General features: G+C 32.1%; 3 protein-coding genes across 7 annotated transcripts; 2 read left to right on the forward strand and 1 right to left on the reverse strand.

Moving 5' to 3' along the window:
* Positions 1-130: 130 nt before the first annotated feature.
* Positions 131-44,933, reverse strand: LOC132721028 (nephrocystin-1-like; the record flags this gene model as incomplete). Of its 4 annotated transcripts, none has more annotated exon segments than XM_060705277.1 (26): positions 131-175; positions 901-974; positions 1,426-1,538; positions 2,078-2,177; positions 6,001-6,077; positions 6,687-6,772; positions 7,178-7,215; positions 7,765-7,837; positions 11,660-11,734; positions 12,401-12,453; positions 13,025-13,100; positions 13,470-13,564; positions 13,821-13,905; positions 18,759-18,801; positions 21,541-21,628; positions 22,850-22,889; positions 23,347-23,416; positions 25,162-25,256; positions 26,384-26,540; positions 27,332-27,494; positions 29,129-29,304; positions 30,338-30,399; positions 31,373-31,447; positions 32,180-32,240; positions 32,648-32,736; positions 44,778-44,933. In XM_060705277.1, coding segments are annotated over 26 exon segments (2,172 nt in total), but the record flags the coding sequence as incomplete, so codon positions are not given.
* A 1,618-nt stretch (positions 44,934-46,551) lies between these two features.
* On the forward strand, positions 46,552-48,641 carry LOC132721027 (uncharacterized). Of its 2 annotated transcripts, XM_060705275.1 has the most exons (5): positions 46,552-46,709; positions 46,937-47,006; positions 47,210-47,343; positions 47,579-47,790; positions 48,055-48,641. In XM_060705275.1, the coding sequence occupies exons 1-4, from the start codon at positions 46,677-46,679 to the stop codon at positions 47,777-47,779; spliced, it is 438 nt and encodes a 145-aa protein (XP_060561258.1). In that variant the 5' UTR covers positions 46,552-46,676; the 3' UTR covers positions 47,780-47,790; positions 48,055-48,641. The 2 variants fall into 2 exon arrangements, with proteins under 2 accessions (XP_060561258.1, XP_060561257.1); XM_060705274.1 differs by lacking the exon at positions 46,552-46,709 and having other exon boundaries at positions 46,838-47,006.
* Positions 48,642-54,324: 5,683 nt separating this feature from the next.
* LOC132721029 (DNA-directed RNA polymerases I and III subunit RPAC1-like) lies at positions 54,325-57,666 on the forward strand. Its single transcript, XM_060705280.1, has 4 exons — positions 54,325-55,295; positions 56,182-56,301; positions 56,838-56,954; positions 57,410-57,666. The coding sequence occupies exons 1-4, from the start codon at positions 55,220-55,222 to the stop codon at positions 57,664-57,666; spliced, it is 570 nt and encodes a 189-aa protein (XP_060561263.1). The 5' UTR covers positions 54,325-55,219.
* Positions 57,667-72,089: the final 14,423 nt, after the last annotated feature.

The following is a 72,089-nucleotide window of genomic DNA, read 5'->3' on the forward strand; positions in this document are numbered from 1 at the left end:
TAGGAAATATTTAACTTTAGCTCAGACCATTATTATAGTTATGAAGTTTTAAAACAAGCACTAGTTTTATCTATTAAACCAAGCAACATCAATAAAGTTTTCTAAAGTTTAAAGTAATCATGTTACATACCATATCAGCTCTACGTATCCCCTTCAACTTTTCTATCCAAGAGTCCTGTAATTAAATATAGAAACATTACGAAATACCAGAATTACACCACTCATGGCTAGAGTGGCTAACACGTCAGACTAGTAATCTAATGATCGCCAGCCGCATGGGTTCAAACCCCATCAGAGGCAAGTTGTTGTTTCCTTGAGCAAGAAACTTTACACCCACTGCTAAGTACTGGTTGGTTGCAGGAACCGATCTAAATGTGTGTCTATAAGCTTATGTCTTCCAACACAATCAAACTAGTAAAATAAATTCTGTATATACCATTTATGCCACTTGTGAGAATACTGTTTTTGAACCTCATGCAATGAAATAAAATTTCATCTCACAAATTTCCTCTATCCATTATAATACATGTATTATCAAAATCAGGTGAAAAGCACAGTCAGTTTTATTGTACACAATTCAAATCAAGTTAATATTTTATATACTGAGGCCTTAACTCCATGGACACTAGCAGAGATAGTAGCTTTTAATTTGCCTTAACCAGCGCTTGTTCAACCTTAAAATTATTCTTCTAACGGCACTCTACACAGTATAGGTCATATGAGTAGAACCATCAGCATTCCGTAAGCTAGCCGGTTGGCTTCCTCCCATGGAAGAATCCAAAGTCCTTGTCAGGTTTTGAATCCACAGTGGTGAGGGGCAAGTGCTTTGAAGTCAATACCTTCAACCTCTTGGCCACTGAAGCCCCCCATAAAAACATTTAATAAAAGAAGAATACAAACCCTGAGTAATTTCATCATATCATGCTGATCAGCTATTATTGGAAAGGTTGCCAACCATGGACTGTGTATAATCTCTGTAAAATATAATAGTTAAATGTAACTTAATGAAACTAAAGGACATATTGTAACTGTGCATTTATCACAAAGTCTCAACAAATGTTCCTTACGAAAGAAAATTGGATATTTTTAAACATCAAAGGAAAATTAATGTATCTGTAAAATTTCTTCAACATAGAACACTTGGACCATTAAAAAATATAATCTTAAAACTAGCACTTTGAAAATGCTTAGACCAAGTTAGGGGTAACGAATCATGGCCACCTTCGGATATTTCAAGAAACGAAATAATCTCGGCTATCGCCTCAGTCAATATTAATTTTTTAGTACATATCACATCATATTCACCAGCTAAAAAGTTCATATTTGTATAATATACATACTGTATATATAAATATATACTGTATATAACCATATATTGTATATACATTTGTATATACATATATCTTATATAAATATATATCGTACCTGCTGATTCCAGATCAAGCCTATCTCTCAGTAAAGTGTCTGCCAATATTTGTCTATAATAACTGTACATCTGTAGCAATGATAAGTTTCCAATCAATGTATCCGGCAATGTACTGTAAATAATAGAATTAAAATCTAAAATGTGGTTAGGGAATAATCATTGTGTAATTCAAATGGTAGAATGTATATATAGCATCTAGGTATTAAAGAGCCTTTTTGTGCCTTTTTTAATTCTTTAATCTATTGGCTAAAGTTGTAGGAAGGTGTTCATGTAAGTAAGCATGACAAAGTTTTGATTAGCTGCATAGTCTTTACAGTAAATGTTGATAAATATATGTATTGTCACCTTAGTGCAGTAACCGGTTAATTCCAGTTATATTTAATAGGAGTTAGCCCGTTACTGCACTAAGGTGACCATACATATATATACATATATATTTTGTGGGGTCAGAAAAAGGGGTAGGATTGGTTTTGCGCCAAAGAGACAATGCTAAGGTCATATTTACATTTCTCATATTGAACTTTCTTATTTCATCCTGATAGATCCCATAAGCTAACTTGATAGCTTCCCCACATGTGAAGATTTATATTTAGGTAAAAAAAAATATTGTTTAAATATTTAAGATAATATTTGTACATGTATATGACTTACTCAATCAAATCCTTTTGCTCTTTTTTAGGAACAGAGAGTTTGACAGTAACTCTTGGCTGTTTGTTTCCAGAGATAAATGACATCAAAGCATTAGTGCTTGCTGAAATACAAAGCATATGAAAATACATAATAAAAAAAATTATACTCTCACACTTTTTTTTACCACTTTCCTTTAGATTAACATGTTTATGTACATTTCTATGGCTAGGCTGTAGGATTGTAGGAATCACACTGTTACCCCTAGTGAGCCACAAAATAAGGCCAAATATGTTTGTATGCACTCTGATTGGTTATTGCATGGTCTATTTCAGCTGTTTTCACTTTTGTGTACAAATTACACTTTGGGTTACACTAGACTGACCAATAACTGTATATCTGCATTAACCAGGACATAAGAGAGAGCTAAGACTGATGGACTAACAAACTTTCTGATAAACAATAAGGAAATAAAGCTATCAGATATAATTTAATCAGCTGAAGCAAATTATTCTTATAAACAACATGATTTCAACATGGAACTAAGCCAATAAAGGTAAAGGTGTTAGGTATAAGATGGTTTCATTTCACTTTTGTATTTATCTGAACTGAACAGGAACAAAATCTGTTAACTAAATACATCCTTGACCTCCATCCCACATTGTTATACAACAAACACATGGAAAACCATACATGTACAAAGACAGTCAACAAACAAGAATGAAAAAGAAGAGAACAAGAATAACAATAAGGTAATGAATGATACATAGTATTAATATCAGATTAAATTCAAACTAATGATTGCTTTCAATCACTTTTTTCAAGTTATGAACACAAATAACAGAAGAGTATAATATAATCAAATATACATTAACATATCAGTTAAACTGTTAAAAAGTTTGACATTTATAAAGGAAATAACTCAAGACTATCTGGAGCAATGCATAAGACACATGATTACAATATGCTATGAAAATTATCATATTCCTTGAGGATGCAATCAAGAGAATTGCCAGGGTGATTATTGCTACAGGTAGAAAAGCATAATCACACAAATGTATATACGTGTATACAGTAACACACAGAAAATACAACACACTTGAGTGAGTTGAAAACAAACAAAGAGAGCAAAATGGAAATTTCAACAAAGATTTAAATTTACACCACTATTTTAGTGCCATAACAAAACCTCTGCATGGACCAGGCAATGTGGTAAATTTCCCCAACCACTGTTATGGGTGGGAAAGAGAAACCAGGGATGGTGCTTGATAATATTCAAGATGGTTGTTTGTGTAGTATTTTTAACCAGACTTAGAGAGAGAAAAAAAAACATTGAAAAAAGACAGAATATCATCACACAAGTGTACATAGTACAAAACACAAATAAACACAGTGAATATAATTATATGTATATTTGTATTACAGGTAAGTATTCTCCTGCATATAAGTTAGAGCTTTTCCAAACAAATCTAATGATTTAAAACCAATTGTGAAATTGTCACAATAGATAAACGAGTCTGAGATAGTTTACTCTTTATCATATGTAAAGTAATTAAATCATAATGCATAACTGGTTTTAATTTTACAAGTGGAAATATTTGCAATTTTTTTGGAGTAAAAATTATTGGCACATATTTGAGCATGCCAAAGTTTTCATTTCAGGACAAATATGGTGTCATAATGTACCATTACACCAGAACCCACCAGTGACCCTATGTAATCTATATCCTGTTAAAGGGCCGTTATAAAATATCTTCTTAATTAGACATTATTTAACAATGCGCTGCTCAGTTAATCCACTATACATGTATATTTTAAGTTGATTAATGTGTAATTCAGTAAATTCACAAATTATTTTCTTTTTACCAACCGTAGTTAACATATCAACTGGCTTTCCAACACCATTGCAATCTCGTGTAAGATCTACTTGAATGTAATATTTATAACACAATATACAGACATTGTTAAGATTGTATAGGCTAAGCTTATATACCACTGACATACTCACCAGTACCTAGGTAAAACCAAAATATAAAACATTCTACATTAAATTGTGACAAATTCATGTCAAAATAAACTACATACAGTAAACAACTCAATATAATATCGCTTATACTGATAAACCGCTTATAACAATGTTGTTGTGGCGTTCTGAACTTGTGTTTTCAAATCAGTTGCCTCTTGGATATAACGACATCCAAATATAATGATATAAATGCAGCAGTCCCCTGAATATGGTTATAAGCAGAGACCCCGGTATCTAAAACTACATCCATATTTTTGTCTAACAAATTAAGCTGCACATTTTAAATTCACTAACTGATAACCAGACTTAATTTTATTTTGGTGAATATCTCATTCACCTCCTTGTTTAGGCAAATATGAAGAGTCCACACACAAAAAAAGATGAAAATCAGAGCAAGAAAAGCTACCAAATATAGATTAAAAAAAATTAAGTGTAAAAATGTACCGTATAAGTACTTTTTTCTGCGGGAACTTTATTTCTGCTATTTCTGCGGTTCATTACGACACCGCAGATTTAAAAACCGCAGAAAATTAAGCCTTTCGTTTTGTATATGTCGAAATATTTCAACAACCGGGATAGTATCAATACAATACAATGTGTAGTTATCCGCTTTTGTAGATGGCATGAACAAACTATTAGAAAAAATCTTACTTTGCTTGTTCTTTTTGTTGAAATAAATAATTATCATGTTTGTATGAATTTCACTCACCCCAAGATTAATGGGCTTTTTGTAAATAGTTTAAAAAACAGCTATAATTATAATTTGACAGGTGATGCAAAAATGACCCTTGTTTGTTATTTGTCATTAAAACCTGCTTTTTATGTATCTCTACAATATATTAAGACGACGTGCGATTTTGCCATTGTTTATTTTCACACTTCGTATTTATACAATTACAGTATTAACGTTTGTCATTGCATGTTATTTTCTAGTTTGTTTTTAACGTGCATATACATATACCGATACATATTGATTATGACGAAACACATTATCAGTCGTGGAAGTAATGTAACATCATCAAATCTTGAAATGCTGTCTTTTTTATCGGTTAATTTTATACAAATATCTTAGTTAAAACGCAGAAATAAAACTTATCACTTCGAAAATGATGACACCGCAGAAATAAAATACGCAGAAATTTAAAACCCCTTATTTTAACAAAAATCGCAGAATATTAAGCCCGCAGAAATAAGTACTTATACAGTAGATTCTGTCTTATAAGTAATCTGTCTTATAGCTGAGTTGCTATATACATTTATGGCCATTATCTGATCAACACTTTATCCAAGTGACTTTTAAAGTCTAATATACAATTTTAGTCACAACTATAGGAGCTCTAACTTCTAGCAGATAAAATGATTTTCCAAGACATGAAACAAGTGTTGTTCATTATGCCTGTTTGTTGTTTAATTATGAAAAGCAGTTAACCAATGAAAACATAAAAGTTACAAATATACCCATTACTTTTGTAACTGTAAAAATGATTTAAGTCTATACTCAGAAGCTCCTATCAAACTCATTTTGCTAGAACATATACTAACTGTATTAACTCTGACAGGTTTACTTGAAAAATATTTTATGCTTTATGACTTAGGTATATTTATGTTTAATGTTTACTACATTGAGGCAAACATTGAGGCAAACCATCTTGTTTCAGAATAAAGTAGCATATGCAGGCATAATATCAATGTGTATTACATAAAAATGTCATCTTTTTTATAATGTGTTTATTTACTACACAGCAAAACAGAGAATACAATAAACATTTTCAAGGTTAGTTTTTAAAGAGACTAAAGGTTATAAAAGAAAATTATTCCATGATACTTTTTCAAGGTCGGTTTTTAAAGGGGTCAAAGGTTATAAAAGACGATTATGCCATGATCAAGGACATGATAATAGAAACATGATATTCTGACTTACTTCTGCGACTGATACTGGGATCGACCTCAATGCCCTTCTCATATGGTGTACCTCCATTCATATACAGATCATACGTCCTGCAATATTAAAATATATATATAAAATATATATAAGTTAAAAAACAAGAACAATGACGCCCAAAATGTTTCAACCTAATGTTTCTGTTATCATATTCTAACAGCATGCCAAGTTTGAAGGAAATCTATCGAACTTAATTCTGCCTATATGTCTACAAGAAAACTCCCTCAAAATTTCTTTAAATGGCTTTATAACACTCCTGCACCATGGTTTATGTGATAAGTTGTTAGTCATTAGTGATGCATGCATTTTAAACATTTCAATCTAGTTGTTACAAAACAAAGATTGCCTAATGCAGCAATTGAATAAAGGTACACAACAGCTTTGCACTCAAATCTTACAACTATAAGAATTTCAATGACAATTCAAGACAATCACCCCCCCCCCCCCCCCCAAAAAAAAAATCTTCAAATTGTTACACAGGATATATTGAGCTTGACCGGCTGTATCACAATAATGTGTGATAAATGTTATCAAATACTTTCTAGATAAACAAAAACAATAGCAAAATTACTTAATAAATAAAAGTTTCAAGACATGCTTTCTAGTAAATCTTTTGAAAGTTTTGAACAAAAATCATAATAAACTAGAATAAAGATTAAACCTACTTATTTTGAACTGGTTGCCCTGTGGTGGGGTCCTCTAATGGCAGATGTGTCCAACCACAGCTAAACTCTCCTTTTTCTTTTGTACTCTGAAATTTTGAAAAAAAATCATCTTATTTGCTCAGACTGCATCATTCTCTTAAAGCAGCATACTTCTAAATCAAGCTAATTTTCATGTAAAATTTTGAAAATCTTTTTAAAAGAAAAATATTGTGAAGTGAACAAAGAAAGTATTTAGCACATTGCAATACTTACAATCCGGGTCAATAGCCCTTACAGTGTAAGTCACACAGTAACTGTATTAGTCACACAGTAGAAACATGGTGATTAATAATGCAAAATCAGTTGCACCTAAGATGTAAATGTTTACTTGAATCTTGAATCTTTTTATTGCCTCTAAGCCAAAGAATTAACTCCCCTGAAGAAGCTGACAGAGGTAGGCAGGCAACAACTTACATTGAAAATGAAAATAAAGTTAAGACTTTAATACTTACTGTTCTAACATATGAGGCACACATTTCAAACAGTATACCTAAAGGGAAAAAGAAAGAAAATATTTTAGTAAAATTATACACTTTTTATTTTCTAACATTTAAATTAATAACTCTTAAGACATCTAATCTTTCATGAGGTGAACAAACTTAATTTGCTTAATGAATACTAAGCAAGTTCAAAAGATTTCATAGAACCAAATACACATAATTTCAATTGCATGTAGAGTGACCATCTTTGGAATTAAGAATATATTGGGTTATCCAAGCTTGGTGGTTAAAACTTTTATAGCTACAACTTCGAAAATAAGCACAACAAGTTGACTAATCTATAGCAAACAGAAGTACACCATGAAGCTGTACTGGTTTGTTTTTCTGTTGGATTAGCTTAGAAACACCAATGCATGCTGAGTTCCGAATAACAACTTTTGTTGTCTCAATTTTCTCTCTTAACAACATAACAACTGTTACATACTTGGAGAAGAAACTCATATATATAAGTACTTATATCTACAATCTAAAATCAGAACCAAAGGGTTCCAATATTCTATAATCATATTAGATACTGAAATAAAGGAAACATATCATACCTATATTAGGAACAATGTTACTGGTTCTAATGAAAACTTCACCATGCTGGTAGGTGTCCATCATGTCATTTACCTGGAGAAAATACAAACATTTTAGTACATTAATTGCCAATATCACTATTGTATATAAATGAATACATAAAGACTGAGGATTGAGTGTCATTACTTTATTAGTTCTAGATGAAAAAGTTTGACAATGACTTGACACAATATACACCACAACATAATATTTTGATAATGGCAACAACTAAAGCTAACAGAATTGCAAAATTTAATATCATGACAAAGCCATAGGCATGAAAAATGCTATTCTTAAATTAGATAAATGTTCATAAATTATCATACATTATTATTTATCATAAATTATCATAAATCATACATTATTATATATCATACATTATCATACATTATTATATATCATACATTATTATATATCATAAATTATCATATATCATACATTATTATATATTATAAATTATAATATATCATACATTATTATAAAACATAAATTATTATATATCATACATTAAAATTTACTGAGCAGAAATTTTCATTTTCTAATACCATCTGCTCATATGAAAGGATGCGTAACTTATCTCAAATAAATATAAATATGAAACCAAAATAAAACCTGTATACGCTCATACATGAAATTCTTTTTAACAATACTAATGATTCAGTAACAAATTGTTTATTGCCAAATTAACAGCACCAAATAATCACAGTTTCAAAAGATACCTAAATTTATAAAAAAGCATCATGTGACTTTTTTTCAAAGCTTCTAGAATTAGTTAAATAATTGATTGTTATTATCTAGTTGCTACAGTTACACACAGTTTATCATGTCTACAAACTAATACAAGTATCAAAGGATTATTCTTCTTAGAACTCTACACAACAGATTCTCCTAATGTTCATTATGGTAAAATGTGCTCCAGTATTTAAAAATTAATGTTTTGCTCTATGTAAATGATGATTATTAAATTTTATATAAAATATTGATGTATTTATCATGAGAATTGCAAACAATAAAAAGCATTTGTGCACACAAAACAGTTTAATATTGAAGTATTTCAATCTTAACCCCTACTCCCCAGGAACAGAAAGTGATTGCCCTCTTCCACCAGTCTAGATCCAGGCCAACTTGCACCTTAATGCAGTCTGACCAGGCTCTATACTGTGAGTGGACTATTTTTTATATTTTGATACTCGCATCCCTTCAACTTTAAATAGACCATTCCAAATCAAAAGCTTGGCTAATCCATTTTACAAATTCAGCAGCTTAAGGGTTAATTAATCTAATTGAAGCACCAATAACGACATTTCTTAAGACACAAGAATAACGGCCAATCAACCTTCATATAGGTGTGGTCTGACATGACTCTGAAATGTTGGCTGTTTGACTTTTAGTATCTTTATATTAACAATGAATGGATCCAAACTCAAAGTCAGACAAATGAATTATACAAATGTTATGGTTAAGGTATTAGGACCCTAATGGGCAATATCAGGAACTAAAAAAAAGTCAGATGTATACCTTAAAGTACACCTGTATGCAAAATTTAAACAAAGTTTACCGTATGGAAATCAAGTTATGGCCACTTTTCTGAACTCAAGCTAGGATGTTATGAGGGCCCTTTTTTAGAAAGTAGGAACCTTTAAATAATCTGCAATAACATTCTAATGAAAAATGTTTTCCCATTAATTTTTGGTAAGAAACAAATAGTACCATTCAGCTAACAATCCAAATAAGCAAAATTATGGTTTCTACTTAAAATTTATGAAATCTGTATAAAAATGTTACCCTACCCCACCCATTTTTACCACGTGTCTGACCATTTTTCTACTTAGGGAGCCTTATTTAAAAAATTCTTAAAATTTACCCAAATGAGTGCCTGTTTTCAAAGTTTCCCTAAATTTTTAAAAAAGTATATTGGTTGATCTTGTAAAATATGAAATACTTTTACCGTCTAGTTTTGATTATATTACACTTTGAAAATATCAGGTACCATATTTATTACTAGATTTAGCATAATTTAGCCAATGAATACCTATATAAATTAAAAAATCAAAATTAAACACTTTTTTCTTTCCAAATGGGACATGAGAGATACATAAATAATGTTAAAAGAAAAAAAGAAAGAAAAAAAAAGTTGACCCTTCTGGGGATTGAACCCATGGCCCTCATTTTCAATGTAGTTAACAGTAGTTCTAGCCTATTTGAATACTCTTCAAAGCGGAGGTAATGCATTAGGGTGCTAATACCTTAAAGCCTCCAGATTCATGCTAATTTTCTTGAAAATTTTGAAAATTCATTTGAATGTGTAATATTGTAAAGTAACCAAAAGGAAACAATTTAAACATTATCAATGATGCTTACATAACTTGTAAATTACCAAAAAGTGTTCAAAATATGCATAAATAGCCTTTACTGCGTTAGTAACGCAGTAGAAATATAGTTGTAAATACAGAAAAATCAGTCAATAATCGCACATAATATGTAAAATATTACTAAAATTTGGAAACTTTTTACTTTTCCTTATATCTTAATACATTTTTTAAAGTTTGATTTTATTGAAATATTTTGACTCATCTGGAGGCATGTAGCTTTAAATAAAATGAAAACTCTAGGTGAAACTGCAAAGATATTTTCTTTTCTTTCTTACAAGAAATTTTCACCCACTTACAATAATGTAACATGGAATAAAAGTGGCAGATTGTACAGTGTAGGCCTAAATTCATTTTTCTTTGACACTTTTCATTAATCCAAACAGTAACTGCTTTTTAATCATTATTTCAACACAAATTTAACAATACAGTTTTATAGACATAAAAAGTTAGCAAACATTTGACAAAAGTAAAAACATTTTTATCAAATAGTAAGGTAAAATATACATAGATAGACACAGATCTGAGTTTAGTTATTCAACAACAAATGACAGAAAGCAAACATTTCCCTCACCACTGATGTTGGTAAACATTCAGATGCCTGTTAATGTAATCTATTCTTAATGTCAATGTATTCTTTATTGAATTTCAATGTAATCTTTACTGAATTTCAATTAATGTCTATCTCGATTGAATCTTTATTGAATTTCAATGTAATCTTTATTGAATTTCAATGTAACATTTATTGAATTTATATGTAATGTTTATTGAAATTCAAAGTTACCTTTATTAAATTTCAATGTACTTTATTGAATTATAATGTAATCTTTATTGAATTTCAATGTAATGTTTATTGAAATTCAATGTACATTATTGAATTATAATGTAATCTTTATTGAATTTTAATGTAACTTTTAATAAATATCAATGTAACCTTTATTGAATTTCAAGTTAATCTTTATTGAATTTCAATGTAAATTTTGCTTTATATGTACTGTCATACACCATATCTTTAAATGTTTCATCATTTTTATGTCAACATTAGAGACAAACAGACAAAGGTCGACATTAGAAATATGAAAGTGGAGAAAAAGCACATGTTGCTTTCATTAATTTTAAAACCATGTTAACAATAAATAACTTAAATTCATTTAGCCAGATATATAACATTTATTTTAACAAACAAGAAATGTAAAGGAAGTAAATTTCTTTGCAAATTGAAGTCAATCATTTTTTACTTTTTTTACATTAAAGAAAACTTCATTTCATACATTCCTGAAACTTCTTTATACATTATTTTACACTCAACAAAAAAATTAAAAAACAGTTTGCTCAGTGTATGAGTGATAATGAACCTAATTTTAATTATAATGTCACAGAAAGCTAGGTTAAAACCAAGTGAAAGTGTAACATACCAAATCTGAATTTAATATAATATAAGCTAAGCTAAAACAAATAAAAGACTTTACTGTAACAGTATAAAAATTTACAGTAAAAGAGTTCTCACCCTGGTGGAGAATGACCATGTTCTTTGTTCCCTGTCCACTGATGTGACTTTCACTGTATGGATGTTACTCAAAATCTAAAAAAAAAAAGAAGAAAAAATATTATTCTCTATAATACATAAAATTGAATCTGTTCTCATTTACTTTAAACACATTCATTTTTAGCTCATTAGTGATAAAGCATAAAGTACCGGTATATAAGAATCACTGTCAGATCTGCTTCCTGGCACTTAAAGGCACTTAAACTGGTGTCAAAGGAAGAATCATCATTATGACCCCCGTAGGACTTGAACCCAGAATCCTGGGGTTGAAAGGTACACATCTTAACAATATGGCTACCTATCCCTTTCTTATTTAACCATTAGCCTGTGGGTGACAACTGATTCTCCCAATGCAACAAGTGTAAACCAAAATCAGACAGCATGGGTCATGGTCTGCACTATTCTCTATTTATCCAGCACATATTTCTCAATTTTCCATTAAAAATGTTAAATGATTTTGTCCGCACAGTAAATTTTCAAGTCCATTTATGGTATATGTTCTGGTAAGGGTTTAAGACTGATACTCAACCACCAGTATCCTAAGTGTTTGCAATAAGGTTAATGCAAAAAAGTTCACAAAGAGAAAAAAAAAACAGTGAAAGTCAAATTAATACTGTCAATGCTAAACTTTTGATTTTAGTCAAATCATGTATGATTGGACCTACTTTGATTTATGTATGAACAAGCAATTTTTATACTTACATTTTGACCATCAAATAAACACATTCTTACATGTCTGCTTTTTATCTCAAGCCCTGAAATAATCATTATAATTATATACATAAAATAATGAAAATACAAAATTTGATTAATCTAATATTTAATCCTTAAATCACTCCACTGGCTTCCAATTCGAGCAAGAATCATGTACCAAGTTATTGTTACTGTGTTTCGTGTTGCAAATGGCACTGCTCCATTGTATCTTCCTGAATTGTTCACTAAATGCCAGAGTCAGTACAAGAAAAGACTGAGATCATCTAGCCACACTCAGTTTGATATACCATCAACAAATTCAAAACTTGCTGATAGATCTTTGGCTATTGTGGGACCTAAATGGTGGAATTCATTGCCAGACTATCTGAAGGACATTACCAATGAAAATCAGTTTAAGGCCAAACTTAAAACATACTTGTTTGGACTGTTTTTCAACTAGAGTTGTAGATTGGCTATGCCATCGGGACTGGGTTTGGGAGTGTCTTGATCAAGCGCAATCGAATATTTAATACATTTTTGCGCTATATAAATGTCTTGTATTTGTATTTACCTTTTTTTCTCTTGAACTTAGAACATATTTTAATGGTAAAATCTTACTACATTAGAACTTACCTGCCCCTGGTGTAGGGATCTGTCTACAATTTACAAGAGTTACTATTCTCTGTTCTCTTGCAATTTTGGCTCGAATCTGTCAAAATAAATGATATTAAAAATTAAATAATACTGTAAATCTCACTCTTCTTGTTTACTCAAAGTTTCAGAATCACTTGTCTGTTATGTGGCAATCACAATGTACTTAAATAAGTAAACGATATTTAAAAATAAAAACAACACCAAAAATAAACAAAAGCAATCAACATTTTTTTTATATATAAGGACAATAACACAATATCACATCAAAAGACTTATTGCATTTAAAATGAATATACTGAAAGAATGCATGCTAATATAAAAAAAAAGTTTTACCAGTATATGCTTTAAGTTAAATTTGTTTGTCATTCTGAAATTATTACACAACTTTACACTCATATTAAGCATAATGTATCATTTTATTTACCTTGTTTTCACTGGGATCAAAGAAGAGATCTCTGTAGGAGAAATTAGAATTGCTCAGTTTTGGTGTGAGGTAATTCTTCATCTGATATATACTCTCTGTAATATATACATGTATAAAATGATTTCAATTGTTAAAGCCCCAATGAAAAACATGACATATATCCAATTTTAGCAGCAAATTTTTAAGTTGCCCTAACAGGATACCATACTTTACATGTGCCACTTTTTCATGGTTCCACCTCTTTTTGTTATGCTAACATCATCCCTTCGTAACAAAATCATCTACATAGAAATAATTACCACTATTATTATTATCATATGTATTTAATTTGTCAAAATATCAAAGATTTACCTGAATTAAATTTCTGTCCTAAAGTTGAAACTCTGAAACCAGAGGGTACAGCTCCCATAGCATGTAATACATCTGTAACACTTGTCTACAAAATATACAACACATATAATATGATTTTCATGACATTGTAAAACACCGTGCATGGTTTTTGACTCCCAACAATATATAAACAATAATTTTTGTTAAGTAAGATAATTGTTTCTTGGTTGACAGCTGTGATTCTAACTACACAATGTATTCATAATTCATTTAAATATACATTTTAAAATCATACAAGACACACAAATACAGCTAAGCATAAATTCAAATGAAGAGTTTCCTGTTATTATGATAAATGGTTATCTTTTTATAATAAACTAATTGATCACAAATAATAAAGAAGTTTTAAATAACATCACATTTTTCCAGCACAACATATTTATTCCTCTACATTTTTATAAATCAGCTGTTACAATGTGTCAATAAAGAAATGCTTCACAAACAAAATTGTTCCTTTTTTCTTGTATCAATATTCAATTAACCCTTACAATGATAGCAGCAGTACTTAATTGTCAACACCATTGACTGTATAGAGAAAGACCAGTCAGCATATCTGCTCATTCTGACCAAGCTCTTAACTGTTTATTGCTCAATTTTATTATTTTGATGTAGAAATCCTTTGTAAATTAAAAAAGACTGTTATAAATTGTAAGTCTTTAATTTCACATTTACTTAACATGGCAAATAAGTACAAATGTAAGATTGTCATGCGTTTTCATTCCCTTATTTGTATAAGCAAAAGCACAGGATATAGCTTTTAAGTTCATGAAATGATTTGGCAGAAGAAATTTGAAAAATCTTTTTTTTCAGCTAAGAAAATTACAGGTCAATACTTAAAGCTTTAGTGCACAGAAGATTTGTTAAAACTTGTGATGTTTTATATTCTATGAAAAACACTGTGACCCATACATTATTATAATTCTCATGTTATTGTTTTAAGTTTTGTATTCACATTCCAAAAGAGACAGAAAAATAAGAAAAGTACTGAACCACCAAGAAGAAAGATATTTACAATATTTATATATATATAAACAAACATAAACATTATAACATTTCCATTGTTCGTTGTATAATACCACCACCTGTAAACTATAGCAACCATTTCCAAGAAACACATTTTCTCACACACATTATACATGGGAACACACATAAAGAAGGTATCCTAGCTACTTGATAATTCTCAACACTAGTTTTAATTTAATAGTTTTAATATTTTGGGGTTTTAAAAAACACACTGACACTGTAAAGGTTAGATGACGGCTTTCCAATTTTGATACGAAGACTTTCCAGTTTTAATAGGACAACTTTCAGGTTTTCATGGGACGATTTACAGTTTTCATAGGACGACTTTCCAATTTCATAGGACTACTTTCCAGTTTTTATAGGATGATTTTCCAGTTTCATATGACTTTCCAGTTTTCATGGGACAACTTTCCAGTTTTCATAGGACGACTTTCCAGTATTCATAGGACAACTTTCCAGTTTTCATAGGACAACTTTCCAATTTCATATGACAACTTCCAGTTTTTATAGGACGACTTTCCAGTTTTCATATGACGACTTTCCAGTTTTAATAAGAAGCCTATCCAGTTTTTATATGATGATTTTTTCAGTTTTTATTGGACAACTTTCCAGTATCATAGGACGATTTTCCTGTTTTCATATGACGACTTTTCAGTTTTCATAGGATAATTTTCCAGTTTAATAGGACCACTTTCCAGTTTTCATATGACGACTTTCCAGTTTTAATAAGAAGCCTATCCAGTTTTTATATGATGATTTTCCAGTTTTTATTGGACAACTTTCCAGTATCATAGGACGATTTTCCTGTTTTCATATGACGACTTTTCAGTTTTCATAGGATAACTTTCCAGTTTAATAGGACCACTTTCCAGTTTTCATAGGATGATTTTCCAGTTTTTATTGGACAACTTTCCAGTTTTTATAGGACGACTTTCCAGTTTTTATCGGACAACTTTCCAGTTTTTATCGGACGACTTTCCAGTTTTCATATGACAACTTTCCAATTTTTATAGGACAGCTTTCCAGTTTTTATAGGACGGCTTTCCAGTTTTTTTATACGACGACTTTCCAGTTTTTATGGTAACAAGAGCTGTCACAGGAGACAGCGAAGCTCGACTAATAAAATACTGGACGCAGTAAGGAGGACAAAAATATGAAAGAAAAATCCATTATGTATAATTATGTATTAAGTTATAGAAAAAAAATAACATTTGTTAACATTAATTCCAAGATCAAGGGGAATAATTCTAGAAATAGTCATCCTAGAGTTATGGACCTTGTCACACAACATTTGTGTAATGATAAGAAATATATATTTGAAGTTTGAAGTAGATACCTTAAAAAGTAAAGAAGTTATTATATTTCTTAAAGAAAATCCTAAGTTCAAAGACAGATAAATCTGTAAATATTGCTTCAAGAGTTATGAACATTGTCACATAAAATGTAATTGATGATAAGGAATAAGTATTTGAAGTTTGAGGTAGATACCTTTAAAAATAAAAAAGTTACAATAAAAAATAACATTTTTCTAGTAAAAAAATCTAAGTTTATGGAGAGATAATTCTTGCAATATTGGTGCTAGAGTTATGAACCTTATCACATAAGATGTGGATGGTGATAACGTAAATATATTTGAAGTATGAAGTTGATCCTTTTAAAAATAAATAAGTAACAGTAAAAAATAATATTTTTTATGGAAAATTCAAAAGGGAGATAAATCTAAAAATATTGGTGCTAGAGTTATGAACCTTGTCACATAAGATGGGGATGATGATAACGTAAATATATTTGAAGTATGAGGTTGATCCCTTAAGAAATAAAGAAGAAACAGTAAGAAATAGTATTTTTTGAGGAAAATTCTAAGTTCAAGGGGAGATAAATCTGAAAATATTGGTGCTAGAGTTATGAACCTTGTCACATAAGATGGGGATGATGATAAGGTACATATATTTCAAGTATGAGGTTGATCCCTTAAGAAATAAAGAAGTAACAGTAAAAAATAGTATTTTTTAAGGAAAATTCTAAGTTCAAGGGGAGATAAATCTGAAAATATTGGTGCTAGAGTTATGAACCTTGTCACATAAGATGTGGTTGATGATAAGGAACATATATTTGAAGTTTGAAGTTGATACCTTAAGAAATGACAAAGTTATAGTGAAAAATATTTTACTGCACCAAAACTTTAATCTAAAATCTGGACGCGGACGCGGACGCCGACGCCGGGGCGAGTAGGACAGCTCTCCATATACTTCGTATAGTCGAGCTAAAAATTGGTTCTCTTTTGTGCATTACATCAGGTACAAGTCTGCACCTGATTAAAATCATCAACTTTCCATAAGCTAGTTGGACAGCATAATTTCTAGTCCCTGGTGGGAAAAAATCACATAGCATTACAACGCAAATGTTTTAAAGCAAGTGCAAGTCTATTTATCTAAGCTATACTGTTCACAAGTCAAGATTAGTATCAAACAATATATGAGATTTAGGGGATCGAACTAGCATGGTGGTCTTAATTTCAGGGTGGTTTTAAGTACGGTTTCTACTGTATGCGATTTAGGAGAACCTTCTTAAAGTTGGACAAAAATCTAAATTCAAAGTATATAAATCAATTACCATTTTATTTATTGTTACCTGCGATATATTGTTTGTAATATATTGTAATACTAATCCTACATAAAATATGCTCATCTTTCTAAAAAAAAGGGCTTTGCACCTATGTCATTAAACTCTTTTACTAATTGGGTTTGTAATGGCTTATATACGGGGAATGTAATGACTTACTGATAGGGGTTGTAATTGTTTAACAAAAAAGTTTGTAATGACATACTGATAAGGTTAAAATGACACAGGAGTTGTAATGGCATACTGATAAAGTTTGTAATGGCTTAAAAATGAGGTTTGTAATGACTTTCTAATAACGTTTATAATGGCAAATTTATGGGGTTTATAACAGCTTACTGATTGGGTTGTGATGGTTTAAGAATGGGGATTGTAACAGCTAAATGATAGAGTTAGTAATGGCATAATGACGGAATTTGTAATGGCGTAATGACAGAATTTGTAATGGCGTTATGACGGAATTTGTAATGGCATAATGACAGAATTTGTAATGGCATAATGATGAGGTTTGTAATGGCAATATTTGTAATGGCCTACTGATTGGGTTGTCATGGCTATATGATGGAGTTTGTAATGGCATAACGATGGGTTTGTAATGGTATTTTATCAAGTCATTGACTTAATTTCAGTCAATATACTGTCATGATTTGGTAGATAGCCAACTGCCAGTTATTTTGTAGTCTACTGGTTACTGGTCATTAGTGATAGTAAAGATATAATAGATTATAAAGTATCACATCGTTCAGTCTGATAGAGGTGTTTTATTACCTTCAAAATGTGTGCATATGTTACATTACCTTTTTAGTCTGTGAAACCAAAAATAATTCACATAAAATACACATTTGTAAAAAACAAAACAAACAAACAAAAAAAAACAATGACAAAATATCAAGCTAAATACAGCAGTTATAACACACACATATATTTTTCTTAGATTTACGGACATCAACTGAAAACTTATATGTCACTTTCAATGTCCATGTCAACATTATTTGTATGCCATATCTTAACTTTAGTTTTAGACCAAATATTAAAGCATGCTTAACACTTGAAATTAAAGAAAATGCCACTAAATATATTGACTAATTTTAGCTGTTTTCTCATAAAATTGAAATAAATTCTAAGTGCGGAAAACTAATTATCTTCAGCAAAAAGCATGAACACTACTGTAGCTAACTATTAAAACTAAACTGAATATATTATGATATCAAACTAAAAGCTTGATTTAAGGTGTTATAATGGACAACAGAAACATACCTCGTTTACTGCTTTCTTTAAACTGCCCCACAGTTGTTTACCACTGTTAGCATGGAAATAAAACACGCAATCAACTCAAAGCAACTTTCACTCAAAAACAAATTAAAGGGAGGTAATGAATAGAAAAAAATATTACCTCCCCTTTTCAGAAAGCAAATTAAAAATTTTACCTACCTGTGAAAATGGAAACAAAGTTAAAGTATATGGTAATTCAATAAATTTTAGGGTGTTATTTTTTTAGGTGTTTTGTGCCAGAATGTTTCAGATTTTCCGTCGAACTGGTCCAAAATTAGGTTCAACCAAAATGACTAAAAATGAAACTGGATTTAACTTTAAACATACACATCTTGTAACTTTGTTTCCATTACAACAACATGCTTTGATATAAAAGAATTTTCTAGATTGATAAAAAAAAAGATGAATAAATCATTTAAGAAATTAGAAATTCAAATGCCAAACTGATAAAAGGGTAGGGTCTTTTCATAAACAAGAAATAAATGATTATAAATGAGAGAAAAATAGAAGAAGACAAACTTAAATATCAAGGATTGATTCCAGAAAATGATTATAATTTCTAATTTCCAAAGCATGTTGTAATATTATCCTGCAGTTTAGTAATGGAAATAAATACTAGTGGAGTTAGTAAATATAAATTTGTGTATAGTGTAACAGTGAGGTGGAAAACAGTATCTGTCACAAGGCTTACATTGTCTTTAATGTTTTTGTGTGATTTTTTCATTTTTTTACAATTAAAAAAGTAAAAACAAGAATGAATCAATGTTGTTTGTTTGTTTGTTTGTTTCATTTTACACCTTTTTCAACAGTATTTCAGTCATATAGGCGGGTAGTTTCCTAACCATCGTTCCTGGAGAGTTACACCAGTACTAGACTACCTTCCTCCGCGCTAAACTACCAAAGCATCTCCCGGGGATCGAACCCACGCCAGAGAGGTAACTGGATTAGAAGTCATCGACTCTAACCCCTCGACCACGGAGGCGATGAATCAATGTTGTTGTGTTTTTTTTGTAAATAAAAAATTGTGAAAGTTTAAGAATTTATCATTTGTTTTAAGTTTTTGAAAAAAGAAAAAAATCAAACACTTTAACAAAATAGAACATTTTTTCTATTGCCACTGCATTTTTTTATTCTACTCTATGAATAATCTAATCTATCTGGGGTTTACTGTACCTAATTCAAAAGTTGAAAAACATCAAAAACCTCTACCTTACTGTAACTCCACATATATATTATTTCCACTACCATAGTGCATATAAACAAAGGGAAACAACTTTCACAACTTTACACAAATAGCATCATAAATGACTAATGGCACTATATAAAACAATATTTTTTCTTTTATACCTCAATTTTTCTGTAAAATACATCAATTTTTATTAAAAAATGCATTAATCCTGAAAATCAATACAATGTTTTCTAAAAGCCTTTAACTGCATGTCAAATAAATATGACCACGATTTACAAACAAGTCAAGAAAAAATGACTTGGGAACTAACAAAGGTAACTCTTATTTTGAAGCTGTGAAAGTTTGAGAATAGAGGATAGTGAAAGGGAAAAAAGGTCAAGTATAATGTTTCAGGTGAAATTAACATAAAAATTATCGTCTGCATCCAGCAGGGATATATCCATACCTCTTTATCTTTATCTCTATACAACAAAAACAACATTAATTAACAACAGTTCAAAGTAGTGTGGATAGTTTGAGTATCTTATGAAAAATGTTGTTGAAATAATTCTACATGCAAACCATTTGGAATGACTGAATTTTGGAGAGAAAAAAAACAACAACAAAAGATTGTTGAATTTAAGAACATGCATAGTTACATTAATATGACAACACAACTTTTACTCAATGGACCATAAAATACCACAATCTTGATGGATTTGAATTAAAACACAAAACTAATATTAGGGTATGGAATTTTGTAATCCTTTCTTCAGTTTAAATTTGGTCAACCGTAAGATATTCATTTAACTATCTAATTACACTTTAAAAAAAAATATTCCAGAAAGTGATATTTCTTTATCTACAAGCTAAATGGAGGAAAGTTTGAGGAAAGATTACCGTTACAGTTCGAAATATTTTATCTATAGAGAATATTAATTGAATAAATTTACAGTATGCCAGTCTTACATTTTATTCAACATGTTCAATAAATTTAGTAATAAACCTTCACAAATATAATACTCTATTTATCACATACCTTAAGAAAAAAGAACTTTTCACAATAAAAATAATCATTTATTTTTTCATTGACATGTCTTTTTATAAAGAAATATTAAATAAGAATATCCAAATGATAAATATATATTGTTTTTATCAATATTTGAAATAATTATGGAAATGTGTCCATTATAGACCAACCTTTCATTTATGTATCAAACTTATTTTAAGACTTATTTCATAGAATTATTTCAACAAATTCAGCCATTGCACCCTTGAAACACCCTACCTGTAAACCATAGTGGTTACAACTTAAGAATTTATGCAAAAAAACATTTTTAAGCAAGAACATATATTTCAAATGTCAAATATATGAGGTTGATGCTCCCTAAATTTAAAATGTAACTCTGAATGTGACAATAGAAACACATCATAAACTAGCATGAATAAAAGAATCAGAAGATAGCAGAAGATAATTACACTATTTTACTGTCAGATATATGGAGTTTTTTTGTATGTTCTTTCATTTCTACAATTTTTGTCAAAAACCATAGAAGCAGCAATTGTAATTTTATTTTTCAAAAAGAAATTCACCCCTACCTTTTAGGTTTTTTACTTTTACTCTTTTTCTCTGTGCCTTCTTCCCCTTCCTCTTCCTCATCTTCATCTTCTTCATTATCTTCTTCTTCTTCTACATGAGAGAAATATAAACAACTTTATACTGCGAATTCACTTATATTCGTGGGCATAAAATTTCTAGGTTTTATCAAAACAGACATTTTCGTTGGTTCTTAATTTCATGGATTTTCAATTTCTTATAAAAAAAATTAAATAAATAACCAAATGCAAAGTAATCTTACACTTAATCGCTGCGCATTTTACTTACTGCATGTACATATCTTTAAGTATCACACCGCGCTTGTCAATAAATTTAATCCTTGCCTCTCGGCATTCATTACACAAAAATCGGCGAAAAAGCGCCGATACATGTATGTTATATATAGAATAGAGACATGGCAAAAAGTATTTGTTGGGATAAAATTTTGTCGGATCTTAAATTTGTGGATTGACCTACCCACGAAAACCATGAAAATTTGTGCCCCACGATTAATAATGATTTAACAGTAATTGGTTTTGTGTCAGATTTAACCCATAAGCTGTTGAATTTGTGTAATGGAATGCTTTGAAATTGGAACAGTCTATTCCAGGTTAAAGGGATTTCAATATCAAAATTATACAAAAATTGAGTTGCCAACAGTATAGAGCCTGTGCAAGCTGGACTGGTTCTATTCTTTTTGCTATTCATTTTTGTTTCCAGTAAAGGGTTAAAGTTCCTTTTTGACACTGTATAAATGGACTTGGATTTGTTGGCCAGTACTAGCATTTTTCTTCACACAAACTACAAAAGGCCATAATTTTACAAATTCTAAGGCTATAAATTCTCAGTATAATCATTTTGATTTTTGATAGTTTCCTCTTTTAGCTTTGTTTTAAATCACACAGCATATGGGAACTTTCACACCTTCCTAGTATAGAAAAGCGCTTCCCTGTACATTTCATCAGCTATAGGATAGCTAATAAGTAAAAGCAGGAATATGTAAGTGTGTAACATTGACAGTTTTCTTGTATTACATGTATAGAATTCCTAGTCTTACACAATATTTCAATATAAAGAAGTAAAGGGCCATTGATTAACCCAGCACAATGCACTGTCAAATAGCAATTAGCTGAATAAATCATGTTGAGGCAAGATGCAAGAGCAATATAGAATTAGACAGCTTGGGAAACTCACAAAAAATAACTCAATTCATCCGTCATAGAATTAAGAGCATATATTATCATATATCACCAAGACCTGAAATTAAGACTGTAAGGATGTCTAAAATAAACATTAACTCTTTACTCTTACCTTCATCTGATTGTTGAACATCTTTGTATTTATTGTACATCTAAAAAGGAAAACAAAAATAAAATGTAACAAAATTCATCAAACTTTAATTATTATCTTATTCTTTCAATTCTCAAGTCTGAGATATATGTTTTCAAGTGTTTGGTATTACGTATTATTCATATAGCACATAATAAATTGTTCTAGCACAGAATATAATTATTAATAATTTTTAAAATGTTCACACTGAATCATTTAGAACTTTATCAACAATTTCTTTTAAGCAAAATTTTATAAGAAAATATCCATATGATACATTTCTATTTTTTTATCAATATTTGAAATACTTATAGAAAATGGGCCCATTGTAGACCAATCCACTTTAAGCCCCAAAAAGCATGCTGAAATATACACAGGCTGAGTATGATGATATAAGGCTTAAGCTTATTATGATGAAAAAGCTTGTGCAGATGAAAATAGCTTATGATAAATAGTATGATAAAGAATGGTTTACTAACCTTGAGATATGTAGATGGTACAGAGCCTTTCTCCCCTTTCTCATTTTCTGCCTCCCACCAACCATCTTCTCTGTAAAATATAAAATAAACATGGATAAAACATAGCACTTAATCGTCAAAAATTAAACTCACTAATTCTCATTTCGAATGTCTGAAATATAGATCTTAATATACTGATCTTTAAAATTTTGATATCTCTTCCTACAACTGTAACTTATATAGCATTTACACATTTCAAATGTCTAAGATATTTTTATCACTTAAACACAGTATAAAACTAAAATTGAATATGTTTAACCACAATTAATAACAAATCAGGAAAAGTAATATTTTGACAGAAAAGTACAATAAATTTGTGCCTTAAAAGTAGTGCTTATCATTGTTTGTTTTTGCATGGAAAACTTGTCATACTAAACAAGTCAGTAGTTTTTTTAAACAGATCACTTGATTGTGAAAAATTTCAATTGAACTAAGAAAAGTGACTATGTGAGTGTTTTCCCATAAAAAATGGGGTAAATATGACCTCATTTCACAACTTAACATGTATAATTTCTTTTATCCATTACACAAGTACAAATAATAAAGGTGAAGAAAAACAAATTTTACCCATGCTAGTAGGTCAGGGGACAACTATACCCCTATTTCTTTAAAAAAAAAAACAACCTTTACACCCACTGATTTATTAAAACATTCCAAAATTTCAAGACCTAAGTGTCCACTAGATAGAGTGTTGTCAAAATTGTGAGAATAACCCAGCAGGTTTGAGAAATCATAGCACTGCAATTACAACAAACAGTGCTCAGAAGATTGACCCTTGACCTTTTGAAATTTTCATATTATAATGGACTTGTCCAGCTTTGAATTTGGAACAGTCCATTTATAGTTTGTCAAAACGTAAGTTTTTTTGTTTTTTTTTTTGGGGGGGGGTCACCACAAACTAACACTGTAAAGGTCATAATGGGACTTTCAAGGATAACTTGTTAAGAAAGACCTCTCAGGTGCCCGTCCGTGATTTGAGTTATCAACAGTATTGAGCCAGGTCGAATGGCATAAAGTTAAAGATTGGTCTGACTTGGTATTGTAGGTATAGGTCTATTTCCATAACATATGGTTACAAGTTCTATAGACAGATATGTTAACTGAAACCCTGTTCTACAGTTTTATAGCTACAACCAAACACATGATTAGCCATGTTTTTTACAAAGAAATATATTACAATAGTTATTATATTATAAATTATAATTTAAAATGTGCACACAACATTATCACAGAAAAACAAATATATGTATACCTCCCCTCCTGTCTGAAATGTTTTATTGTAGGTGGATGATACAATGATGAAAAAAAATGAACATAAATGTATTAAACTAATACACACTTGGTTAAATTACAATTGACACAGGAAATATAGACAGATAAAAGTTCTTTTTCCCTGAATCAACATACATTTGTATATTTAAGATAATTCCTTTAAATAGTATTCAAGTATAAACCTGGGAACGTATTTCTGTGTGTGCTCTCCCTTTTATAATGAATATTCATAATGTAGTAGGCTTTAGTTATGTGTATGTGTACTTGCATAATTACTTAATTCACAATCTAGGAAAATGTATAAAATACACTACATGTGTAGTTTTCTACAATCCATTTACATAATCTATATATAAGAAATACTGAAAAATATATGACTACATATAAATGATTGTGATGGAAATGTAAAAATGTAAACTTTTTTCACAAAACAAGGAAACTGGTACAATTATTCCTAAAATGTTGTGGTTCTAAGGTAAAATGACTATCAAATAATTTACTTACTGTGTAGTAATGATAGTAAGTACTTCTCCAGCTTTGAAATTAAGATCACCTTTCTCTTTACTGGAAAAGTCATATATGGCTTCAAATAATCGACCCTGCACAAACAAAACAAAAATTTATATCATTATTCTTGAACTTCTGTATCTTCATTTTTTTCAACACACTAAATTAAGCAATGATTTCTTTTATTAACAAGAGCTGTCCGTAAGAAAGTACACTTGAATATACTTAGTACTTGACAGTAAGAAAAGGGGCATAACTCTGTTAAAATGTGACTAAAAGTTATGTGACCTGTGCTCATCACCTTAGATAATCATAGAAAATAAGTGTGTGAAGTTTCCACCCATTCTTTTCAGTAGTTTGGAGTTACCAACTTGCACACAAAATCTTGACAAAATTGTGATGCCGATGCCAGGGTGAGTACATTATCTCACCCTGTTCTTCCAATAGTCGGGCTTAAAATACACACAAAGTATTTGTCCACAGAATAATACAACACTGATAAAAGAAATGATAATATACATATATATATTATGATATGATATTATAATATTAAAATACAAGAACCTTATTCAACACCAATAACTCAATGAACTAAGAATGAGTTAATAAAAAGAGTAATTTGCATCTTTTTTCAATCCATCTCATAAACATGGAAGTTATTATATACTGTTATAAAACAATTTTTTTTTCACTTATTACTATGAAGTAGATAATAAGCACCTGGCCTGGCTAAGTTATAGATAAGACACTAATCCAGTATCATTTCTAAGAAATCAAGACTTCAATGAAATCAATTTTGTTTTTGGTATTCACAGTTACGAACCATTTACATAACACCAGCATTAGAATCTTTTACTGTCACAATGTGAAAAATTGAGCAAAACCACTTAACATATTTATGAACTGGAAGTTTCTAATGGTATCATTTAAACATCAAATAGACTCAACTGAGGTTTTTTGACATGAAGGGACTGGACATACAAATTTTCTGATCATTCCCTTGCCTAGATTTTCCAGCATTGTCATTTTTTATTGCACAAAATGACCCTGATATCGGGATTAAGATCTCATAAAAAAATGATAATCAATACAATTCGAATTTCTTTGTTATCCTTTGCAGATATTTCTATTTTAAGTGTTTCTCTTGAATTATGTAAGAATTTCAAATTTTATGTTTCAGCCTTTTTGACCTCAGTGTAGCTCCTTAAAGTATGCTTACAGTAGTAGTAACTTCTAGATCTCCTTCTTCCTTATCACTTTCCTCATCTTCATCTTCTTCATCATCATCTTCTTCCTCATCATCTTCATCCTCCTCCTCCTCATCATCATCATCGTCTTCTTCTTCAGTCTTCTTGGCAGTTTTTGGTTCTGTCTTACTATATTGTCAATTTAAAGAATGAATATCAATCAATGGTAACTGTACATTAGGTTATGAAAATGTTGTTAATGCATCTATCAATCATGATGTTTTCTAGTTGTTGTTTTTTTGCTTTGCTAGTCTTATCAAGGAAACTATTTTAAGGAGTAGAATTATCATACAGAAGCAATTCATTCATTTGGTAAACAAGGAATCCAAAACAGTTTTAGTGCTCACATGAAAACCTTTGCTATATATGTCAATTCGAATTGTGGATAAACTGAAAGGTAACAGGATTGGTGTTGCTAAAAACGTCAAAATGGTAAATGCTGACAATGTGATTTTTACACTTTTTCTTCATTTTTCTGTGGAAAAATTTTAAATGAAGGCAGTACATGGTAATATCCTTGTTCTCTGGTATACCAATAACAGCCTTTCAGTCATATACTACCAGCAGCAATTATCTAATCAGTGTTTATGGATTCTGTCAAATAATAACTATATTTACTGCAAGTAAGCATAAATTATCTAAAACAGCAATGTCAGATAAAATCTTTCTTAACTCAGTCATTACATGAAAAGAAGTAATTCCCCACCAAGGTCTTAAATCCACAAATCCAATGTCATATACACCCCCAACAAGCACCTAATTGCACAAAGCTAATGTCATTTATACTCAACCAAGGTCTTAATTCCACAGATCCAATATCAACATTTTGAAGAAACAATTCTTTCAAATATTAATATCATTCTCCTCTTTTTGGAAGATGTTGCTAAACCAATGGATCAATGTTTAAAAAGAGCAAATACCTTGGAACTATTTTTTTAGGAGTTGTTTGTTCCTCATCTTCTTCCTCTTCTGTTTCCTCTTCTTCAACTTCCTCCTCTCCTTCTGTTTCTTCTTCTTCATCAACTTCTTCTTCAATTTCTTCATCATCATCTTCACCTGGTTTACCTTTTTCTGTTTTTGATACTTTAAAAGGAAAAAAGCAGACAATTTTCTTTAAAATAGTATTTTGTATGCGAAGGTTTCCAGCTGAATCCTTCATTTTCCATGTAAGTTAACCAACAAGACAGTTGTCTACTGTCTATTTTATCAGCTTTATTGCCAGATAAACTTGTCTATCTCCAGTCATTATGTCATATGATGACATCACATGGTTAGCAGCAAAACAAAACTACATATAGATCCTGTTTTATTGGGAAAACGTATGAACAAAACCATTTAAGTAATCTAAAAGTATGACCAAAGTAGGATAAATCAAATATTTGGTTGATGTCGCGATAGAGAAAGTTTTATCCGGTTCAATGCAAAAGTGAATCTTGGCTCGCTAAAGCTTGTCAAGATACACTTTATCGCCCACTGGATAAACCTTCTCCATCTCAACATCAACCATGTATTCCCTATCTCTTACCACAAAAATATTGCCTTCTACAAAAACAGACATTAATATATAATTTATGTTAACATTAATGAACTGACATTAATTTATATCTTTGGAAAGGAGTATATAAAATGTATGGCCTAAAAAATTAAGAGGTCCATTTTTCAATCTGAGACTACTTGTCCACAAGTACTGGCAAGACTTGAAAGCAGGCTTAAAAATGACGCTCTAATGTATGTGCTAAACTGCTTCATTGATGACTACAACTAGAAATGTGTCCATAGGACACGGGTGCCCCCACCGCGCCACTGTTCTGTCAATCTTTTTACTAAGTCAAGGGAAATAACTCTACAAATACTGGATAAATCCACAAGCGAAACCCCAGGTGCAAATCTAAAATATGCTGAGCAACCTGCCCATAAGGTTTAATAACTATGTCAAATCCTTTTTGAGAAACTTGCGACTTAAGTTGAAAATTGCAAAAATTTTCTAAGTGAAGGGCAATAACTCTAAAAATACTATATAAATCCAGACGAAAATACCTGGTTCACAACTGCACATGCTGATCAATATTCCTGTAAAGTTACATGACTCTAGGTTAAATACTTTTTGAGTTACGTGTGACACATGTTGAAAATTGCAAAATTTTACTAAGTCAAGGGCAATAACTCTAAAAATTCTAAAAATATCCAGACGAAAATACCCAGGTGCACAACTACACATGCTGATCAACATTCCTGTAAAGTTTCATGACTCTAGGTCAAATACTTTTTGAGTTACTTGCGACACAAGTTGAAAATTGCAAAATTTTACTAAGTCAAGGGCAATAACTCTGAAAAAACTAAAAATATCCAGACGAAAATACCCAGGTGCACAACTACACATGCTGATCAACATTCCTGTAAAGTTTCATGACTCTAGGTCAAATACTTTTTGAGTTACGTGCGACACAAGTTGAAAATTGCAAAATTTTACTAAGTCAAGGGCAATAACTCTGAAAATACTAAAAATATCCAGATGAAAATACCCAGGTGCACAACTACACATGCTGATCAACATTCCTGTAAAGTTTCATGACTCTATGTCAAATACTTTTTGAGTTACGTGCGACACAAAAGTGAACAGACGGACGGACAGACGGACGGACGGACAAGGGTAAATCTAAATGCCCGCCACTAACGTGGGGGCACAAAAACAATATTTCTAACAATTTTCTCCTTACCTTTCTTGGGCGTCTCTAAAGTTTCCCCAGCAGTCTCATCACCTTCTTCATCATCTTCCTCATCATCTTCCTCATCTTCTTCTTCCTCTTCTTCCTCCTCCTCATCATCCTCCTCCTCATCATCATCATCACCCTTCTCATCTTCATCACCTTCTCCTAATTCCTTTTTTAACTCTCTGATGAAGATTTAAAATTAAATGTTATTTTAAAAACAAAATATACCTGTACATCAATGGAAATGACATGTACATTATACTGATATACAGTCTTATGTAACTGATAATTGGCATGAGAAAACGGCCATAACATCCCTAATTTTTTTTACTTGACATATTGAATTCTTTGTAAATGATGTAAGGGGTAGTTTTCTCATGACAGTATTCAAAATATATTGGCTACATAACTAAGTAATAAAGACTACTTTTCCAGTCAACTTAAGGGTTTCAGTACCAGTCCTAATTAAGCCAGTTTCATGAAAGAGGCGTAAACATTTAAAATGCATCTTTTAAATTGGATAATTATGATGTAATCCCTAATCAGAAGCAATTTTAAGCTACTAGTGTCAAATCTGTAACTGCATATCAATAATCAAACAGATACAGTAGTGTCTTCTTCTCCAACTCTCTTTCTATGTGTGCATGTTGCAGAGAAGGCACACAGCATGTCAAAATTAAGTCATCCTAAGTACCTGGGATGATTGGTTGACCTACCTTGACTAACTTGAGAGGATTGCCCCTAGAAAAAGTTGTTTCATAAAGAACATCCCTTGAAAGTATAATTGTACACCTTTTCCATCTACAAACCATGTACAGGATTAAGGCAGAGCAGAGCATCATGACGAAGAGGCTACAGCAGGGGACTGGCAAGGATGCCATAGGTCTAAACCATATGGTTCATTACCGCACTTCTAATAAGTATAAACTTAAACAAGAGCTTTTGGTGTGCTCGACTATTCTTTGTGCTTGATAGTAAAACAACGGCCTGGGATAATGTAGAATTTTCCTAGTTCAAAAAGGGCAATATTTCTGTCAAAGTCTATGTTAGAGTTATGGGCCTTGGTCAGTGACCTATAATGCTTTAAAATAAGTGTGTGAACCCTTTAGTAGTTTTTCAGGTGCTCTCTTTTCTTTAAATGGTCAAGCTAAAAGCAAACAAAGCAGTGTCCTGCTCAAGTGTCTAACTTTGTAGTTCTAAAAATGTAAAACTTACTTCAAATATGCTGTTCCTTCCTCATCAGGGAGGACTTTAGCCATAGCATCATCAACCTGGGTCTGAAATAAATACGTTGTTATAGAATATGAATAATTTGAACATGGTTTAATAAATTTCTGAATATGTTAAATAGGTAGAATTTTATATTTTTAAATTTCTTCATACATGCACTTCAATTTTCTTCGTATTTCAGCTAAATTTCCACACACTTTAGCTAAAGACTTCATATTTTATGCACATGTTACACCAGTTGATCTTTACATTTCTAAATCTGTAAATACTTCAGTTGTAATCCAACAAGCTAAACTGTTAGATATTTCAGATAAAGTTTACAAATTTAGGCTAAATTTTTACCAAGTTTTATGTCTTGATACTTAAGCACAATGTCTTTATATTTCATATTTCAACTAGGTTTCTACATCTAATTGGTTTTTGCTTAATACCATAATACTCATATGAAAACATCATGAGTAAATAAAAACTCTATACCCATTTAGATTGCATTGAATTGACCTTGAACTTAATCAGCAATTAAATTAATCGTAACAAATATATGAAGTTTTTTTTTTAAATAAAAACGCACAACAGAAAACATCTTCACTTATTAGGGTTTTCGTGTTGGAGACAAGGAAAAACAACAGAAAAGTTTAAAAATTCTGGAAGAATGTCAAACATGTACACAATGGATCAAAACTGTTTTGTGAATAAATATCAGAAAGTAATTTTTACATTAGCATCCATTTAGATTATCGGAGCATTCTAAGTCATATAAATGAAGTTGAAAAACATTCCCACCACAAAAGAAAGATGTCATGTATAAATTATCAGGCTTTGTCTTAAGAGACCGTTTCATTAAGCGACCGTTTTGGGAGTTTCCCTTGCGCAGTCGCTTAATACACATTTGACTGTATTGACTTTTATAATGGTGATTGACCAACAGTTCATACTGGAAAATGTTTAGGATAAAATACAAATCAACTACCAAGTATCATAACATGTTATGACAGTCTTTCATTATATAATATCACTAACCTGCCATGTTGTTATTCTATCTGTTTCTTTTTTCTTCTTCTGTTCAAAATTTTTAACTTTGGGCCCTTCATTCTCCTGAAAAACAATATCTCAATGAATTTTATGTAAATCATTACAAAGAAAATGGTGGTATATGGAAAACAAAGAATATATATAATTCATACTGGTTTTTACACCCAGACATGTACTTTAAAAGTATCTTTATTCATTTTTTTCAAAATTGCACTTTTCCTAAATAATTTTCAAATTTATCACTTGAACAATAGAATCAAGTTGAATTTTAAATGGTCAACAATAAGGAATAATAAAGGGATAAATCTACAGTTTTAACAAAATTGTTATAAATCCTTTAAACAGTAAAAAAGTGTTTTACATCTAAACCCACTGATATTATGTAATGGACTTGTCCAGCTTCCATTTTTGGATCTATCCATTATCAATTTTAGGGATATCAAGATGAAATTTTACTGTAAGTCAGCCTCGTCACATGGCACATAAGTGCAGACTGATATAGCTCTATACTAGTGGAAAATGCTTATCACTTTCTGTTCCAGCACAATAAGGGTTACAAGCAAAATTTCACTCCCCCCCCCCCCCCCAAAAAAAACAACTGATTTAAAAAAAAAAACTATTTTATAATCATCATCACTATAATCAACATTATCAATTTCAACTTTATTGTACCTTATTATTTATCTAATGGCACTTCTTTGCAAAGTAATTCAATCAATGTCAAAGGGAAGAATTCCAAGATACATGTACATATAGAAGAAATATTTAGGAAAAAAACAAGTTCCAATTTTATACCTCAGTCAATTCCTCGGCCCTCTGTAGCAATTCTGTGATCTGGGGTTTGAGCTCATAGCAACTATAATAATAAATAATTAGTGCAAGTCACATAATTATAGCAAAAATATCTATATTAGCAAATTTAACCAGAGACTCATTGAAAATCAATGTCTAAAAATTTATCAGACATCAGTCTTTATGTACAATTACTCATTTACATTAATGTTCTGTAATTTATTGTGTGACAAGTTGCAAAACAAAACATTGTTTATCAGCATTATATGCAGACAGAAATCAATTATCTAAAGTTAAAAATTTATATCTTTGTTTATAGAGGCTTCATCAAATATTTTCTATGATAACAATTTTATATGGAAGTTGGTAGGAATGCAATTACAAGTAGATCTATTAGTTATGTTTATATCAATTTATTTTAAAATCCTATCGATTTTTGGTAACTTTCAACTAAAGAAACTTTTTTCTTACCTGCGAAAGTTTGCCTTTAGTTTAACTTCTCTGTCCTTCAGTTTCTTGTTATTAGCATTTTTTAAACTTTCTTTTGTTATCTTTTCAACCTAAAAAAGAATAAAAAAAAATAAAAAAGATATCAACTTGATAATTTTTGCCAAAAAAAACAAACAATCCATAAAAATTGGTGAACTTTAAATGAAGTACCAAACAGGGGCAACATCGTCGCAAAATACGCCTGTCTGCATCACAAAAGCTTTTGACAGAGATGTGGGCTTATATATATGCATATTGGAGATATGCTATGGGCAATATCCGGACAATATCTGGATATTTTATCATCTCTAGTGACCTTGCAAATATTAACCTAAAACTTGTAGTCATGATAGTTATCATTTGTGTTACAATCCATCAATAAATGATGACTAAATGGTCCCTGTACACATCTTCTGTTTTATCTTAACTTTGACCTCTCTATGTGACCTTGACTTTGGTAGCAGGGACTTGATTATGCACACAATACTTAGCCTCAAAATGTTGAACATTTGTGCCAAGTTACATTAAATCCCTGATAAATGTAGAAGTTTGGCTCTAGGCAATATGTTAATATTTTGATTTTTATCATCTTTAGTGACCTTGACTATATTAACCTAAATTAAATGTTTCACACCAGTAGTCATGATAATGACAATTTGCGTTTCAATCCCTCAATAAATGATGACTAAATGGTCCAACAGGTTTTTTTTCCAGGACTTAGGGAACGTGACCCATACCCATGGAATTGGGAATTTCAGCAATGATTTGTTAAAAATTGGGAAAAACTCCATGACTTAAATTTTGCAGTGATTAAATGAATGCACAGATTAACTGTCTAGGATGGCACCTACAAACATTTAAACACCATAACAGTGAAGAAGCACTTATTTTAAAAGATTTAAGAATTTATTATTCAATATTTTTTATTTTGTAACTTTCAATTGGAAATATTTTCCTCTGGATTGGGAAATAATATACTATTTCCAATTGGGAATATGACCAAATATCAGCTATAAAATAAGCCAAAAAAAAAAAATCCCTGTCCAAATACACATTTTCATATCTACATCTGAACTTTGACCCCCTATGTGTGACCTTGACCTTGGCCACACAGACCTGAATATTGCATGCGACATTCCGCCTCACTATAGTGAACATTTGTGCCAAGTTATATTAAAATCCTTCTATGCATGTATAAGTTTTGAAGAACCCGGCCCTAAATTGGTCAATATGGCACTCCATTATTTCAAGTTGGTCAATGCGGCCCTGAAAATTGAGCAATCTGGCACCAAAATTGGTGAATTTGTCCCCAAAATGGATTTTCAAAGAAAAGCGAGTCTAGCCTCGCACATGACAGAGAGAATTCTACATTGCCTGCTGCACAGTAAATGGGCCAATTGTGTTAGCAACTAAGTCAACTTTCAGGCCTACAAGTGAAATACCTTTTGAGCTATGCATGAACAAGTTGAAAATTGCAAATTTATACTACTGTAATTCAAGGGCAATTACTCTAACAAAACTAAAAATCATCCCTGGAAGTTTAAGCAAAATCTGCCATCCGGTTTAAGAAGAGTTGCGTTCACAAAATTTCTATATGGTATATAGTGAAAAAATTAACAAAGGGCCATAATTCTGTTAAATTTGGTCACAGCAAAAATTCCTTCATTTACTACCATCTACACATTAAGGTCATTCATCCCAGGAAGTTTAAGCAAAATCTGCCATCCGGTTTAAGAGGAGTTACGTTCACAAAATTTCTATATGGTATATAGTGAAAATATCAACAAAGGGCCATAATTCTGTTAAATTTGGTCGCAGCAAAAATTCCTTCCTTTCATACCATCTACACATTAAGGTTGTTCATCCCTGGAAGTTTAAGCAAAATCTGCCATCCGGTTTAAGAGGAGTTGCGTTCACAAAATTTCTATATGGTATATAGTGAAAAAATCAACAAAGGGCCATAATTCTGTTAAATTTGGTCGCAGCAAAAATGCCTTCCTTTGATACCATCTACACATTAAGGTTGTTCATCCCTGGAAGTTTATGCAAAATCTGCCATCCGGTTTAAGAGGAGTTGCGTTCACAAGATTTCGGGACGTCAGATGGACGTACCAACTTTTGATATTTAAGAGGCAAATCAGCTCATAAACTACACCTGGAAGTAAGTCCATAAGCTAAATTAGCTCATAAAAACAAAAAAATAGCTCTGAATTTGAATTTTATGAGTTTTTGTTCTTTATTTAACTACGGAATGAAGCTCATAAATATCAAATGTTTGCTCGGACAGACATATGGAAGGACGGACAAATGCAACGCTACATGCTCCCCACTTTGTGGGGGCATGAAAAAAACAAGGATAGGTACACCAAATTATACTTGAATCAAATATGCAAACACATTTCTTATTTAACAGTAGAAACTATAGGACTTTCGTATGCATATTTCTTGTCAGATAATCCAAAAATGAATTGTATCAGGGGGACGGATGTTACATTTTTGGGGGGACGGATGTTACACTAGATGTTTAAAGCTCATATTCATACTTTTTTTGGTTTTATACTAAAGTAATAAAATTTATAAGAGTATTATGCTTTGTATAGTACAATTAATGTAAAATAATTGAACAAATTATGAGAAAAATGTAGAAATACCCGACAATTATGTAGTTTCTTACTATTTCCTTTTCACAATGAAAAGTTTCATTGACTTAGTTTTCTTCCATTTATCTTACATTTGAATGAACACTGAAATGTTTGGAATAAAATAAAAACATTGCTTATTGAATAAAAGAATCTTTGTTTCCAGATAATGCATTAACGTTAAAGAGAGAATCTCATACCAACGGTACCTTTCTATGCATGAAATTATTCACAAAGTACTTTAGTTAAATAATAAGATTTATATTTGTAAAAGATATGATACAGTGTGAAGCAAATAAGAAGTTTTCAGATTGAAACATATGCAAGCATGAATTTCTCATTACTAAATACACAAGAGCCATGTCAACATGGCCATTCCCTGCTGAATGGGTTTGCTCATTGGAAGAATGTAATATAGTAGAGCAGAATAATTCAATTTTAAGAGGTCTTTTGGTAATGAAAACTTATGACTGAAGTGATTACAGATTTGAAACCTATGTGAATACTGATGGCTGAAAATAACAAAGGGCAATAACTGAAAAATAGTGCAGGGTAGGTTATCATTCTTGTGTGCTGCACCCCTCCTCAGTAAAATCTATCCACCTATGAAGTTTCAAGTTGATACCTCAAATACTTTTTGAGATAAGCTCCGGACAAAATAGTATGAAAAAGAACAAAGGACAATAACTCAAAAATTATATAGTGAAGAGTTATCATTCTTGCGCATAGCATTCCTCCTCAATAAGATCTATCCACCTATGACATTTCATGTTGATATCTCAAATACTTTTTGAATTATGCTCCACTCAGGTGAAAAATTAAGTATGAAAAATAACAAAGGGCAATAACTCAAAAATTATGAAAGGTAGAGTTACCATTCTTGTGCACTGCACATCTCCTGAGTGAGATCTATGCACCTATGAAGTTTCATGCTGATATCTCAAAGGCTTTTTGAGTTATGCTCTGAACAAAAATTAATTTTGAAAAATAACAAAGGGCAATAACTCAAAAATTATGCAAGGTAGAGTTATCATTCTTGTGCACTGCACTCCTCCTCAATGAGATCCATCCACCTATGAAGTTTCAAGTTGAAACCTCAAATACTTTTTGAGATAAGCTCCGGACAAAATAGTATGAAAAAGAACAAAGGGCAATAACTCAAAAATTATATAGCGAAGAGTTATCATTCTTGCGCACAGCATTCCTCCTCAATAAGATCTATCCACCTATGACATTTCATGTTGATATCTCAAATACTTTTTGAGTTATGCTCCACTCAGGTGAAAAAATAAGTATGAAAAATAACAAAGGGCAATAACTCAAAAATTATGAAAGGTAGAGTTATTATTCTTGTGCACTGCACACCTCCTGAGTAAGATCTATGCACATAATTATGAAGTTTCATGTTGATATCTCAAAGGCTTTTTGAGTTATGCTCTGGACAAAAATTAATTTTGAAAAATAACAAAGGGCATTAACTCAAAAATTATGCAAGGTCGAGTTATCATTCTTGTGCACTGCACTCCTCCTCAATGAGGTCTATCCACCTATGATGTTTCAAGTTGATATCTCAAATACTTTTTGAGATATGCTCTGGACAAAAATGTCGGACGGACGGACGGAGACTATTTCTATATTATCCCCTGCCGCCTTTTCGGCGGGGGATAATAAATTATACACAATTAAAAATTTTCATTAAAAAATATAAGATTTTAAATTGTTGCAATTAAGTTCTATAGATTTGATGAAATTTTAAGTAAATTAATGTGGAATGTTAGCAGCATTATCCAAAGATTTCATTATGATTCAGTATCATAATCTCATTATTTCTAACTTTTAATAATTCTCTGTGTAAATGTTTTAGTGTACATGAACTGCTTAACTTAATGAACTAACTTGTCATTCAATAAAATTTATAGGTGCAAAATAATTTGAGAAGGGTTTATTTACAGAATAATTTTCACAATTATCCCAACTTTTTCATTACAGGAATCCTAATCATATCCTTTACTTACAAGTTTCTTTCACTTTATTAACAATAATTAAATGGGTCAAATTGTATGAAAATAAGCTTGAGTTTTTTTTGGGGGAAAAAAAAATCTAAAAATTTTAATCAGGGTGTTGAATTATATTTCTTTATTTGTTTATTTTTCATTGACTACATATTTAGCCTAAAAAAATTTGGAGTTCAATAAATCCTTTGACTTAATTGATCTACAGCTTTAATACTTAATGACAGACATTCTTGAAACAGATATGGTAGTTCCTCCTACTGTTTTTAAGCATTATATATACCACCCTTAATTGGCACCCCTACTGTTTTGTAATATATCACACTTCCCAATATACAATATACACAGCTCCCAATATACAGCTTGTTATTATATGCACCAATAAGCACTCAAAACATTGTTTTTTATGAGTATTGTTTTATGAATTCCTTGTTTTATAATTGGATATTTTATGAGAGGGGGATGGATGTTGCAATTTTTTCAATCACAAATTTTTTTTTACCACTATAATGCCAACAATGGCAAAAATGTTTGAAAATTTGAATTGAAAACAGTTAACATAATTTATGTTTATGAATGTATATCAAAATCCCCTTGATCATAATCCCCTTGGTTGAAAAATGACATAGTGATCGAAATCCCCTCAACAGAAATGACCGGGTGTTCATAATCCCCTTGATGGATAGTCAAAATCCCCTTGGCAAAAATGATGGGGTGGTAAAAATCCCCTCTACTTGTGAAAAACAACCCCCTTTACTCAATATTCTTTTTCCTTTGATCTTTTGTCACTCCAGCTAAACTATTGTGTTACATAAAGAAATGTTGCAAACAGCAGTTACATTGAGAAGAGGAAAGAGTATGGAGTATACTTTAGCAATATAATACAGGTTATTTTTAAATACTCCAATGTTGTCATTTTCATGTTAATATAAAATATAAAACCAGACATAATATTTCACTCTTATTTATTTTCTGACAGCACATTTTACATATGTTAGCACATTCACAGAATTTACATAGCACCGACATTATTTTATTTTGATAATCTGTCCCAGAGCACCCAAGAAGTCTTCAAGGGATTTAATGCCACTTGCGTACTGTGAGCACAAAACTTTCAGTCTCTGCTGGTGAGGATTCACCTAAAGGTACACGGATGACAAAAAGTTGTTGGAACTGAGAGGGCGCTGTAGAGTGGGTGCCATCCATAAACCATCTGGATGCACTATCTAGGAGGCGAAGACCGTCATTAGTGGCGAAGATGAGGATACGGTTGTCTGGAGACTCGTCGTAGATGACATTACTTGCAAACTCAATAGGGAAAGGAACAGGAACATCTCTGATTGTTGATGGGTTCTTAGGTGCTGTTCCTCTCTTGGCGCGTCTCACAGTTTGCTTCAAACTCTTTACGGAACTGGCAGCAATAACCTGAAGTAAAAATAAAGCAACAGTTTTCATGCACTCAATTCAATTATTTCATTTTCCTATTTCACAGTTGTTTGTCTGGCCTTTGTGTCTGTACATTCTGGGCATTTAACATATTCATCAGTATTGTCATTATATCATTAATATCATCATTAAAAGTAATCTTACTAATATAAATTTCCAAAGTGGTTTATTTCATGAGAAGACCCATGTGCATTTTACAGAGCATGTTGAAATTTAAAAAAGAACAATTTTGAAATTTACAGGATTTCTATGAGTCTTATTTATTAACTCACCTCTGTAGGCTGCAGCGATAATTTATCTGTTACTATCTGTCCGGGTTTACCAAGGTTAGCTTCAGCAGATGCTTTTATCTCACTGCGGACTTTAAGTGCCTGCATTGCAAATTTGTCAGGAGCATGACTGTGCACGGTTTCAGATTTGACAGAAGACACCTAGAAATAGAACATAAAGTTAGCATGCTGAAATTAATATTTACCTATTATAATTCAGATTTATGCATACTTTTATTATGATGTGCTTTATGTCTCCATTAATATTTTCATGTAATCTCTTTTGCTTTACTTAAAAAGAGTGCTATACAAAGGTTAAAAAAAATAATAAGACGAAAAAAATTAATTCAGGCATAATTTGCACAATTGATACATATTAGTTTATCTCATGTTCAATGTACCAAATGATTATTATTGATTATATACTTACATGTAAATCAGTAGTCAGTGCACCTTTACAGTTCAGACCAATTCTCTGAGAGCATTCCAACCGCATTGAGGACTTATTTTCATTTTTCTTTGTGTAGGCATAACCTTCATACAGAAGCTTACGAGAACCTTTGTTACTTGTAATGAATTCCATTTTGGGTATTCATGTCTATTGCAGAGAGCCATCATATTATATACCCAACAAAATAACAGTTTGCAGTTAAGTAAAACAAAGATGAAGTAATTTTAGATAGCAAACTGCAATTAATAGCCTCATTTTAAGTTATTATCTGGAAAGATCTAAAGCTAGTGTGCAACAAATTTGCCTTTAAAGGTGTTTATCATTGCAAAGATTAATTGATTGTTTGTTACATATAACTATAATTGCAATGATTAATTATAATCAACTATCATTTATTTGTTTGTATTTTACAATTTTCTCAGCAATAATGACATCAATAAAGGGTGTCATTATTAACTGGCTGTGACAAACATACACCTTTTAATTGTTTGTATGCTTTTCTCTTTTTTTTCAGCAATTCTTGAAGCAGTTGGTTCTTAAATTCATTGAACTAAAAAGAAAAATAAGAAAAGAAATTTCCCAACCATTTCACATTATTTGAGGGGATTTTGACTACCCACTGAGGGGATTATGACCACCCCTTTATTTTTGCCAAGGGGATTATGATAACCCTGTCATTTCTGTTGAGGGGATTTCGATCACTATGTCGTTTATCAACCAAGGTGATTATGATCAAGGGGATTTTGAGCGTCTCCCTATGTTTATACGCGGAAAGTAGGCTGTAGCGCTCTTAGATAACATGTATGACACGTTTCAATTCAAATGAAATCAAATTAAAACTAAATGAAACTTTCAAAAAAATATATATCCTAGACCTAATGAGCTGTGAAAAAATCCTTAGTTAACTGGGCACCGCCATTTTGAAATCCTTTTGAGCTAACTATAGATATCAGAGCGCTTTTAATGAGCGTCTACATAATTCAGACTGTAGCTAGCAGACGCATTCTAAGTGGAAGAATGATGTACAAAATCAGAAAATAAACCTGCATTTCATTGACAAGAATTATAGCAACGACTATAAATATAAAAAGAGACTTTAACATATCCTTTTTGATTAATTAGCACATTAAAAATAACGTAAAACAACAACTGTGATTAGAGATTAACCCATTACTTCATATACATGCCTTTTAACGCCTTTTTCACCCCCCCCCCTTTTTGTTGTCTCAAATGGTGAAAAAATGCATTATTTAGCCCCTTAACACTTGTTTTTGTTTGAGAAATGTTGTTAAAAAAAGTGACCACTTTTTCGGCGCGGCCCCCCAGCCAAAAGATACATCAGGGGGTTGCCAGAAGGGGGATGTGCCCCCTTTTGTTTGGGGGGGTTTGAAGGTGGGCGGAGTCCCCCTCATCGCCAAGAAAATTTTGGACTTGTGAGAGGCTATAAATGACCCCAGATTGATCATAAGGTAACGTGTAACCAACGCTGAAAAGCATTTGACTCTATCTCAATCCATTGAGAAGTTGCATCACTTTGAAATCAATTATAATGGAAAAAATCAACGCAAAATAGTGATTTTTGGCAATTTTGAGATGTCCCCTCGTTGCCATGGTAACAGAAAATTTAAGCCTGAGCATGTTGTTGCAAGGGCAATGGTCCAGTCAACATTTGTGCCAAGTTTGATTAGTGTTGAAGCAGTTTTTATAGTATTATAGCAATTTGAACTTGTAACGGGAGACTTTTCAATGAAAACAGCCATTTTTCACAAAATGCTCATGAAGTAATGGGTTAACAAAAATGGCGGACGGGATTTTCCAAACTCCAACGCATGCGCAGTGGTCCCCCTTTCATTCGTAGATTTGCGGAATATTCCGAGCGCTCCGATGATAGGTTGAACACCACCAATTTATTTGTTTTGTTTATGGTACAAAATACCTGCAAGAAAGATCTGGTTAACATTTACACTAAACATGTTATGCTAAAATCATAGTTCATAAGAGCTTTCCGCGCCATAGGTAGCATCTAATCTCATATTAATTCATATTTCATCAGATTGAGACAATGAAGTACTATTTTATGCTATATGGTATTTTGTACAGAAGGTATCCGTTGCGAACAGGCATTTACGCTTAGCGATGGTAAATTATCAATCGACAAGATATTTAAGCATTTATATGCGGAAAGTCCGAGCGGGGTCAAAGGCCTGCGAAGGCTGTAGCGCTCTTAGATAACATGTATGGAGCGTATCAGTTCAAATGAAATCAAATTAAAACTAAATGAAAATTTCAAAAAAATAAATATCCTAGACCTAATGAGCTGTGAAAAAATCCTTAGTTAACTGGACGCCAACATTTTGAAATCCTTTTGAGCTAAATATAGATATCAGAGCGCTTTTTATGAGCGTCAACATAATTAAGACTACTGATAGCAGACGCATGCTAAGTAACACTTCCGGTGAAAGAATGATGTACTAAATCAGAAAATAAACATGCATTTCATTGATAAGAATTATAGTATTAACGATTATGAATATAAAAAATGTTACTTTAACGTATCCTTTTTGATAAATAAGCACATTAGAAATAACGTTAAAACATCAACAGCTGTGATTAGAGATTAACAAAAATGGCGGACGGGTTTTTCCAAACGCCGACGCATGCGCAGTGGTCATCCTTTAAGTTTGGAAATTTTCGGAATCAGGGTTTTTTTCCAGTATTTTGGGAACATGACCCATACCCTTGAGATTGGGAATTTTAGCGGCATTTTGCCCAAAATTGGGAAAAAAACCCACAACATTTTCAAGTTTTCTGAGGCAATATATTCCTTTTCTTATATTATAGGATTTAGTTCACAAAAGTAGGTCTCTGATTTTCAAATTTTTGAACTGTGTTATTGTATGGTGTTTTGACTTTACACCTCCTGGATGTTTCACCCCTGGATGTTTCACTCTCAAAACCCTGGTGTTTTCATCACCACTTTTTAAATTTGATAAATATATGAAATAAATACCATTATGGGTTAATATTATATATAATATAACACATACTTGCAAACAACTACATTCATGAAGAAGATTTTTTTGACATAAATATAGTGAAATTTCCCTGGGAAAATAATTATAAATATGAGTTCTGAAAGAATTATCAGCTATAAGTCTACATGTATTTATTATTTCATTTTTTTTTTGTTATCCAAAATTTAAAAACCATAAAAATATTGATTAAATAAAATATGTTTTTATATAACAGATAAGAACAATTAGAAGTGTGAAACAATTTTGAATAAAGCATTATAAACACAGGTTTATTAATTACTTAATTAGCACCTTTAGAAGTGTGTAACTAATAGTTCTTTTTAGTTTTTATAAAATAGGAAATAAAATTATATGATGAAAATAACAGTGTTTATTTTAATGTTATGTTATTGTATTGTGCATACATTATAGATATAGTAATTGACTCTGAATAAAATTTAGTAAATCTTATCATTTTGTTTTTATCTGTTTTTCATACATTGATACATATTTGGTAAATTTTATTTGAACAAGAATGTCATTTTTAAATAAAATTTCTTAATTATAAATTTCAAAAAACAAATATTCTCTCAATGTCTATCATGCAAATTTATATGATAATGAGTTATCTGTCATCTGTAGCTGAAAAAAACTCGCACAATTTGCAAAAATACCAAACTTTTGCACCACTATAAAACAACAATGCATACTTCAACTCGTATTTGTTGGAACTGAATAACATTTGATCATTGACAGGGACAACTGTATCTGATTTAAACTCGTCGCTAGAACTTTTAAAACCCCGAGAAGGAACATCATTGTGGTAACTCACGGTCACCGTTGAAGGATTTCCCATTAGCACTTGCAGTTTCATTCGCCGTTACCGTTTCAGAAGTACAACTCTTTTCGGAGAGAGTCGCTTGCGTAAACATTAAATCATTTTTTTTGTTTTTATCAGTGCTTTTTTAACGTGTGAAACATTTTGATTTACTTTCACTTTCGAAGGTCGTAGGTATCGCAAGACGCTCGATAAACTTATACTAAGAAATCAAGCGTCTACTTAACACGTGGGTTGTTTAGACGCCGGCTATTTGCTTAATTTTACGTTCCCCAAAAGATCGATTTTTAAAATTTTTTTTTTAAGTTTTCGATTGGGAATTTTTGTATCAAAATTGGGAAAAAAACATACTATTTTTAATTGGGAATATGACCGAATAACGGCTATAAAATCGGCCAAAAAAAACCCCTGAATTCACAAGAGCTTTCCGCGCACCTAATTTCATATTAGGGTTAACTGGGAGTGTCCGATCCCTGTAATACGCGGAAAGTCCAAGCGGGGCCAAAGGCCCCGCGAGGGCTGTAGCGCTCTTAGATAACATGTATGACGCATATCAATTCAAATGAAATCAAATTAAAACTAAATGAAAATTTCAAAAAAAATATATCCTATACCTAATGAGCTGTGAAAAAATCCTTAGTTAACTGGGCGCCGCCATTTTGAAATCCTTTTGAGCTAAATAAAGATATTAGAGTGCTTTTAATGAGCGTCTTCATAATTTAGACTATTGCTAGCATCTGCTAAATAACACTTCCGGTGAGAGAATGATGTGCAAAATCAGAAAGTAAACATGCATTTAATTGATAAGAACTATAGTAAAGATTATAAATATAAAAAGTTACTTTACATATCCTTTTTGATAAATTAGCACATTAAAAATAACGTTAAAACAACAACTGTGATTAGAGATTAACAAAAAATGGCGGACAGGATTTTCCAAACGCCGACGCCTGCGCAGTGGTCCCCCTTTATGTTCAGAGATTGTCAGAATATTCTGAGCGCTCCGAGGATAGGTTGAACACCACCAATTTATTTGTTTTGTTTACAGTACAAAATACCTGCAAGAAAGATCTGGTTTACATGTACAATAAACATGTTATGCTCAACCATAGTTCATAAGAACTTTCCGCGCCATAGGTAGCACCTAATTTCATATTATAAATCCGTGATTACATGTAGATCTCTATTTTTGAAAAATTTACTGTGCAGCAGGCAACATCCCTGTTGATGCATTTTTAAATGTTTGAGGCTAGCATGACACTTAACATTAATTTCTTTTTATTTGAACACAATAAAAATCATGATGATCCATCATATCTTCAATTAACTTGTCATATTGTCAACATGATCAAAAATAACAAAATATAATTTGTTCAAGAATAGACATGTTTCTTGATATTTTTATGTCGCTGGAAAACTCTCTTAAATTAAAACATATATTACCTGCTTGCGAAGAAGATCTGCATCTTTCGTTACTTTTTCAAGAGGAGTTGGTTCTTTACCCATTACAAAAGTGGGGTAATGTCAAAAAGAATGAATTAAAATTATTAAAAAAAATTACCATCCGCCATTTGCAAACAAACTTTAATGCACACCATAAATTATGTATTTTATAAGATCTGTATAATATAAAATGATAAATACTATAATAATTATAGATTTGATTATTAATTGTCAATTTTGTCAATAATAGTTTTTTAAATCAAAATAACACAGGATTTGATATAAAAACATAATGAACATCGCAAACAGGACGTTTCGGCCCCAAACCAAATCGACCCCTATGCAAAAATCGGCCCCTAGATGTTTCGGCCCTTTTCCGCGAGACATCAGGAACCGAACAATTCGCACTATTAATAATTCGTCCTAAATTATATTTGCGGGTTTTATTTATTATTAGTGAATTTTATAATAACATCTAATTAAAAAGTAACACATTTTTCTTTAAAATTAAGAGACCTTTGAGGAATATTCACATTCGTATGAAGTTATCAAATATATCGGATTTTTTTTATTAATTTAAGACAAGTTTCTTAACAAGCGAACCGTCAATAGGACGAATCCTTCTAATCATGCGAATAGTGTCGGTTTTCATACTAAAAATGCTAAATGTGAACGTGCAATTGCGTCAACATTGAAAGAATTAAAGAAATAAGGACACTATCTATCTATCTATCTCTGGATACTGCCAACCCCTCTTACGAGTGTTACAGGCAGGTATACATTGTATACATTTAAGAAACAGCTTTAAGATACAAGGGAATCCGGGAACCAGTCCCTAGCTCTTATTGAATAGACCCCTTGGTTCTTTTACATGCCCAGTGTATAGCACTGATACATGCGAGGATTACCTGGATTTCTTACCAGTACACCTCTATGTAGGTGGGAAACACTGAAAGTGTCTCTGAAAAATCCCAAGGGTGTAACCCAGGATCGAACCCGGGACCTCAGGAGTGATAGTCAGTGGTTTAACCAACTGAGCTATCGCGCCACACGTGTCGAGTTAAAAGAACATGGTCTTGAAAATTTAAATTTTTTGATTTTCTTGTTATGTGTGTCTTCACCCGTTGTTTCACCTAGCTTTTAAGTCGTTAAGTGTGTAATAGTGCCGGTTTATTATCAGTGGTTCAAGCTGATTCGAGCCCAACACTCAGTGGCGCTCTGGACAGACTTATAATATAAATGGCACGACACGTGATCACAAATATATCTTGAAACGGCACTTTACCCAGGTTCTCTGAACTATTAACCCTTTACCCCATATATACGCGTAACGACGCACTTTTGATCCCCCCTCTTTTAGGCCCGAAATAGTGAAAAAATGTCCAATTTGAGAAATGTTGCTAAAAATAGTGAGCACTTTTTCAGCGCCGCCCCCAGCCAAAAGATACATCAGGGGGTTGCCAGAAGGGGGATGTGCCCCCTTCTGTTTGGGGGGGGTTGAAGGGGGACTACTGCCCCCCTCATCGCCAAGAAAATTTTGGACTTGTGAGAGGCTAAAAATGACCCCAGGTCGATCCTAAGGTAATGTGTAACCAGCGCTGAAAAGCCTTTGACTCTATCTCAATCCCTTTAGAAGTTGCAGCACTTTGAAATAAATTTTGATGGTAAAAATCAAGGCAAAATAGTGATTTTTGGCAATTTTGAGATGTTCTCGTATACATTGACAAAGGAAAATTTATCCAAAAGATAAAGAAGCATATGAGATCTGTAAACAATTACAATTTTTTTTTCAGATTGTCGGTCAGCCCTTTCAGCGTGGACAACTAATGTCGATAGAGTCTACATGCCTTTGTGCAAGAAGATGATGAGTGCCAGCAATTCCCCTTAATCTTCTGTTTGATGTCAAGACGCACCGCCGCTGATTATGTTGCCGTATGTACAATGTTTCTTAAATGCTAAAGTCGATATGTGTTAAAATATAAGTATCAAAAATAACCTACAGATTTAAATTGTAATTTCTTAAAAATCGAGAAATCTTTACAAGAGTTTAGTTTATGCTGTACGTGCAATCCATATAAATATATAAAACAAGTCGTGATATGTGAGTAAAACGGCGGAATACACAGAATACATAAATTTAACTCATTATTTCTTTTCAGGTGTTGAAGGCTATCCGAGACAAATTGGAAAGTGTGTCAGTTGTGGGGTTCATGCTGGACTTTGAGCTCGGTATGTATATATTATTTGTACTCTTCGTTATTTACAATATCAAGTTCATTTTTTCATACTTCATAATTTACATAAAATATAACGATTTAAATGGCATAAACTATCAAATAAACAGACCCAAGTTGAAAACCGCTTTCATATAATTCTTGATTAAACATTTTTTTTTTGTATTTGTATTGCATAATGTTAATTTTATAATTTAGCGGCATGGAATGCAGTACGAGAAGTGTTCGGTCAGGATGTAGATATAAAGGGGTGTGTCTTCCACTGGTGTCAGGAGGTTTGGCGGCAGGTCCAAGCCAATGGGCTATCCACCACCTACAATGCAAGGAAGAACGTAAGTAACGCTTCTTTTTTAAACTAGATATTTATATCTATATCCTATAAATAGAATATAAGTGTAAAATGATACGTACACTGAACTTACCATCCAGGCCCGATGAATTATTAGAATCATTATGATCATTGTTTTTGTTACCTAATTGCAATGAACATGTATGTTTCTGCTTACTTGATAAAGAAATTAAATATTTATATGGTATGTTTTGGTTATTGAATATTTACTTTTTCAGACTCAAGTATTTGCGTCAGCTGATGGCACTTCCATTTCTTCCAGTCAACCATATAGTGCCAACATTCAGGGAACTGCAGGGACAAGCCACAAACCCTCAGATTGTAGCGTTCTGTATCTACCTGGAAAGTCAATGGATTGGGAATCCCTCATTCCCAGTGAGTTTGTGGTGTGTATTCCGCCAGCCGGTACGGACGAATAATGATGTAGAAGGTAATGACAATATTTTTTTTATAAGTTTATAAGTTATTTGATTTAATGAAGAGTTAATGAAGTCTGCTTTAGTAGCGAAAATACTGGTATATACCACTACTTCTCATATCTATTTAGTTCATAAAAAAACATTTACCACTTTAATGCATTATTACTCTGTTGAATACGAATTACGATTCGTTTAACTTAAAATAATAATTTACATGCATATTTATCCATTATTGCTAATTTAAGATTAATTACACATTTTTTATGTCCTTCCAGGCTGGCATCATCGTATTGACAGGAAGGCAGGTGGATGTTCTATGTCCTTCTACAGGCTAGTTCCTCTGCTACGTAGGGAAGCGGACACCGTTGGTCAGACACTACAGCTAGACGGGAGATCTGAACAGGGCAAGATCAGCACGTACAACCAGGATGGAACGAACCCTTCAAGACCTCTGGGAAAGGTACCAAGAATCAGAGCTTACTACAACAGCTTTTTTGAAAGCGTGTTCATCATTGTACGGACCGTCGTAGAGTGTTTTGATGAAATGACGAGGATGTAGTTTGTGGTGCTGTTGGTGGTGCTGTCGATGACGGCTGTCTTGTTATGTAAAAAATGTATGTTTTGTTATGTAAACAATATATGTTTTGTTATGTAAAAAAATAGATGTTTTGTGTTTTTTGTCTTCGATCTTTGTATCATATTTGTCTAAAATATTTGATTTTTGTTTTTGTTTTGTTTTAATCATATTTGTCTGTACAGTTAGTCATTAAATGTTTAATATCATAGTAGAAGTATTATACATATCTTGTTGTTGATGATGATTGTCATGTTGAGGTTACTATTTTGTATTTTTGTGTAAATAAAATATACATGTACTAGTCTATCCTGCCTCTTCACTTGTTAATTTGTATTATAATTTTGTAACAATAAATGTAATATAAAGCACTGTTTGCTCTTTGTTATATTTATAAACTCTCTCTGTCTGTCTCTTTATGAACTACGTAAATAACCGAGGTAAATCGAGTGAAAAAAACAAGAGTTGTTTTCCTTAGTTTCCCTTCGCTTGCAAAAGAATGCAAATTTAGCCGTGTTTGGGGCACAGCATACATGTGAACTCTCCCACTTTAGGCGGGAGACTCCCACTTTTTTCAGCCATATTTTCAAAGATTTGTCTTAAAATAAGGGGTATTTTCACAAATTAAAGAAATCTCCCTATTTTTGATGTCAGAACTTCCTTCTTTGTTTATTGCAAATTCTTAAATCTCCCTCTTTTTGAAGAAAAATCTCCCACTTGATCATTGAAAAAAGTTCACATGTATGGCACAGGCACAATTAATTTACCTCTATATGCTCATAATACTACATATAAAGAATATTCTTTATATATAGTATTATGAGCATATAGAGGTAAATTAGGCACTAGACACAATTAATGTACCTCTATATGCTCATAATACTACATATAAAGAATATTCTTTATATATAGTATTATGAGCATATAGAGGTAAATTAATTGTGTCTAGTGCCTGTGGTTTGGGGCGATTAAATGTCCGATTTTAAAATTTATTACATCAATTAAAAGCTGGTGATCTTAGCTTCCTCTCAGTGTATATTTCCACACATTGTTTGACACTGAAGGTATTTAAATTTATGGTTAAACTTACCACGAGTCAGAGGTCAGAGATACAGTGAGATACGCAATCGGTTATCTTTACTCGCAATTCTACTGATAAGAAAAGCCTGTCTGCTGCTAGTTCGGAAACTGTCAATCCGTGTATAATTACAATAAATAGTGAAAACACAAACCTAAATATTAATAATTGAAAAGTGGGCCGAGTTGACCCGTGCCGAGTTGGAATAGGGCCAAGCTGACTCGCCCCGCCCCCCCCCCCCCGAGTACGTTTTAGGGCCGAGCTAACTCGGATTCCGTTGTCATGGTAACAGGAAATTTAAGACTGAGCATGTCGGTACAAAGGCAATGGTCCAGTCAACATTTGTGCCAAGTTTGATTAGTATTGAAACATTTTCATAGCAGTTTGAACTTGCAACAGGAGGCTTTTCAATGAAAACGGCCATTTTTCACAATATGCTCATGAGGGAAATGGTTAATTGCCAACAAGTGGCTAGGATGGTGGTGTTGGACGCTACCTTCAAATTACTCTTATTAATAAAGTATAACACAATACTTTATAAATTTAACACTACGAGATTTATTTATTTTTATTTATTTTATTTTTTATTTTTGAAACAACATAGATCACAGTTACATAATAAGATATACATATATATAAAATAACAGTTTAACAAATTAAAATATCATTTCATATAAATAATAAATTAAATAAATTAAGTTAATGACTGAAATCAGATGAGGCATTGGAAAAATTTATAAAAAAAAAATAAATAAATAAAATCACAATTCAGATTAAGACTACAACAGTCAGAATTATAATTAGCAAAGTTACTGATAGACATGATATAAAAGAACTAAATTGTCTAACCTAATTTTTTTTAAAAAAAGAGAAAAAAGAAGATATTAAATAAATAAATAATAATAAAATTTCAATAAAATTTCAATACAAAGGTTTTGTTTAAGAGTGATCTATGGTTACAAGGATAGCCCGTGAAGCTGGTGTGCTTATTTCCAATGGGGTCCTGTTAACCAAATAGATGGAAACAAGATGAAACCAGAGAGACATTCATTTCTCAAATAAAAATAGACAATGAGATAATCTACAAAATATTCTTAGAATCTTATTATCACAGTAGTTTTGCATTATCACAGAAAAAAGGGGGAAAAAATACTCACTGGATCCGTATCTTAACACTTATATGCTATATTATCACAGTAGTTTTGCATTATCACAGAAAGAAAGGCACAGGAAATCATAAGATAACTAAAAATATAATAAAGTTTGGCGTACTTATGTCGCCACTCAGTAATATAAAAAATCACTTTGATGTTGCTCAGCCCAAATTGAAGCAAGATGGCTTTTAACAGAAGTTTTATATAAAGTTGGATTTGATATACATTTTACATCGTCTGGCAAACTTTTCCAATCTTTAATACCATTATAGAAAAAAGTGCCATTACATGTCTTATTACAATGAGGAATTGAAAAATTAGACTTATTTGACCTAGTGTTGTAATTGTGTATATCAGACATCCGAACAAAGTTTGTTTTCATATAAGTTGGACACTTATTATAAAAAATCTTATGCATATGATTAAGTCTTAGTTGTTTTACTCTGTTTTCAATATTTAACATGTTAACATCTGTAAAATCAGAAGGAGTTAAACTAGTTCTTGGATGGTAATCTTTTATAAACCTTATGACTTTGTTTTGAGCTACTTGCAGTTTCTTTTTCAGACTTTTATTATATACACTGTAGATCCTGCTAGTTAATGAAATGTCTTTCTGTAGACCATTCAGGAATCGAACAGGTATAATCTTCGTAGCTGACGGAGTATGGATGTCCATGATGTTCCACAAATGCAAGCATACAGTTTTTGTGTGGGATAATCAACCTCAGCTACATGTACATATGCATGAAGTCTGAAAAATTTAACAAGAATTAACATTTGTTTTAAAAACAATTGTATAATAATCAATGACAATCCTTCAGATGTACCATGTTGAAAGTGTACTTAAACAGAATAAATACAAGTATTTGTATTCTATTCACTTTCAATAAGATTTTACAAACACAATGATTTATAAAACTATTAACAAAATCAAATTATGTTTATGTGTATCAACACATTATTCAATGCAAACAACTGTGCATTTCATTTTTTAACCCATTGCTTCATGAGCATTTTGTGAAAAATGGCTGTTTTCATTGAAAAGTCTCCCGTTACAAGTTCAAATTGCTATAATACTATAAAAACTGCTTCAACACTAATCAAACTTGGCACAAATGTTGACTGGACCATTACCCTTGCAACAACATGCTCAGGCTTAAATTTTCTGTTACCATGGCAACGAGGGGACATCTCAAAATTGCCAAAAATCATTATTTTGCGTTGATTTTTTCCATCAAAATTGATTTCAAAGTGCTGCAACTTCTCAATGGATTGAGATAGAGTCAAATGCTTTTCAGCGTTGGTTACACGTTACCTTATGATCAATCTGGGGTCATTTACAGCCTCTCACAAGTCCAAAATTTTCTTGGCGATGAGGGGGACTCCGCCCCCCTTCAAACCCCCCAAACAGAAGGGGGCACATCCCCCTTCTGGCAACCCCCTGATGTATCTTTTGGTTGGGGGGCCGCGCCGAAAAAGAGGTCACTTTTTTTAACAACATTTCTCAAACAAAACCAAGTGTTTGGGGCCTAAATAAGGCATTTTTTCATCATTTGAGACAACAAAAAGGGGGGGGGGGTGAAAAAGGCGTTAAAAGGCGTGTATATGAAGTAATGGGTTAAAGTAAAATGATGTTTATCATATTCATCTTCTCCTATTACCTACACAGGAGAAAGTACTATATCTTTATCTACCAGAACTTGATACAAACACTAAAAGACTTCATAACTTAAACCTTGTATTTTTCCTTACAATCCATTCTGTACATAAGTCTAAGTCTGGGATATAGATTATCCTGTTTATTAGTAATATTTTACTCTTTAAAGCCATGTCATCAGTTCTTGCATATTTATCTTTGTCTGAATATGCAACTGGTTGGTTCTCTCAAAGATTAAATAAGATTGATGGCTTAAAGTAGGGTTTAAATCTAATAATCCCATTTTTTTTTGGTTTTACGTCACATCGACACAGTATAGGTCATATCGCGACGTTCCAGCTTTACTGGTGGAGGAAGACCTCCGGTGCCCGTCCGTGCATTATTTCAGGCACAAACGGGCACCCGAGTAGAACCACCGACGTTCCGTAAGCTAGCTCGAACCCACAGCGGTGAGGGGCAAGTGGTTTGAAGTCAACCACCTTAATAATCCCAAGTATTTCGTTTCATTTGTCACAACTGCATATTTATGCATGTTTGTACCATTATCTTCTTTATCTCCAAACCAGTACTTGTGCGTTGGACTTAACACACTCATGTTATTATGATTTAAGTTGTTTAAGTATGCTTCTTTCCTAGGAAGTAAGCCGGTGAACTGTACCATTGTACATATTCTAGAGTTGAAGTTATGAATTCTTGCTTTTCCTAATCTTGTTTAATAGCACACGTTTGTGTATTTGAAGACTTGCATTATAATTCTTAAAGAAATCAATGCCTAATATGCCATTTTTCTCCTCTATGTCAGCTACAACAAATTCAAAAGAGAAAGAAATATGCTCTATTTCAAAGTTTAATACACATTTCCTAGCAATTTGTAATTTTGCTCCTTTAGCATTAGACAATTGCATAGAAGTAAAGACTAAATTGGGTTTATTTTGAAGCCTTTTATAGCATGAACTTGATAAGATAGAAACAGCTAGGACTTCCAGTATCAATTAACATCCCACCTTTAAGTGAGCCTAAATCTGCTTTAACATTATAACAAGAAGTTTTGTCAACATTTTTAATTTCTGAAATTAATTCACTTTTCTCAGAGTTTTGCCTGATTATGTTTTGCACCGAAGAGACAGATTTTTGACAACTTTCAGTTTTGACAGCTAAAGATCTACTTTCACTTTCGTTTTTAGATATACTTTATGACCCATAACTTCCGGTTTGGGTTGTACTACTTTTTGACCCTCAATTTTACTAGAAATAAGCTTTTGGTCATTTTTAACATCATTCGGAGGGGGTGTAACTATAATTTCTGGAATATACTGCTTACTTAAAGTTTGTTTTTATAATTCAAAGTTGAACTATATGTCATTTCAGGCAATGAATCTTTTGTAAGATTATTATCTCCCTTAGATTGAGATGAAGTACGAATAATTGTACTAGGTTCACTAATATGTGTTTTTATAGGCCTAAACAATTGACTACAGACTGACGTTTGGGCCTCAACCTCAATCTGACCTAGTTTTCCTGATTCAAAGCATTTCTCTAAGAATAACAACGACTCTCAATGTGACCTTTTTTATGACAGTAAGTACACTGTATGTCTTTAAAGTTAGGTTTGTCATAAAAAGAATTTCCCTGTGTCGTATTTTGTTGATATCTAGACTGGGAGTTATAACTGGTGTTTGTAGTAGAATCATATTTATAATTTACACCTTGGTTGTGGGGGTACGCGTTACTATAGTTATGCATAGGGCTATTACTGCGTCTCATTGAAGGCCTATCAATACCAGTGTTTTGATAAAATCTTGAGGGATTATGTGGCTTATACTGAGTTCTATAATTATGTTTTCTTATTGTAAGAATCAGTCATTTCTTGAAATTTTTGCTCAAACTTTTGATCAAAAAGAGAACACATTATTTGCTTTAATTCGTCTAAACTTCCTTTCATCATCTAATGGTTTTGTCATTTTATCTACCGAACCCTGTAATGACATAAATTCTACGGCAGCACTAATTGCGTGATCCAAAGTAATAGGATGCGTAAATTGTACGTGCTTTCTTAATTCAAAAGTACCTAATCCATGAATATATTGGTCAATAATACATGTTTCTAAAGCATCACTGTGCATTAAAGGAAATGCTTTTTGAGCTAATCTGCGTAGTGCATAACCATAGTCCGAAACGGATTCACCCTTGCTTCTTTTCCGATTACGGAATTCACAGCGAAAGGCAACTTCACGTTCATGTGGACTAAATCTTTGCGTTAGCACACGCTTAATTTCCGAATAACTTGCAAGTTGAGAAGGGTGTAATGTAGACAGTAATCGCTGTGCTTCCCCCCGCAAATTAATTGTTAACATGCATGCTTTTTGTTGATCATCCCAACTATTCCAGTTGGCTACTTGCTCAAAATGAATAATATAATCGGACCATTCACTAGTAGTACCATCGAAATGATCGGGACTTATATTCATAACCGAAGATGGCCGAGTATTTGTAATACCCGAGTACATAGTGTTCATCGGAGCACTATAAGTTCTAGGCATAAATGCGTTTCCTCGAGATAAATAACTCGGAAAACCTACACTTTGCGAATAATGGTTCGATAAAGTATGTGGCACCGGTGTCTGGCATGTATTTATCATAACCGGTGAGGTAACGCTACTAATGTTACGCTTTGTGAACAGTATAATCAGTTTTTAAAGGGGAAAGCATTGGCTTTTTATCAAAATCAGTCCCTTTAACCCCCGGGATAGACGTATCTAAGTCATCACGAGCACTTCCCGTATAGAAGGGTAAGCTATGACTATCACCTTTACGTAATAATCCATCATTTGTATCACACCGAGCAGTAGGAGAATGTGAACTAAATCTTACTTTCGGAGTACTAAACTCTTGTCTAAAAGTAGGGGAACAAAGAAATAAATCAGTCCCATAAGAAGTATTATGGAAAGTTTCCCAATACCTAGGTGAAGTTATTAACATGTTTCAGGAGTTAGATTTGAAGTTATTTTGTGTAAAAGGTATTGGACAAGATCATGCCAAGTTCTCACCTGTTGGTAAGTACAACACTGATTGATTAGTATTGGTAGATCCTAATTCAGCATAATAGTTTGTTAACTTTTAACTCGCCCAAGCAGCAAAATATTATATGGCATTTCACCTTCTGAAATGTAATGTACTTGGCCAAGACTTTCATTGACATTGTTAAAGACTGATTTCAGTATCAATAAATCAAAATTTAAGGACAAACAGTTAAAAGTTTTTTTAGGCTAATATAAATTTTTTAGGCAGGCCAGGCAAAGGCAATGCAATATATAGAGTTACTAATGGTCAGTAACTTAATTTGAAAGATAATGCATGCACTAATTTTTCACTAAAATTTCAGCATTTGTATACTTTGTCATAGAACTACTTTGTATATGTAAGTCCATATTTAATTTATATATTATATTTCAATAACTCCTTTTTAAAGTCTGCAAAACAGTTTTTTACATTCTTAGCTTAATATTTATGTAAGAAGATGTGAAGTTTTTGTGATGTAACTGGTCAAATAGATGCATATCTGATTCTGGTAAAACCTTTGGAGTGACTAAGGATGATAATTGTTGATAATTTAATAGGAATGTACTTGTGTATAAGGTTAAAAAGTACCTGACCCACGCTCTTGGTAGAAAAAGAGACAAATGCTTTATGTCCCATACAGATGTGCTTTTTGTAGCACATTTTTGTTGAAGATTAAGCCAAGTTTAAGTGACTTTTCTAGTAAATAATTCCGTAATGACCTTGACCTTCACGTTTCCGTTCTCTCATGGAAAATCTGGTCACGTGGTAGTTCAATAAAATTAAAGACAGCAATACTTTTATGCCATTATCTTAAGAAATGAAATATTTCATTTTAAAGTTACGGAGACTGTAGTTAAGATTTGCATTTTGTGTTTGTAGCTACAGCCTCCTACAGACTATTACCAGATATTACTTTGTTAAAGCCTATAACAGGAGAATTAGCCGTGAAGTTACAGAGATGTTTCTCTCCAGGAGTTATTGAACTTGATATGGTAGATGGTAAGTTTACCAAGTATTACACTTAGTACTACATTTAGTGATCTCAGTCATGCCATCAAGGTACCAATGTTTAAGATTAATCAGTAAGCATGTAGTGGTGACCACCTGATGTTGGTTGTGTTGAGTTTATGTTGTGGGATTAAGTATATCCGAAATAACTTACCAAAGTCATATTACATATATATGTCTATTCACTACTAGTATATCTTCCTTGTGGCTGAGGGGTTGCCTTTAATTGCAGCCACCGTTCGTTAAGAGGCAACTTAATAGGTTTGAATTATTGGAGTCTATGCATCTCCAGTAAGTGAGGTAGTTTGGACCGCAGGTGTTGCTTAAGGCCTGTTACACCCTAGGTTAGCCAAAATCATCTTTCCTATTTTTGCACAATATTACCTAAATTGTGTTGGTGAGCTGTAAAACCAAACAAAACAAACAATCTATTAGTATATTGTATTACTAGTATAGTCAGATTAAATTAATTATGACATTTAAATGAAGAATGTTACAGAACAAGTAATAATGTGCATTGTATATAGGTGAACAGAAAGCTAGAGTAGCTCATCCTCGTAAAGATACATGTAGTCGAGAAGTGTTCAGACATGATGACTTAAAAGATTTGGTCAAATTAACCAGGGTCCGAGACCATTTTATATGTAAGTATTGATATTAACTTTCCATAAATAAAATTCCACTATATATTGATGGTTATTTGCTTTGTATATGCTGTTCTTGTACAATTTGATTAAATACTGTACATCTAATATTGTCAAGCATTGATGGGCCATATAATATAAGGAAGTTAGTTATAAAAATCTACAATAATACCAAGAAAAACACATGAGCAGACTTTGGAAACTGCAGTGTAAAGTTGTTAAGTGCTAGCAGCAATAATAAGTTGCCAGTGTCAGCCATATAGAGCCAGATAACATGTACCATCATGCAGTCTGACCAGGCTCTTTAAAGTGCTTTGTCAAGTTGAAACATCTCCAGTAACAAAGAAAAGTTTCAAATTCATAAAGACATGTGCACAATGATTAAGATTAAATGAACATATTATCTAATTATGACTTATTTATGAGATTTGTATTTTTGCCTTTGTATTTTTCAGTCAGTGTAGAATCAACAGGAATCCTAGCACCAGAGGTGTTAGTGTCACAAGCTATAATCCTTCCACCTGTCCGACCTTCCGTCCATCCGTCCGAATTTCGTTTCCGCGCTAGTTCTCAGCAACTACTGGCTGGAATTCAAGGAAACTTTATGGGAATCATCAATATCAAGAGGAGATGCGCATATCGTTGCCTTGTTCCAGTCATACCTTTTAACTCAGAGTTATGGCCCTTGATTAGTTTTGCATTATGCATATAGAGCAAAAATCGTTTCTGCGCTACTTCTCAGCAACTACTGGCTGGAATTCAATGAAACTTTATGGGAACCTTTAATACCAAGAGGAGATGCGCATATCGTCGCCTTGTTCCGGTCAGACACTTTAACTCAGAGTTATGGCCCTTGATTAGTTTTGCATTATGCATATAGAGCAAAAATCGTTTCCGCGCTACTTCTCAGCCACTACTGGCTGGAATTCAATGAAACTTTATGGGAACCTTCAATACCAAAAGGAGATGCGCATATTGTCAGCTTGTTTTGGTCAGACACTTTAACTCAGAGTTATGGTCCTTGATTAGTTATGCAGTATGCATATAGAACAATAATCATTTCCGCGCTACTTCTCTGCAACTACTTGCTGGAATTCAACAAAACTTTATGGGAACCTTCAATACCAAGAGGAGATGTGCATATTGTTGCCTTGTTCAGGTCAGAATTACTATTCTGGAACAATAGATATTATATAAATTAAAAATTATGTATCAATGTGATCATTTTTGCGCGTTTTCAATCCACCGGGGCTCTGCCTGGATCGTCCTGGGCTCTGCCTGGATCGAACGGGGCTCTGCCTGGGTCAACAGGGGCTCTTCAGGCGTCATCCAGGAACGACCTGGGAAGCACCAGCATGAACCGTAGCACCACATGGGCTCTGCCTGAATGATACGGAGCGCATCCTGGTTGGTTAGTTGGGAATAACCGTAGCGCTGCCAGGGTTAGTGTGATAATTTCACCCCGGATCGTCCGGGTAACTTACCGGGATGGTCCTGGACTCTGCAGGGAGTAAGTGAGACCGCAGCTTAAGCTCTAGCTCTTTCGGTTTTCTAAAAGAAGATATTTTAAGTTTTTCTTTCGGTTGCCATTGCAACATGAGTTCTGCTTGGAATTAAATTCTTCGAACAATTTTTAAAGTTGACTACCAAAGGAACATTCCAGTGAAGTTTGGATGAAATTGGCTAAGCGGTTTATGAGGAGATGTTGTTTAAAGTAAAAGTTTACGGATTGACGGACACCGGACGAAAAAGGATCAAAAAGCTCACCAGGTCGCTTTGTGACAGGTCAGCTAAAAAATAAAACAAGAGGGCCATGATGGCCCTGAGGTCGCTCACCAGTATATAGGCCTCCCCCCCCCTCCCCCCTGGCAGGGCCAATTTTAACCCAAGGGCTTTTATTTGAACAAACTTGGTAGACACCCATAAGAAGATGTTTCATGCTAAACATCTAAGCTCTAGCTCATTGGGTTTTTTCAAAGAAGATTTTTTAAGTTTTTACTATACACATATAGTTAAAAACAATGACACCCCTGGGGCGGGGCCAGTTTTGACCCCAGGGCTTTTATTTGAACAAACTTTGTAGACACTTACTAGAAGATGTTCATGCTTAATATCTTAACGCCAGCGTTTTGGGTTTTTTTCAAAGAAGATTTTTAAGTTTTTGCTATACACATTTAAGGAAAATCAATGACCCCCGGGGCGGGGCCAATTTTGACCCCAGGGCTTTTATTTGAACAAACTTTGTAGACACTCACTAGAAGATGTTTCATGCTTAATATCTAAACTCTAGCTATTTGGGTTTTTTCAAAGAAGATTTTTTAAGTTTTTGCTATACACATATAAGGAAAATCAATGACCCCCGGGGCAGGCCAATTTTGACCCCAGGACTTTTATTTGAACAAACTTGGTAGACACCCGTTAGAACATGTTTCATGCCAAATATCTTAGCTCTAGCTCTTTGGGTTCTTTAAAAGATATTTTTTTAAAGTTTTTACTATATGCATATAGGGAAAATCAATGACCCCAGGGCTTTTATTTGAACAAACTTGTTAGACACTCACTAGAAGATGTTTCATGCCAAATATCTAAGCTCTAGCTCTTAGGGTTTTTTAAAAGAAGATATTTAAAGTTTTTTCTTTCGGTTGCCATGGCAACCAGAGTTCTGCATGGAATTAAATTCTTTGAACAATTTTTAAAGGGGACCACCAAAGGAACATTCCTGTGAAGTTTGGATGAAATTGGCTTAGTGGTTTATGAGGAGATGTCATTTAAAGTAAAAGTTTACGGATGGACGGACGGACGCCGGACGAAAATCGATCACAAAAGCTCACCCTGTCACTTTGTGACAGGTGAGCTAAAAAGACAAACTTAAATATCAAGAATTGATCCCAGGAAATGATTATAATTTCTAATTTCCAAAGCATGTTGTAATATTATCCTGCAGTTTAGTAATGGAAATAAATACTAGTGGAGTTAGTAAATATATATTTGTGTATAGTGTAAAAGTGAGATGGAAAACAGTATCTGTCACAAGGTTTACAGTGTCTTTAATGTTGATGATTTACATGTGATTTTTTTTTACAATAAAAAGATTCATACAAAAATGGATCAATTTTGTTGTGTTTTTTCTTAAATAAAAAATTATGAAATTTAAAGGATTTATCATTTGTTTTCAGTTTTTGAAAAAAGAAAAAAAATCAAACACTTTAACAAAATAGAACAATTTTTTCTATTGCCACTGCATTTTTTTTTATTCTACTCTATGAATATTCTAATCTATCAGGGGTTTACTGTACCTAATACAAAAGTTGAAAAACATCAAAAACCTCTACCTTACTGTAACTCCACATAAACATTATTTCCACTACCATATAGTCTGGAGTTCCTTCCCCTTATACTACGTTTCCGTAGTAAATGTAGGCAGGGAACAAGACTAACAACCATAGTGCATAAAAACAAAGGGAAACAACTTTCACAACTTTACAAAAATAGCATCATAAATGACTGATGGCACTATAAAAAACAATATTTTTTTTTATACCTCAATTTTTCTGTAAAATACATTAATTTTTATTGAAAAGTGCATTAATCCTAAATGTTAAAAATAATACAATATTTTCAAAAAGCTTTTAATTGCATGTCTAATAAATGTGTCCAAAATTTAAAAAACAAGTCAAGAAAAAATGACTTGGGAACTAACAAAGGTAACTCTTATTTTGAAGCTGTGAAAGTTTGAGAATAAAGGAAAGTGAAAGGGAAAAAAGGTCAAGTATAATGTTTCAGGTGAAATTAACATAAAAAGTGTCGTCTGCATCCAGCAGGGATATATCCATACCTCTTTATCTTTATCTCTATACAACAAAAACAACATTAATTAACAACGGTTCAAAATAGTGTGGATAGTTTGAGTATCTTATAAACGAAGCTGTCGGTAGGACAGCAACACTCGACTATTCTTAGTGCTTGATAGTAAAAGAGCCTTGATAATGTAAAATTTTCTGAGTTAATAACAAAAGGACAAATGTTTTCTTTAAATCCATGTTACAGTTACAGGCCTTGGAGAGAGTCCTATTATACTCTCAAAGAATAGTATAAATGTCAAAATGCTTGATACAGTAACCTCCTCCTGTCTACAGGTTTGGGTTATAATGGTGTGAACAAGTGTGCAAAGTTTCAAAGCCATATGTCAATGGACTTTGAAAATATTTGAGGTATTACAAAAACTTTAACGTAAATACTAAGTCATAAAAGGGGCATAATTCTGTCAAAATGCTTGATACAGTTACCTCCTCCTGTCTACAGGTTTAGGTTATAAAGGTGTGTTCAAGTGTGCAAAGTTTCAAAGTCATATGTCAATGGACTTTGAAAATATTTGAGGTATTACAAAAACTTTAACGTAAATGCTAAGTCATAAAAGGCAGTTTCAATTTTCATACATAATTTTTGTAGTTTTGTAAAGTCTTTGAACTGAACTTTGTTTAGGTGGTTCACTTTTTAAAGTATACATGAAGATAATGAAGATATTGCAAAAAAATGTGTGATTTAGTGTCGGAGTTATCTCTCCAACTAAAATGTTTTAAATGTTGATGCTCCCTAACTTTAGACCTGACATAAAAAATGAAACTGAATGTGGAATTAGAAACAATTAATAGTATGACATCATAAACTAGCATGAATAAAAGAATAAGAAGATAGTTACACAATTTACTTATGTTTTTTTTTAATTTTCTTTCTTTTCTAGAATTAATTCCAAAAGGAATGATGAAAAACCATAGAATCAGCACTTGTAATTTTGTTTTTCAAAAAGAAATTCACCCCTACCTTTTAGGTTTTTTACTTTTACTCTTTTTCAATGTGCCTTCTTCACCTTCCTCATCTTCATTTTCTTCATTATCTTCTTCTTTAAATAAAATACAACTTCAATATTGTTGAATTTGTATAATGAATATGAATATGGAACAGTCTTTTCCAGGTTAAATGGATTTCATTTTTAACAAGAGCTGTCGGTAGGACAGCAACGCTCGACTATTCTTAGTGCTTGATAGTAAAAAAAGCCTTGATTAAAAGGTAAAATTTTCTAAGCAGAGATTTTCTCAGTAAAGAAAAAGGCAAATTTTTTCATTAAATCCATATTACAGTTATAGGCCTTGGAGAGAGTCCTATTATGCTCCCAAAGAAGAGTATAAAATTTCAACATGTTTCAAAGCCTTATGTCAATGAACTTTGAAAATATTTGAGGTATTACAAAAACTTTAACGTAAATTCTAAGTCAAAAAAGGGGCATAATTCTGTCAAAATGCTTGATAGAGTTACCTCCTCCTGTCTACAGGTTGGGGTCATGATGGTGAACAAGTGTGCAAAGTTTCAAAACCATATGTCAATGGACTTTGAAAATATTTGAGGTATTACAAAAACTGTAACGTAAATTCTAAGTCGAAAAAGGGGCATAATTCTGTCAAAATGCTTGATAGAGTTACCTCCTCCTGTCTACAGGTTGGGGTCATGATGGTGAACAAGTGTGCAAAGTTTCAAAGCCATATGTCAATGGACTTTGAAAATATTTGAGGTATTACAAAAACTGTAACGTAAATTCTAAGTCGAAAAAGGGGCATAATTCTGTCAAAATGCTTGATAGAGTTACCTCCTCCTGTCTACAGGTTGGGGTCACGATGGTGAACAAGTGTGCAAAGTTTCAAAGCCATATGTCAATGGACTTTGAAAATATTTGAGGTATTACAAAAACTTTAACAGAAGTTAACGCAGACGCCGAAGCCGACGCTCGGGTGACTACGATAGCTCTACTTATTTTTATCGAATAGTCGAGCTAAAAATACAAAAATTGAGCTAGTAACAGTAAAGAGTATAGTTAGAGAGCACAGGTGTGGAAGCTGACCTGATTCCATTCTTGTGGCTATTCATTTTTGTTTCCAGAAGATAAAGTAAACTACCAAGAGTGATAATTCTTCAAAGTCTAAGGCTAAAACATTCTCAGTAAAATCATTTTCATAATATATTTCCCTCTATAGCTTTGTTGTATAATCATACAGCATATAGAAACATTCACATCTTTCTGGTAGAGAATTACCCTTCTCTGCTTCTCTGTACAATACATCAGCTGCATTGGGATAGCTAATAAGTAAAACCAGGAAATATATGAGTGCTGTAGAACTTGATAGTTTCCTTATATTACATGTACTTATGAATTCCTAGTCTTACACAAATATAGTTTCAATTATAAAACAGAAGTACCCCGTTGTAAAAAAAAGGTTGGGCATCCTACAGTTTTCATACAGTGATGAATTTTCATTTCTAGTCATTTTAAAAAAAATTAGTATCGTCAAAGCTTATATAATTAAAAAAAAAGTTTTCAACAAAACACCCCTTTTTCGTTTTAGATTGGGGGCAAAGAAAATTTATTTTTTTGTACTATTTTTGTTCCCCTAAGGGAATTTCTGTTTAACTTTATTTGAAAAAGAAAAATTTTTTTTCTTTTTACCCCCCAAGGGAAAAGGGTTTTATAATATTATTTGGTTTTAAGGAAATTTTGGGATATATTATAAGAATTAAAATTTAGGCAGGTAATATATCCACATATTCATCAAAACCAAAAAAAATTTTAAAAAAACCCCCTGGGAAAAAAAAATTTGGCGTTTCAAAATAAAACAAAAACCCCCTTTTTCCTTCCCCACTGGTTAAATCGTATTTTTGAAACATCTAAAAAGAAAAAAAAAAAATGTAAAAATTTTTTTTTTAAATTTTATGCTTAATTTCTAAGTTTTAATTATGGATTTTTTTAAAATGGGAAATAATTTTTTGATATCAATTTTAAATTAAAATAACAAAAAAAATTTGTTTGCAATAACCCAGTTTATTTTTTAAAATTTTTTCTGTATTAAATTTTCAGCACATTTAAAAAGAAAAATCCTAATTAAGATTTTTTATTGTTCAAAATTTTTGAAATCCTTAAAAAATTTCCCCATTTTTTGACTTCCCCACTTTTTAAAAAAAAAATGCATAAACACAGGTTGGTAATTGATTTAATTTGTAGAAAAGGAATGGTTTTAAAATGGAATAAATTTAAAACCTTTTCCCCCTTTTTTCATTTTTGGGCCTCCCAAAAATTTTTTCTCTGAAAAGATAAAAAAACATGGAAAAAAAGAAAATTTTCTAAAATTTTACTTACTAATTTCCCTTTGAATTTGAAAAAATAAAATTAAAAATGATCTTTAAAATTTTTACTTTCAAAATGTAACTTTATTAATTTTACACATTTCAAATGTCTTAGATACTTTTATCACTTAAACACAGTATAAAACTAAAATTGAATATGTTTAACCACAATAATAACAAATCAGGAAAAGTAATTTTTTGACAGAAAAGTACAATAAATTTGTGCCTTAAAAGTAGTGCTTATCATTGTTTTTTTTGCATGGAAAACTTGTCATACTGAACAAGTCAGTAGTTTTTTTAAACAGATCACTTGATTGTGAAAAAAAGTTTCAATTGAACTAAGAAAAGTGACTATGTGAGTGTTTTCCCATAAAAAATGGGGTAAATATGACCTCATTTTACAACTTAACATGTATAATTTCTTTTGTTTATTACAAAAGCACAAATAATAAAGATCATAAAAAAAGGAAATTTTTACCAATGCCAACAGGTCAGGTGACAACTATACCCATACCCCTTTTTATTAAAAAAAACAAGAGCGATCAGTGATCACATGTGTCGCCTCATGATGGCCAATTTCATGTTGGGACAAGTTTTGTGACAGACGGACAGACAGACGGACAGTGCACAACTAGACTTGGTACTGATCATTCCTGTAAAGTTTGGATAAAATTGCACCAGTAGTTTATGGGGAGTAGTCCGGACAAGCTTTTGTGTATCTGGCAACACACAGAAAAAAAAACACATTTTAATCAAAGGGCCATAACTCGGCCAAAAATCATTCAACCGGAAAACCTGTGCAACATGCACAAGGACTTGAGCTACAGATCAATCCTGTAAAGTTTCATTGAAATTGCATTAGTAGTATAAGAGAAGTAGTCCGGACAAACTTTAAAAATAAAAATTATTAAAGGGCCATAACTCTAACAAAAATCATTGAACCGGAAAATGCTGACAATATGCACAACTAGACTTGGTACTGATCATTCCTGTACAGTTTGGATGAAATTGCACCAATAGTTTATGAGGAGTAGTCCGGACAAGTTTTGTGACGGACAGACAGACGACGGAGAAGTGATCCCTATATGTCGCCACTACTCTGTAGAGGCAACACAAAAAAAGAAGACCTTTACAACGAACTTGATTTATTAAAACATTCAAGATTTTAAGACCTAAGCTGACTATAAGATAGAGTGTTGTCAAAATTGTGTGAATAAGCCCAGCATGTTTGACACCTTACTAGAGAAATCATAGCACTGCAATAACAACAAGAGCAACGCTAGGCGGAGCATTATATGCCCAAAAGTTTTGTTCTTTTTGTAAGGATGGAGCATTTGTAAGACATGGGAATTAGCTGTTCATCCTATAAAATTTTACAGCTGTAGGTTGATTAATACTTAAGTTATTAATAATGACCTTAACCTTTGACCTTGTGACCCCAAAATCAATAGGGGTCTTCTACCTTATATGGACAATCATCCTAAGAAGTTTGAATATTGTGGGCCAATTGGAACTTTAATTATGCTTTAGAAACTGTTTTCAGTATTAAGGTAAAAGTGACTTTGACCTTGTGACCCCAAAATCAATAGGGGTCTGTTACCCAATATGGACAATCATCCTATGAAGTTTGAATATTGTGGGCCAAATGGAACTTACGTTATGCTCCGGAAACTGTTTTCAGTATCAAGGTAATAGTGACCTTGACCTTTGACCCAAAAATCAATAGGGGTCTTCTACCCAAATATGGACAATCATCCTATGAAGTTTGAACATTGTGGGCCAAATGGAACTTAAGTTATGCTCCGGAACCTGTTTTCAGTATCAAGGTAATAGTGACCTTGACCTTTGACCTTTTGACCCCAAAATCAATAGGGGTCTTCTACCAAATATGGACAATCATCTTATGAAGGGCCAAATGGAACTTAAGTTATGCTCCAGAAACCAAATTGCTACCGGACGGACGTACGGACAGACAGACAGACGGACGCTAGGGGGTATAAATTAATATGCCATTTCGGGCATATAACAAACAGTGCTCAGAAGATTGACCCTTATTATAAAATAATGGACTTATCAAGTTTTGAATTTGGAAAACTCCTTTTAAAGCTTCAGAAATTTCAGTAACAACATACTAAAACTGAGTTTTTTTGTTGTCTTTTTTTGGTTTGAGTTTCTCCATGCATTAACACTATAAGGGTCATATGGCGACTTTCAAGGATTACTTGTTTAGGAGAACCTCAGGTGCACCTCTATGAATTGAGTAATCAACAGTATAGAGCCAGGTCGAATGGCATAAAGTTAAAGATTGGTTTGAATCGGTACTGTAGGTATAGGTCTATTTTCATAACATATGGTTACAACTTCTATAGACAGATATGTTAACTGAAACCCTGTTCTACAGTTTTATAGCTACAACCAAACACATGATTAGCCATGTTTTTTACAAAGAAATATATTACAATAGTTATTATATTATAAATCATTATTTAAAATGTGCACACAACATTATCACAGAAAAAACAAATATATGTATACCTCCCCTCCTGTCTGAAATGTTTTATTGTAGGTGGATGATACAATGATGAAAAATTGATAATATAGATGTATTATACTAAAATTACTAATACACTTGGTTGAATTACAGTGGACACAGTAAATATGGATAAGCTAATATTCTTTTTGCCTGAATCAACAAATACTTAAATCATAGAATTCCTTTAAAATAGACTTTTAAGTAGTAAAGTATAATCCCGGGAACGTATTTCTTTGTGTGCTCTCTCTTTTATGATAAATATTCATGATGCAGTAAACTTTAATTAAGTCATAACGTGTACTTGCATAATGCTAAATGTACTTATTAAGTACATGTACACTACATGTATAATTTTCTACAATCCATGTATACAATCTACACATAAAATAATGAAAAATATATGACTACATATAAATGATTGTAGTGGAAATGTAAAAAAAGGAATTTTTCTCACAAAACAAGGAAACTGGTACAATTGTCGGTAAAATGTTATGAATTGTCGGTAAAATGTTATGGTTCTAAGGTGAAATGACTATCAAATAATTTACTTACTGAGTAGTAATGATAGTTAGTACTTCTCCAGCTTTAAAATTAAGATCACCCTTCTCTTTACTGGAAAAGTCACATATGGCTTCAAATAATCGACCCTGCACAAACAAAAAAAATATTTTATTACACATATACTTCTGTATCTTCAATTTATTCAACACACTATATCAGGCAATTATTTCTTTTAACAAGAGCTGTCCGTAAAACAGGAAGCTCAACTATACTAAGTGCTCCACAGGGAGCACAACTCTGTAAAAAGGGGACTTAGAGTTATGGTACCTGTGATCATCACCTTAGATAATCACAAAAACAAACGTGTGAAGTTTCAATCCATTCCCTTCAGTAGTTTTGGAGATACCAACTTGCACACAAAATCTTAATCATTATGTGATGCAAATGCCAGGGTGAGAAATTATCTCTCCCTGTTCTTCGGCTTAAATAAATACATGTGTAATTCATCAACAATAAAAGAAAGTTTATTTTACAGTCACTTCAAGAAACTACAAGAATTCAATTCAACTCACATAACTCAATAAACTAAGAATAAGTTGATAAAGAGAGTGGTTTGCATCTTTTTTCAATCCAATTTATACAAACATGAAAGTTTTAAACATTTTTATTTCACTAATTACTATGTAATAGATAATACTAGTAAGCCACTGGCTAATTTACTGATTTGGCACCTATCCAATATCAGAATCTTTTACTGTCACAATGTGAAAAATTGAGCAAAACCACTTAACATATGTATGTACTGGAAAAAAAGTTTCTAATGGTATTATTTAAATATTAAAGGGACTACTTTTTTAGGACGTGTTTCTTCCTCGTCATCTTCTTCCTCTTCTGTTTCCTCCTCTTCAACTTCCTCCTCACCTACTGTTTCTTCTTCTTCAACTTCTTCTTCAGTCTCTTCCTCATCATCTTCATCTGGTTTACCTTTTTCTGTCTTTAATACTTTAAAAAAAAATAAGTATTATAATAGAAAGTTGCGATCAATTTTCTTTAAAATAGTGTTAAGCATCTGAAGATTTTGACTTGAACCATTCATTTTCCATGTAGTTTAACCAACAAGAAAGTTCATGTCCTATTTTTTTATCCTGCTACTGTTTATTTCATCAGTTGGATAAAACCTTGCCGAATAATCTTATATATCTCCAGTCCTTACTTCATATGATGAAGTCACATGGTTAGCAGCAAAACAAACTACATACAGACACTGTTTTTTTACTTTGTGATAAATAGTTTTCAAGATAAGCAGAAACTATTCTGACATTTAAGACCCTGGTGACCTTGATCTTTGAAATAGAGACCCCAAAAACATAAGGGTCATCTACTAGTTATGACCAATTACTATGTGAAATATGAAGACTTTATAATAATTAGCTTTCAATATACAGAGGTCCGTTTTTCAATATAGACTACTTGTCCACAAGTACTGGCAAGTCTTGAAAGCAGGCTTAAAAATGACTTTCTAATGTATGTGCTTAACTGTTTCCTCAATGACATCAAAAACAATATATTTTTCTAAAAAATCTCTCTTTAACTTTCTTAGGTGTCTCTAAAGTTTCCCCAACAGTCTCATCACCTTCTACATCATTAACCTCTTCTTCTATTTCCTCTTCTCCTACCTCCTCCTCCTCCTCTTCTACCTCCTCCTCATCATCGTCATCATCATCATCTTTTTCATCTTCATCACCTTCTCCTAATTCCCTATTTAACTCTCTGATGAAGATTTAAATTTAATGTTATTTTAAAAACAAAATATACCTGTACATCAATAGAAATGGCATATACATTTTATTGTTATACAGTCTTATATATAACTACATAACTAAGTAACTACCTCCCAAGTAAACTCAAGGGTTGCAGTACCAGTCCCAAATCTGGGCCATTTTCTGGAAGAGGTTTTGATAATTATGATGTAATCCCTAATCAAAAGCATTTTTCACTCAGGAAGCCACAGGGGGTAAACAATAAATATTTCAATTGATCAAAATTATTGCTGATAATTGTTTGTTGGAAGGGGAACGTAGATATACCAATAAAAGGATTAGTGTCACCATTGCAATGCTGTTAGGGGATTATCGTTCGTTATTAGCGTTCTAGACTAGCTTATAAAAGCTTGACAATAAAATTATATAAAAATGTAAAATTTCTTGCTTCAAAGTAGATTATCTTAGTTTTTTTTTTTACCGGGACATAAATCATCTCCGGGACAGACACCTTATTTCCGGTAATGTCCCGGATGTATGCCTAAAAATAATACAATATTTTCAAAAAGCTTTTAATTGCATGTCTAATAAATATGTCCAAAATTTACATACCAGTCAAGAAAAAATGACTTGGGAACTAAAAAAGGTTACTCTTATTTTGAAGCTGTGAAAGTTTGAGAATAAAGGAAAGTGAAAAGGAAAAAAGGTCAAGTACAATGTTTCAGGTGAAATTAACATAAAAATTGTCGTCTGCATCCAGCAGGGATATATCCATACCTCTTTATCTTTATCTCTATACAACAAAATCAACATTAATTAACAACATGAACAACGGTTCAACATAGTGTGGATAGTTTGATTATCTTATAAACGAATCTGTCGGTAGGACAGCAATGCTCGACTATTCTTAGTGCTTGATAGTAAAAGAGCCTTGATAATGTAAAAATTTCTGAGTTAATAACAAAAGGACAAATGTTTTCTTTAAATCCATGTTACAGTTACAGGCCTTGGAGAGAATCCTATTATACTCTCAAAGAAGAGTATAAAATTTCAACTTGTTTCAATAGAATATGAAAATATCTGAGGTGGTGTGCAAACCTAAATGTAAAAGGAGCATAATTCTCTCAAAACGCTTGATACAGTTACCTCCTCCTGTCTACAGTTTTGGGTTATAATGGTGTGAACAAGTGTGCAAAGTTTCAAAGCCATATGTCAATGGACTTTGCAAATATTTGAGGTATTACAAAAACTTTAACGTAAATACTAAGTCATAAAAGGGGCATAATTCTGTCAAAATGCTTGATACAGTTACCTCCTCCTGTCTACAGGTTGGGTTCATGATGGTGAACAAGTGTGCAAAGTTTCAAAGCCATATGTCAATGGACTTTAAAAATATTTGAGGTATTACAAAAACTTTAACATAAATTCTAAGTTGAAAAAGGGGCATAATTCTGTTAAAATGCTTGATACAGTTACCTCTTCCTGTCTACAGGTTGGGGTCATGATGGTAAACAAGTGTGCAAAGTTTCAAAGCCATATGTCAATGGACTTTGAAAATATTTGAGGTATTACAAAAACTTTAACATAAGTGGTTTCGCCAATACCGACCCCGACGCTCGGCTGACTACAATAGCTCTAATTATTCTTATCGAATAGTCGAGCTAAAAAGTTATTGAAATAATTCTACATGCAAACCATTTGGAATGACTGAATTTTGGAGAGAAAAAACAACAACAAAAAATTGTTGAATTTAAGGTATTAGGACCCTAATGGGCACTATCAGGAACTAAAAAATTGACATCATAGGTCAGATGTATACCTTAAAGTACACCTGTATGCAAAATTTAAACAAAGTTTACCGTACGGAAATCAAGTTATGGCCACTTTTCTGAACTCAAGCTAGGATGTTATGAGGGCCCTTTTTTTAGAAATGAGGAACCTTTAAATAATCTGCAATAACATTCTAATGAAAAATGTTTTCCCATTAATTTTTGGTAAGAAACAAATAGTACCATTCAGCTAACAATCCACATAAGCAAAATTATGATTTCTACTTAAAATTTATGAAATCTGTATAAAAATGTTACCCTACCCCACCCATTTTTACCACGTGTCTGACCATTTTTCTACTTAGGGAGCTTAATTTAAAAAAATCTTAAAATTTACTTAAATGAGTGCCTGTTTTCAAAGTTTCCCTAAATTTTTAAAAAAGTATTATGGTTGATCTTGTAAAATATGAAATACTTTTACCGTTTAGTTTTGATTATATTACACTTTGAAAATATCAGGTACCATATTTATTACTAGATTAAGCATAATTTAGCCAATAAATACCTATATAAATTAAAAAATCAAAATTAAACACTTTTTTCTTTCCAAATGGGACATGAGAGATACATAAATAATGATAAAAGAAAAAAAGAAAGAAAAACAAGAGCCCGGTTTGAGCCGGGTGATGCTCCCCGAATAGGTTTTGGACACAGGAAAGTACACCTCTTGTAGTTTCAGAGTTATGTCCGTGGAAAAGTTCAAAGTGCAATAATTCCAAAATTAGGCAAGGCAGAGTTACAGTTCTTTGCACTGCACTTCTAATCAATGTGATCTATCAACCTACAAAGTTTCTTGATGATATCTCTTATGATTTCCAAGTTATGTCCTGGACAATTCAAAAAGTAAAAATAAACAAAGGGCAATAACTCCAGAATTAGGCAAGGTAGAGTTATGATTCTTGTGCACTGCACATCTACCCATTGAGATTTATCTACCTACAAAGTTTCATGTTGATATCTCTTATAGTTTTACAGCTATGTCCTGGACAAGATTTTTCTAAAAGGGGAGATTATTCAAAATAAGGCTTAACAGAGTTATGGTTCTTTTGCACTGCACCTCTACTCAATGAGATCTATCTACCTACAATGTTTCATGTTGATATCTCTTATAGTTTTAGAGTTATGCCCCGGACAAGATTTTTCTATAAGGGGAGATAATTCAAAAACCAGGCAAAATAGAGTTATGGTTCTTTGACACTGCACTCCCCCTCGATGCCCTCTACCACTGTATGAAGTTTCAACAAATTATCTCCAAGGGTTTTCAAGTTATGTTCCGGACAAAGTTCAAGTTTCAAAGTATTAAAATAAACAAAGGGCAATAACTCCAAAATTAGGACAAAAA

Source organism: Ruditapes philippinarum, unplaced genomic scaffold (genome assembly GCF_026571515.1).
Source record: "Ruditapes philippinarum isolate M1 unplaced genomic scaffold, ASM2657151v2 ctg6319_1_1_1_1, whole genome shotgun sequence".
NCBI classification, from domain to species: domain Eukaryota; kingdom Metazoa; phylum Mollusca; class Bivalvia; order Venerida; family Veneridae; genus Ruditapes; species Ruditapes philippinarum.

What these genes read in the sequence shown, in the direction of transcription:
- LOC132721027 (XM_060705274.1), top strand. Translation starts at nt 47,309, where the DNA reads ATGGGCTATCCACCACCTACAATGCAAGGAAGAAC. An exon ending in CCTACAATGCAAGGAAGAAC is followed by an intron (nt 47,344 to 47,578) that starts GTAAGTAACGCT and finishes TTACTTTTTCAG; the next exon opens with ACTCAAGTATTTGCGTCAGC. An exon ending in GACGAATAATGATGTAGAAG is followed by an intron (nt 47,791 to 48,054) that starts GTAATGACAATA and finishes ATGTCCTTCCAG; the next exon opens with GCTGGCATCATCGTATTGAC.
- LOC132721029 (XM_060705280.1), top strand. Translation starts at nt 55,220, where the DNA reads ATGTTTCAGGAGTTAGATTTGAAGTTATTTTGTGTAAAAGGTATTGGA. An exon ending in TGAACTTGATATGGTAGATG is followed by an intron (nt 56,302 to 56,837) that starts GTAAGTTTACCA and finishes CATTGTATATAG; the next exon opens with GTGAACAGAAAGCTAGAGTA. An exon ending in GGTCCGAGACCATTTTATAT is followed by an intron (nt 56,955 to 57,409) that starts GTAAGTATTGAT and finishes TGTATTTTTCAG; the next exon opens with TCAGTGTAGAATCAACAGGA.